The sequence below is a fragment of the Chanodichthys erythropterus genome, chromosome 9, assembly GCF_024489055.1.
Source record: "Chanodichthys erythropterus isolate Z2021 chromosome 9, ASM2448905v1, whole genome shotgun sequence".
Classification (NCBI taxonomy): domain Eukaryota; kingdom Metazoa; phylum Chordata; class Actinopteri; order Cypriniformes; family Xenocyprididae; genus Chanodichthys; species Chanodichthys erythropterus.
In genome coordinates, this window is record NC_090229.1 from 34,785,461 (window position 1) to 34,857,549 (window position 72,089).

General features: G+C 35.8%; 4 protein-coding genes across 6 annotated transcripts; 1 reads left to right on the plus strand and 3 right to left on the minus strand.

Annotated features, from left to right (window-relative positions):
* Positions 1-1,304: 1,304 nt before the first annotated feature.
* On the minus strand, positions 1,305-35,063 carry si:dkey-32e23.4 (dynamin-1-like protein). The gene is made up of 17 exons (XM_067395434.1): positions 34,926-35,063; positions 33,392-33,495; positions 33,043-33,184; positions 29,240-29,286; positions 27,512-27,580; positions 27,302-27,388; positions 26,235-26,397; positions 26,038-26,158; positions 18,698-19,036; positions 15,831-15,951; positions 13,181-13,336; positions 11,261-11,350; positions 7,451-7,549; positions 7,252-7,365; positions 7,045-7,154; positions 6,809-6,968; positions 1,305-3,949 (listed from the first exon to the last, which is right to left on the minus strand). The coding sequence occupies exons 2-17, from the start codon at positions 33,491-33,493 to the stop codon at positions 3,893-3,895; spliced, it is 1,977 nt and encodes a 658-aa protein (XP_067251535.1). The 5' UTR covers positions 33,494-33,495; positions 34,926-35,063; the 3' UTR covers positions 1,305-3,892.
* A 1,087-nt stretch (positions 35,064-36,150) lies between these two features.
* rab7b (RAB7b, member RAS oncogene family) lies at positions 36,151-50,916 on the plus strand. The gene is made up of 6 exons (XM_067395437.1): positions 36,151-36,338; positions 36,959-37,027; positions 39,355-39,481; positions 43,516-43,734; positions 46,691-46,819; positions 49,364-50,916. The coding sequence occupies exons 2-6, from the start codon at positions 36,975-36,977 to the stop codon at positions 49,448-49,450; spliced, it is 615 nt and encodes a 204-aa protein (XP_067251538.1). The 5' UTR covers positions 36,151-36,338; positions 36,959-36,974; the 3' UTR covers positions 49,451-50,916.
* A 76-nt stretch (positions 50,917-50,992) lies between these two features.
* Positions 50,993-59,484, minus strand: ubl4a (ubiquitin like 4A). 3 transcript variants are annotated; one of them, XM_067395438.1, is made up of 4 exons: positions 59,320-59,484; positions 55,758-55,887; positions 55,379-55,590; positions 50,993-51,413 (listed from the first exon to the last, which is right to left on the minus strand). In XM_067395438.1, exons 1-4 carry the CDS (start codon positions 59,365-59,367, stop codon positions 51,306-51,308), a joined length of 498 nt encoding a protein of 165 aa, XP_067251539.1. In that variant the 5' UTR covers positions 59,368-59,484; the 3' UTR covers positions 50,993-51,305. The 3 variants fall into 3 exon arrangements, with proteins under 3 accessions (XP_067251539.1, XP_067251540.1, XP_067251541.1); XM_067395439.1 differs by having other exon boundaries at positions 50,994-51,413; positions 55,758-55,884; XM_067395440.1 differs by having other exon boundaries at positions 51,004-51,413; positions 55,758-55,863; positions 59,320-59,482.
* Positions 59,485-62,211: 2,727 nt separating this feature from the next.
* b2ml (beta-2-microglobulin, like) lies at positions 62,212-64,818 on the minus strand. Its single transcript, XM_067395441.1, has 4 exons — positions 64,657-64,818; positions 63,700-63,975; positions 63,277-63,300; positions 62,212-63,092 (listed from the first exon to the last, which is right to left on the minus strand). The coding sequence occupies exons 1-3, from the start codon at positions 64,718-64,720 to the stop codon at positions 63,287-63,289; spliced, it is 354 nt and encodes a 117-aa protein (XP_067251542.1). The 5' UTR covers positions 64,721-64,818; the 3' UTR covers positions 62,212-63,092; positions 63,277-63,286.
* Positions 64,819-72,089: the final 7,271 nt, after the last annotated feature.

Sequence of the window (72,089 nt, forward strand, 5' to 3'; positions counted from 1 at the left end):
CCTGTAGGCTTTTAGCTGGGAAAAAAAATAAAAAATAAAAAATCAGAGCATGCTGATAACATTTCTGACTTTGTAGAAGGAAATTACTTGCTTCTTTTTTAATTTCAGCACAGATAAGTGCAAAGAATAAGCATTCATTTGGTGCGACTATAACAAGAATAATGTAAGATCAGCACAATATTGAAAAAATTGTTCTATTGCAGCTTTCAATAAGGGGAAAGAGGAGAGATTTTCATTCAATTTTAATGTTGATCTGAACAGAGAACAGTACATCAACATGTATCACAAAAATAAAATGGCAGGCAGGCGCTTAAAGGCATTTGTCAAGAAATGGCAAGTTATTTAAAATGATTTACAGCGAACTCCCACACGAACAATTACTCTCTTTCACACAAACACACATATGGATGTGGACACATGCTCAACAGGAAGGCTGAATGAGTTTTATATCATTAAAATACACTTTTCTTTACGCACACTTGACGACTATGACAGAATGCTACACACACAGGTAGTGGAGACGTCACTTTGGACTAGAGGGAGTTTGACAGTGTTTTATAGCATGACCTGTCATATTTCACCACTAAGTCAAGACAGAAATAAGAAATATTTTGCATGAAGAAAATTAAGCCTATTGTTTTGGATTACATTATTTTCATAACAATTAAACACATTTTGTCCCAATGCAATGCAATTTTGATTGTAATTATACATTAGGATATAATTTTTTGTACTGGCTTATGTTTATGTTTTTAAGCTAGTAAAAATGAACTGTAATTTACAGTAATAAACTATAAATTATAATAAAATTTATACAAACATTTCAATCATATTAATGAGACTATAGAAAATTATCTCAATTATCTCATAAAAAATCCACATACTGGTAATGAGAGTAAGATTGCTTTCTTGCATTATGGTAATGAGAATGCAATTTTTTTTTATTTTATTTATTTTGCATTATGGTAATGAGAATTATATATTTTTTTGCATTGTGGTAATGAAAATTAGATTTTTTTTGTTGCATTATGGTAATGAGAATGCGATTTTTTTTTGCATTATGGTAATGAGAATGAGATTTTTTTTATTTTGAATTGTGGTAATGAGAATGATTTGTTTTGCATTGTGGTAATGAAAATTTGATTTTTTTGCATTTTTTGCATTTTGCATTATGGCAATGAGAATGCAACTTTTTGCATTAGGGTAATGAGAATGGTATTTTTTTTGCATTGTGTTAGTGAAAATTAGATTTTTTTTTTCATTATGGTAATGAGAATGAGACTTTTTTGCATTATGTATAATGAGAATGGTATTTTTTGCATTGTGTTAGTGAAAATTTGATTTTTTTTCATTATGTATAATGAGAATTATATATTTTTTTGCATTATGGTAATGAGAATGAGATTTATTTTGCATTATGGTAATGAGAATGAGATTTATTTTGCATTATGGTAATGAGAATGATATATTTTGTTTTGCATTATGGCAATGAGAATGAAATCTGTTTGTATTGTAGTAAAAATAATGCATTTTTTTCTTACATTATTGTAATGAGAATAAATGTTTTCTTTCATTACAGTAATGAGAGTAAGATTTTTTTCTTGCATTACGGTAAAGAGAACGATTTTTACCTGCATTACGGAAATAAGAATATTTTTTTTCTGACATTATGGCAAAGAGAATTCGATTTTTCCCCCTGCATTACAGTAATAGGAAAGAGATTTTTTCTTGCTTTATGGTAATTAGAAAAAGATGTTATATGTTGTTTTACGGCAATGATAATTTCTCATTCTCACTGCCGTTAAGCAAGTTAAAAAAAAAATGTTTCTCATTAACACAATTACCATGATTTTTTTCTTACAATAATGTAATGGGAATTTGGCAAAATGTGCTCAATTGTAAAAAAATAATAATGTTACAGTGCAAAATCGTCATGTTCTTAAAGATAGGCTTTCTTGACCTGAATATGTTATTGACAGGTTCCATACGATTCATTAAAATGCTAGAGGCCATTTAGGATTTAGGATTGCATACAGCATCATGTAATCAGTGCTGAGATTGCAACGGGGCTCATTAAAATCCATCAGCCTCTGAAGCGTTTCTACGGATCTTCCTTCGCTCAAGCAGCCTACTAAGTAAATTGCTCAAATCTCTTGAAATTTAAAACATCACTACAGTACATACTGACTGCGTCACACATATCCAGTTTAATATTCTAAAAATATGAGGCAGGACACAATCTAGTGGTATAAAGCTTGAGGTCAACAAGAAATGCATGCTTATTAAATGATCAGGTATTTGACAATGTATATAAATATGTTTAAAGTATTTTTGATAATTCCCCTTTACTTCTATAGCTTCTCTCGCCCTTTCTGGCACATCTATTTTTTTATGGTTGATTGGTTGGTAGAGGAGCGCAATGTTTACACTGCGTCCCAATGCAAGAAATCAATGAAAAATTATGTGACTTTGTCCCAACATAAACACCCACAAACATTAATATTGGTTTTAGCTGGCAATTCAACAACTTCCATATTCTCTACAGCCCCTCTACAGGTTTTAATTTTTGCACTTTTTGTATTTGACACTGAACTTCATTTTCATTCTTGGTGTTCAATGCTTCAAACAGCCATTCAGATGGAATGTTTTCTTTGTTCTTTCTCATTTGACCTTCTTTGACACAGGCGTACTCACTCTCACAATAAATATTCATACAAGCATAAATATTACATGGCAGTCAAGTCTTCGGTACATCCAAGCGTGGATTGAAGTGTTTCAGAGCACAACCAAACACAATGGCTCTTTGTTCTATGGCTCTTCACACCGCACTACCGTTTATTTGCACCATGTCTAGACATCAGTCACGGTCACATCATTAATTATTGTAAATGTAACACGATAATTGAGTTTCTTTCATCTGTCTCACACACGTGATCAAATATTATATCTCTGTTTTGTATTTAGCCCATATTGGCTGTGAAATTACATAACATAAGTTTTCATGTACAGTAGTGTACAACATGCATGGTTTCGTCTGAATCTAATAAAGGGGCGATTCTTGTTTCTTAGATATACTGTAAAGCTGAATACCACATTAATTACATTATATTTACAGCATATTAATGGAGAAGTTTTCTCAAAAATTAATTACCATCATGTCATTCAGTGGATAATGACTTAAGTTTCAGTCTGTTCCTCACACAAAACTATTGAATGTGTCAGATGGACTACTTTTATGATGATTTATGGTGCCTTCATGATGCTTTAGTCCATTTTGGAGCTTGAATGTGCTAAATGTTTTCACTGAATATAAAAAGCAGCAAAGACATTCTTCAAAACATCTCCCATGTTTTACAGCAGATACAGTAGATCGTCATACAGGTTTTGAATGACATGGTGAGTAAATGATGAAATTTTTTTTTTTTAAATTTTCATGTCCATCTATTTTCATTGGTGAACTACTCCTGTTATCAGTCATGTGAGTGTGTGAGAACTCGATTTGGATTAAGACTGGCCATGGGATGTTCTTAGTAACATTTGAGACGTAACTCAATTCTTATAACATTACATGAAAGAGCAACTATCTAAATGTTGAAGAAAATGAAATAGACTTGATATGTTCACTATATCTGAGTACAAACATAGTAACACACACACATACACACACACACACACACACACACACACCCCTGTCAAACACACAGTTATGTAATCAGTGCATATACAGTAGAAATAAAGAGCATTTGTAAAACTGTACACATTTTGTTGAATGTTCATGCTGGCAGAGGCATTGAATTTCTTCAGATATTTGACCCACGTCATACATTCACACACACCACACGCACAAACATGTAAACACTTTCCTGGACAGAATGTTCAAGAGAACGTTTGGCTACCAAAGATGAGTCTCCCGGATTTCTGAGATAATGTTATTGGCTTTCTTCAGGGCCTAAAAGAGAAGAAGTCAGAAAGAGCAGTATTAATAACACAAAGAACACTGCATAAAAAAAAACCATCTTGTCGCTGTCAGGCTGAAACCTTGTATCTCCATATTTTGTCTCTTTTTTTTCTTCCTTTTGTTCATAAATCATTACACATCCTATACCTCTGTCTGTGGGTTTTACACATATTTAACCAATGAAATGTAGTAAATAAGAGCTTGTGACTACCGTGTAACTCCATTTGATCCTCAAACTGTCGGTAAAACCACTATCGTGAATGAAGTGTCGCGCACATTTTGGACAGTGTCTGCTTGTTTGCAATGCAAGGGTAAATAAAGAACTGGTTGTTTGAATAAGTATATCGTTTTCTTTACTGAAGACACAACATGTCTAAAAAGGCTCAAGTTTTATGCATTTGAGAAGCGGAGAAGAGTGCCTTAGTCTAAAATTTGTTGTCGAGTCAGTACACAGTTTTAAATAGCCTGTGTCTAATTACTGCATGAGATTTTGGCAAAATGACAGGAAAAACTGAGCGCCCACATAACTACTGTAAAAATTATAACCTCTAAGTTTATGAAAATGTAATGAGATGCACTAATCAGATGCGGCCGTTCTTCTGATGGACAAAACATGTATTTCTGACATTCACTGGTCAAAAACCTCATAAATCCATTTGAGCTTAATTTTGGGATTTGGTAAATGTTAATAATATAATAATACATGCAAGTGTCTGACCATATAAAGGCTCAATATCAACTTTGAAAACTCAATGTTTAATTAGTGTTTTCTCCATTTCCTGAAAAGTAGTGGTTTTGGACATATAAGCTTTCTGCTGACAGTGATGATATTCATTTTTGGATCACAAGTATCTGCACAAGTAACTAGCAGTGTTGGGGAGTTTCTAACTTCAAGTATGAAACTACTAACTTTACAATGTTTTTTTGTTAACTGTACGCTACAGTTACGTATTCTAAATGCATTCATGTCTCTACACATCACTCCTACACACTATACCCATCCACCATTCCCGAGATCCAGTGTCCATTGGTTGAACTTTCAAATGATTTTGAAAAACACGTGATCCAAATACATGATCACAGCGCTTTATGATCCCAGAAATCCTATAGCTTTAGCCAAGCTGCATGTCATGTCACTCCATGATCTGTCTTATGTTACTGTATGCTTGGGCTTGTTCGAGACCACCTGCTCTAAATAAACATATGCGATCTAGTATTAGTTTACTAATGTTTTGCAAAATTACAAACCAAAACGTGGTGCAAAAGCATCCTGTGTATACTGTATACCCATGCGTCTGCGGTGCTTTTTCATTCAAATACTTGGTATAGTTTGGTTACTAACTGAAACGGATATGATTTTAGTATTCTGCTAGTAGAGACCTTTTCAATGATATATGACACGTCTATCTGTTATGTACTATGATTTTACAGATCACATTTTCATGTAAAGCAGTTATTTTTTTCACACTATAAAAATAGAGCACTTCTAATATGGCAGAAAATTTAAAAGCACTTGTTAAGTGATGGTCATATTCCCTATATTAACTGTAAAGCCAAGCTTCTAGGCTTTTTCACACCAGCTATTAAGTGCATTGGATTGAAAGAGGTTCATTTTTAAAAGTCGATATGCGATTAACTTGACATGGCATCTTTAACTGCCAAAGACAGTCTGAATGTGCATGACTGTAGTGGTGGTGCCTTAGATGGGATGAATTTAAAGATGACCTTTGTGAAAGTACAAACAGCTTAGACTGTCAGCATACTAACTGACGCACTGCTACTAAATAAAAATAACCACAGAAGCAAGATGTTCCATTCATTCCTGGTGAAATTTCGTCTTTTAAATCACTCATACTATATTGTATCATATACATTATGGTTATATACCATAACCATATTGCATCTGATTAATAACTCATTAATGAGAGAAAGTGCAAACATTTTTGAATGTTACCATGTTATTAACATGTTATTACTACATTTAGCCCATTTTTATTAATTAAAAAATTGAGAAATTCTTTGAAGTGTCAAATTATTCAAGAACATATAATCTGAGAATTACCAGTATTAACTGAAATCAATAGATTTAACTAAATTCCTTTGCATTTATACCCGTGACTGTTAAAAAACAAAATACCTTTTGATAGTCTTGGCCCATTTGCAAAGTTTGGTTCCTGTTTTAAAATCTAGGTAGTTTTTAGGGTTTTTCTTTTTTTAATCTCTTCCAGGTCAACACGAAAATACCAGCTTTATGAGGCTTATAAGTATTTCACACATGCACAAAACAACATGTTCTCCAACCAATATGACCATATAGGTCGTTTGTCACTTCCCTGAAATACGACCCATAGGAGTGTTTGCTAAAGTTGCGCCCCTATTGACAACAGGAAACTTTCCTTTTATCTACGTTATATTTCGGGTTTTGCGTAGCTCAATTGGTAGAGCATTGCAATAACAATACAATCATGTGATCATGCGATCGTGGGTTCGATCCCAGGAAACGTATGTGCTCATAAAGTGTATATGCACTATAAATCACTAAGGTTAGGTTTAGGGGTTGGGTAGGTATAGTTGTTAATTAAAAAAAATGAGTTTTGCTAAATGGAGACAGGAGAAATGGTATAAAATGTCCACACATTGCATTTAAATGAACACGCATTTTGATTGGTAATGACAGTCATACGTCATTTCATGATGACATACATAACACAACACTGCCATTATTTTTACACCAGATAGAGGGCGCATGACTTTAAAACCTAAATATAGGTCATAATAAGGTGCTCGAAAAACGACCTATAGGGTCGTTTTTTTTTTTTTTTTTGGAGGACAGTCTCGCACAAAACGTACCTCCAGCATCTGTGCAACCTCTGTGCGCTGCTGAGCAGTTTCCTGAGACTCGATGAGCAGTTCCTGAAGCAGAGGCTGTTTGTAAAGCTGCCCGACCAGCTCACTCTGCAAATGCTCTTTCACAAAATTCACCAGGAAATGCATCACCGTCTTTGGCACACTACAGAAAACAGAAAAAAAGATCAGATGCGAAGTGGTCACTCAGTTGTTTGGCTCCCACACAAACAGGTGCTGACCTGTCCTGGATGCTCTTGCGCACGATCAGGAAGTAGCACTTGATGAGCCGTTGGATGACCTCACAGTCCCTCTGCTCTCGAGTGCTTAGTTTGCGGGATATTGGCACGGCCTACAGAAAAATGTCCAAAAGTTGTTGTTCTTTCCTGGTTTTCTTCAAATGTGCAGGTACTTTTGGCTTCTGTACTTTTGAGATAGCAAAGACGTACCGTGTCCAACAGGTTGACGGCTTTGGTGGGGCTTCCAAACGCAGGCACAGGGCCTTTCTCCTCCGACGGCATCTTTTCATTCTTCCATCTCTTACCTCCATCCCCAGCCTCCACCTGCAAAAGAGACGATAAAACAAAGACTAATCCTGTTTGGATTTGGAGACTGAGACGAGACGAGACGGAGAGAGAGTTTTAGTACCTGCTGGCTGTTGACAGATGCAGACACTTGGGCAGCGTCTGTGAAATCAGGATGTTTGGTGTTTATATAGGCCAACTCGATTGCAACTAGATTATGAACCTGAGAAAAAGTAAACACATTCCATGAGTTAACATGATGACACATTTTCAGAAGAAGCAAAACTGTGCTCTGAATTGAACATGTGCTAAGGATTTCTGATTTAACACATTAGGAGTAGTGAGTAGAGAACACACACTGCAAACCAAGAACATTTTACTGTGGCACCTGGGGAGCGATTGGGGGTTAGGTGCTTTGCTCAAGGACACCTCAGTCATTTCCTGCCGGTATTGAGAATCGAACCTACAACCTTTGGGTTACCAGTCTGACTCTCTAACCATTAGGCCACGACTGCCCCAGCTGTGTGTGTTTGGTGTAAGGATGAAGTGGTACTAAAATTCTGGCCACTAGCGATATATATATATAGCTCAATAAATTAAAAATAAAACACAAACAATTCCAATTAGTTTGGGTGTGGTCACATTTACCAAATCCAGTCATGCCAATAAGAATTCATGTGATCGGGAATTTCACATGAGCGTGGATTTCACAATGAGTTCAAGTTGGTCACATGGATTCACCGCAATAAAAAAGCTGCTCGGTTTAAAAGTGACTTCTGTGTGAGCTGCGCTTCATACATTACTACACTATTAACAATAGACAATGGATCCCTTTGCCCCTGAAACTTCATGACTGCACCAAATGAATTTAAGCATCACAGCATTATAATTTACATGATGAAAAATGGATATTATTTTATTATGATTTGATCAAGTTTACCCTGAACATTACATTGTTATTATTGTTTTTAAAAATTAACATTAAGTGAGAATGATGATGGAAAAAGAAATAGAAATTTGGGGGAATGAACATGCACAATTATTTATCCAATGTATAAACTGGATAGTTATGGTGTTTGATGGTGATTGATAAATAGCTGCTTCACCGAACAGATCTGCGCATCACTACGCAACGCCCTTAGCAACATAAACAATCAAATGTACTTTCAAAAATGTCATGCATTTCAGCAAAAAGAGCTGTTTATTATTTATTTAATGACCTTCTGATACATTAATACGTAGAGATGCACCGCTATATTGGCCAAAAAAGCAAATTTTCACACTATCGGCTAATAGTTTAAAAACAGCTGATAGTCAGGGCTTATATATCTTGTCAATCAAAAGAGGGCAGGAAAATGCATTAAATTTGTGCTTTCTGTAAAGAAAATGCTAAGAAACCAGTTTGATGTTCAAAATTAATAGTAATTGTATGAATTAATAACATTCAGAAAGATAAGAAATATTAATTTAATCTTCAGAATTTAGTTAATGTGTGTTAATAATTTGAGTAATGTGTTTGTTTATAACTGATAGCAGTTACTGTAAAACAAGTTGATGAAATGGAAAGAATAAAGTTTTTATTTGCATTTCTTACAAAATATAGTAATTAAAAATCTAATGAATAATCATTAATTATAGTGAAATCATCATTAATTTCAAAAGGTATAAAAAGGCAGAACTCCCAAACTATCAGTATTGTTATTCAGTATTGCATCGGCAGATATCACTCTAAATAACCAGCTATCGGTACTGGTGGAGAAATTTAGTATCGGTGCATCTCTATTAAAGGGTTAGTTCACCCAAAAATGAAAATTCTGTCATTTATTACTCACCCTCATGCCGTTCCACACCCTTAAGACCTTCATTCATCTTCAGAACACAAATTAAGATATTTTTGTTAAAACCCGATGGCTCAGTGAGGCCTTCATAGGGAGCAATGACATTTCCTCTCTCAAGATCCATTAATGTACTAAAAACGTATTTAAATCAGTTCATGTGAGTACTGTGGTTCAATATTAATATAAAGCGACGAGAATAACGACAAAACAACGACTTATTTAGTGATGGCTGATTTCAAAACACTGCTTCAGGAAGCATCGGATCATTAATGAATCGGTGTATTGAATCTGCTGTTCGGAGCGCCAAAGTCATGTGATTTCAGCCGTTGGCAGTTTGACACGCGATCTGAATCATGATTCGACACACTGATTCATTTGTGCTCTGAAGATTCCTGAGGCAGTGTTTTGAAATCGCCATCACTAAATAAGTCATTATTTTGTTTTTTTGGTGCGCCAAAAATATTCTCATCGCTTTATATTAATATTGAACCACTGTACTCACATGAACCAATTTAAATATGTTTTTAGTACATTAATGAATCTTGAGAGAGGAAATGTCATTGCTGGCTATGAAGGCCTCACTGAGCCATCAGATTTCAACTAAAATATCTCAATTTGTGCTCTGAAGATTAATGAAGGTCTTACGGGTGTGGAACGGCATGAGGGTGAGTAATAAATGACAGAATTTTCATTTTTGGGTGAACTAACCCTTTAATAAGTGCATGTGCATGGAAGCCCACAGGTACTGAAGTGCAGAGTGAGTATTATTTAAAAGTTTTCTGTTTAAAAAAAGTGGCTGACGTGATGTGATGTGTAGCCAGAGCAGTGGGCAGCCATTTCTTTGATTTGGCGCCCGGAGAGCAATTGGGGGTTAGGTGCCTTGCTCAAGGGTAATGAGAGTTGAAGAGAGCGCTGTCCATTCACTCCCCCACCTACATTTCCTGCCAGCACTGAGAATCAAACCCATGACCTTCGGGTTACAAGTCCGACTCTCTAACAATTAGGCCAATTTAATGACATTTTCTGAATCTTTAGCAGACTCACGCTGTGCTGCAAACCAGTCTGGTTTAAACTCAAAGATGGAAAACAAACGTTTTCTCGTGCTGAGAGATAAGCAGATGTATACTCACGAGCCACTTTATTAGGTACACCACTTCAACTGCTCGTTAACGCAAATATCTCATCTGCTAATGACATGGCAGCAACTCAATACATTAAGGCATGTAGACATGGTCATGATGATCTGCTGAAGTTCAAACTGAGCATCACAATTGGGAAGAAAGGTGATTTAAGTGATTATTGGTGCCAGACGGGCTGATCTACTGGGATTTTCACTCACAACAATCTCTAGAGTTTACAGAGCATGGTCTGAAAAGGAGAAAATATCCAGTGAGCAGCAGTTCTGTGGGTGAAAATGCCTCGCTAATGCCAGAGGAGAGTGACCAGATTGGTTTGAGCTGACAGAATGGCAACAGTAACTCAAATAAGCACTCAATACAACCGAGGTGCAGAAGAGCATCACTGAATGCTCAACATGTCCAACCTTGAAGCAGATAAGCTACAACAGCAGAAGACAGACTGGTGCTACTCCTGTCATTTAAGAACAGGAAACTGAGGCTACAATTCACATGGGATCACCATAATTGGACAATAGAAGATGCCTTGTATCAATGTTCAGGCTGCTGCTGGTGTAATGGATATTTTCTTGGCACACTTTGGGCCTCTTAGTACCAATTGAGCATTGTTTAAACGCCACAGCCCGAGTATTGTTGCTGATCATGTCCATCCCTTTATGACCACAGTGTGCCCATCTTCTGATGGATACTTCCAGCAAGATAACACACCATGTCACAAAGCTCAGATCATCTCAAACTGGTTTCTTAAACATGACAATGAGTTCACTATACTGCACTGCATAAAATACATTTGGTTCTGTATTACTGAAGTTAAAAATTTGTAAATTTTACACACTTTTATCATTTTGATTTTTTATAAAAGCTTGTCTAAGTACACGCCTTGTGATTATGTTGCTGTAATACAAGTCCTCGAGGCAGGTATGAGTTAGTATGGGTGTATTCATAGGCATATGTTCATACCATCTCATTGGTAATGGGCAGACGTTTCCTGAGTAAGCTGGTAACCACTTCCACTATTGAATCATGTAGTTTGGGAAACCGCAAAAGCTCCTTCGGACATAAACAAACACACATACATACAGTAGGTTAGCTGTCAATTGTTTAAAACATTTTTACACTTCCTGTGTGAAAGAGTAAAGCATAATATTTTCCCAACACACTTCAAAATATTATGAGCATCAAATCTTCACATTCTGACGTTAAATTGATGTATATAATAGAGTAAAGCGAAAAAAATGTTTAAGGTAAAACAAATGTACACAGTGAAGGCAGCAGGACAGAGAAGATAAGAGCAGAATGAGGAGAGAATCCTAATGCAGGCTGTTCTGAGCCTGTGTGTGTCAATCTGTGGTGCCTGTACAAAGCTTTCACTCTCCTCTTCACATTTCATTTTTGTAGCTATATAAGGGCTTGTCATGGGAAACAGAAGCTTCCTTGCTTGTTTGAAATAAAAGACCTTGATGTACTATGCAGACACATTCTGATATTCACATTGCATTTTTCCATTGGTCACTCAGAACACTGAGAACTGAACACAGTGCCACCAAAAAATTATCATGGTATTGATGACACAACCATATTAACATCTAACTAGGGATGCACAATATTGGAAAAAAGAGTACATTTTCTGCAGTATTGTGAAAAAAAAAATGAAATTAAATTTCACCAGATGACCTGAATAGCTCTATTTGGAAAGAATTAATTGTTCAAGATGATTTTGTTGGAGATTTTGTTCATTTATTCATTTGAAAGAAAGAAAGAAAGAAAGAAAGAAAGAAAGAAAGAAAGAAAGAAAGAAAGAAAGAAAGAAAGAAAGAATGGGATAAATGATTGATTGAATGAATGTATGAATTATTGGGGTGAATTAATTAATTAATTAATTAATCAATTATTGGGGCGAATGAATGAATGAATGAATTATTGGGGTGAATGAATGATTGGAATGAATGAATGGATGAATGAATTAATGAATTAATGATTAAGGGTAAATGAATGAATGACTGGAATGAATGAATGAATGAATTAATTATTGGGGTAAATGAATGAATGAATTAATCAATTATTGGGGTGAATGAATGAATGATTGGAATGAATGAATGAATTAATTAATTAATGATTGGAATGAATGAATGAATGAATGAATGAATGAATGAATGAATGAAAAAACAATTCAAACTATAAAGGGAACCATAAAAATATCTCTCTACTTGAGTTGAGTTTTCATAGGCCACATTCAGACTGTTTTTGAGCAATTCGATATGACCCAAAATTATATTTAGAATATTGAATAATACAATATAATATAACATAATATAATATATTATTAAAATAAGAAATATATTGTATTAAATAATACTACTATACTATAAAATATAAAAATCAAGTATTAAAATTTATTTTACTGTCAAATTCCAATACTAATATTTATTCATTTGTCTTCATTTCTTCATTTTCAAATGGCATACAGCATTTATTTTGAAGGTTAGCCGACAAACAAATGCGCTGGCATGAAGACACAGTATGTTCATTTACACATATGCAGCACACAGAGTCTCAGAACATTTTGATTAGTAAATGAACCAAGCTGTTCTGAGACTCTGAAACACTGTATCATGATCTACATGTGGGTAAATGACGCGCTTCACTCTGAAACCGCCAGCACAAATTTACTTAATTAAATCGCGATTTGGCATTCACACTAATCAATATCACGTTTTTTCCCCCTGATGCATTGTGCAGCCCTACTAACTAACCAAACTGTAATGTATAAAGCACTGACAGGAGAGATTTTAAGGCTGGCTACACTACCTCATATTCAATTTCCTGTTTTGTTTTTTTCCCTGCATATTCTGCATCAAATATTAATAAGCAGTGAAGCACCTGAGTGCTGTAGGCAGAGCAGTGCTGGATGATTCTCTGAAGTTCCTCGTGTACGAGCTCCACGCAGCGCATGCTGGGCTCCTCCAGTCTCTTGATCTGTTTCTTCACCAGCAGCTCAAAACTGACCTCAGGAACAAACAGCGCTGGCCGAGGACCCTACATCATCACAACAACCAAATACAGTCAACACACATTTAGTCTACCCCTGTGTAGAGTTATACAGTTTCCACAACTTCTGACCAATGATTTTTCATTGCTTTTCCAGCTATTCTACTGGATAATGATTCATTTTATAGTGATTGCAATTTCTATCAGAAGTAGTATTTAGATTTGAGCAAAACAAATACATACACTACTGGTCAAAAGTTTGGAATAATTAATATATTTTTTTTATGTTTTTAAAAGAACTCTCTTCTGCTCACCCAGGCTGTATTTATTTCATTTAAATGACAAAAAAAAAAAAAAAAAAAAAAGGTTATAATCTGAATTATTATTACAATTTAAAATAACTGTTTTCTATTTGAATATGTTATAAAATATGATTCCTGTGATCAAAGCTGAATTTTCAGCATCATTACTCCAGTCTTCAGTGTCTCCAGTCTTCTAATATGCTCATCTGGGGCTCAATTATTATGGGTACTGGTACTCAATTATTACTTGGTTTTGAAGTCACGGTTCGGTACGGGTTCGTTACAGCAGGTTGGGAGAAACCTTAACATAAAATTGCTTTTATTTTTTTATTAAACTGTTGGTTTACTGAAGTTGTGTTTCTGTCTTTAAATATATTAAATTAAATTATAACTAAAAGTTTCGTAAGGATATATAAAAAATGATCTCTGCTAAGGCTATCAACTATGTATGGAGCCCTTACTTGAACATTATGTTACTATAATATTAACGGTTAACAACAGAGCCCAAACTATTAGCCTAAATTCAATCTTTAATTGATTTTTAGATACAATAACCAACAAATTGTATGCAAACATGTAAGCTGCACATAAAGCAGCATCAATTTTTGCATTAACTTCTAAATCTAATTATAAAATTTTGTTTTGCTCTAATTCGTTGTTGAAATATAATCATTTATACACAGTGTCTATCATTTTCAGGACAGATTTATTTAAACATACATTAAATAATCAAGACATCACTAACATGTTTAATGAAATATAATGATTATATAGGCTAATACAGAGCATATATTAAGCGTTTACAAGCCGTTTTGTTGATGTCTTTCCGCCGTTGAAACACTGATTGAGCGATTACACGAGATAGGACCGTTTCAGTAAGTTGTTCTGTATCTTTCAACATACCTTCAGATGTTCATTCATGTTTATTCTGTAACTAGTATTAAAGAGGAAGAGATGATTGCATTCGCTCGCGCTGCCAGTTGAACTGAGGCGCCTGTACAGTGATCTGTCACACCACATCAAAGAGCATCAAAACGGCATTTTCTGTTTAAATTTCGTGATTTCGTGGACAGAATTTGAAGGATGACACTTTGTTTCTTATCGAAAGTAACAAAACGCAGAGCTTATTGCGTTGCTGGTTAATGATGGTTAGGCTACAATGTTGTATTCGTTGTGTACTGCTTTCATCTTATCCATCTGTTTTTGTCAGATGTCGTAATTCACCGGGAAAACGAAGTATTCCCAAACATTGTTGCAATGTAATGCATTCAGTACACACGTGCACCATACCGAAAGCCCTGTACCGAAACTGAAACCCTGTACAGAAAACAGCTTAATATTTTTGTGAAAATTATGATAAATTATTTTCAGGATTCTTTCAGGATGAATAGAAAATTCTAATATTTATTTGAAATAGAAATCTTTTGTAACATTATAAATGTCTTTACAAATGTCACCTTTGATCAATTTAATGCAACATTATCAGTACGTATAAAGAATGAATGTATTAATTTATTCTTAATTCATTCAGTATTTTTTTTTTTTTTTTACTCTTGCTTAGCCAAAACTTTTAAATGGTAGTGTATCATACATTTTCAACATTGATAATAATCTGAAATGTTTCTTGAGCAGCAGATCATCATATTAGAATGATTTCTGAAGGATCATGTGAAACTGAAGACTGGAGTAGGAATAAATTACATTTTAAAATAGAAAACATTTCTTTTAAATTGAAATAATATTTCACAATATTACTGTTTTACCGTATTCTTGATTAAATAAATGCAGCCTTGGTGAGCAGAAGAGACTTCTTTCAAAAACATTATAGACACTATAGATTTTTCTAGGACTTTTCAATTAAATTTTAAAAAATGTATTTATCAAGAAATGATTTTATTAATTTTTAAGATTTATTTAACATTTGGAGGCTTGGAATTGGAGGTTTTCCATGACTGTGGGAACCCTAAAAAAGCTAGATGAACCAGTATTTATTTACAGTTTCCAAAACTCTTTATGTTGAGGACATGAATATGATGATCTAAACCATAACATTGTGTCTCGGAAAATATGTCTGTTTGAAAAATAATTGTTATTATTTGGTTTGGTGATGCTTATGGTGTAGAAATGATTTACTTGACTTTAAAAAAGTGAGCAAAGGAAGTTGAGAAGGTCCATAAAAAGTACTGTATATGCTTAACTGTATACACACACATGCATGCATAAACATGTACATATCGTACCGTAGCATTTCGAATAGCTGTGAGAATATCTAGCTCAGTGAGTCCTCCAAGTGGGTCAATGGACTGCAGGGTTCTTCCAAATGTCTCGTGGAATATATAACAGATACGAGCTCCTCCACACCTACAATAAACAAATGCTCACACAGTCAGTCAGTCAATCCATGAAAATTAAAAATCATGCCGCATTTTCGGGCATCGCGGGCATGTTGGCACGTTCACACATTCACACAGGCCTGAAGTCGTACTTAACCATCCAGCCAGAAAACGTCAATACGAGGCACTTAATTAATCGATAGCTGGTGTGGACTTAGCCAGATATGAGACACGAACAGCATTTCATCCAACAGTGAACAGGGTGTAAATAAGGAGTTGGGCAGACTTGAGGATTATCTGCCTGTCAAATTCAGCCAAGCAGACAAAGTAAACATGGTGTGCTTGATATCTGTCATGAGTTTCAGTGCGAAAATGACAGACTGAGAACTGAGACACTGCTGAACTCACAGAAAAAAGATTCAGCACAAATGTAGCCTTGGTAATGGCAATATGTCAAACTCGATAACAGTGTAAGATGGCAACCTGTATTAAGTGGCTCCACAGATCACAATTATGACCCGTTTTGTGACTGATGTCTGATGACTTTTGTGCTCAAAAATGGTAAGAGCTTTCTCAGATCACAAGCTCAAATCTAACTGTCTGGCTTTGTGCAATGTTTTTGTGTCTACTGCTGTACTGAAGTTACAAATAAATAGCCAATGCTTACTTTCAATTGGGCCAAAAAATAAGGCCTTTTCAAATTCACACCAAAAACAACACGATTGTAAAGAAAGCACAGAAGAAAAGAAAGTAAAACATACATGGTGAATCGTTTGCAATAAAATCTACAGTATAACAAGCATTTAGAAAATATATTTTTATATACTTTTATACACTTTGTACCAGGTATAGATATACAATACTTTTTTTGAAGTGCCTATTTCCTACATTGTTTAGTTTTAGTTTTTTAGGAAATAAACTGTGAGAAGCACAGTTTTTTACACCCTGGCTGCCTAAAATCAATCAATCAATCAATCGGCCACAGTGGATGAAGATGATTCAACATGCAAAAACATTACACATTTTCTAGAAAAAAAAATCTGAGGGGAGAAAAATGTGCAGAAAATTGGAAAAATCATTGAGATTATTTGATACACAGGGCAGAAAAACAACAAAACACAGGAAATGTTGGAAGGCATCTACAGACAAATTCTCAGAGATAATTTCACTTTGCCCTTTAGGGCTTCCACATAAATACAATTTTGAATAACAGATTACGTCTCATTCCTTTGGACCCTACTTTATATACAAACATATTTCAAGTTTTAACAACAAATGCTTTTCATATAAATTATTTTGCTCTGCTTGTGTGTTGCATTTATTGCTTTTATTTGTTCCAGTCACTCGACCAGACTCCAGAGCATCAGCTCCGGTGACGACTGTCAGACATAGAATAGTGGAATAGATCTGTTGAAATGCACTCATTGATTCAATATATTTCTGTGGTAAATATTTGGAATTAATGTAAAGAGACCTTTAAAAGGCAATAAGAAAAACAACTTTTTTTTTTAAAGTTACAATATGTAATAATTAAATATGTAATACGTTTCCAATACTCCTTTTCTGCAATACTGATACACCGATATCAGTTGCATGTTCTCACTCTCTCTTCTCTCCAGCAGTTTGACACACACCCGCCTCCTGTCACTCATGTCATTCGCTCTGTTTGAATAGTGCTTGTATTGTGTATAATTTGTCATTCCTGCAGGTTTCACGCACATACCAAAATCACGCACACCACTAAACTATATAAGTGGTGCGCACATAAAGTCGACTCTCAAACAGCTCGCTAGAACGAAAATGAGTTGTTTTTTTTGGCTTATGGCATGTAAACGGTCAAATATTCAAGTGAACACAGTCAGTTTGAGAATGTAAATATTTAAGAAAGACATTGCATGTTGTGTAACCGTATATTGGATCCATGCATAAGTTCTTAAAGTGACAGCACCGTCATGTTAATCAAAAAAAAAAAAAAGACAAAAAGAAAATCACTTACTTCTCTTGAAACGGCTCTTATAATCATTAATCTGTATTTAATTTCTACAGTGAAGACTATCCAGTTATTATTTTTATTTAATTTCTATAGTGTTTCTAACCTGAATACTAGCCTACTGTTAGACCCACCTGAAAGACTTAAAGACATGTCTATTTATTTGCTATTTGTTTATTTGTTCTTATTTTATTACTGACTGTTCACTTGTTGTTGTTGTTTTGTTTTTTTGTTTTTTTAATAATAAACACTCCCTGTGCTGTGTCAGAGCTATTTCAACAAAATTATGAGATAAAAACTTCTGTATGGCAACATATATGGCATGTTTTTTCCTGTGGCATCGAAAATGGTATTGAATATCGATATTTTTCAAGGTATCGTATCGAAGTTCGAAATTCCAGTATCGTGACAACACTAGTCGGCAGGAAATGGAAGTTGCAATAGTCTTTTCTTCCCTATTGTGACGTATATCCAGAATGAGGAAAAAAAGCTAGAACGGGACTTGATTTTGCCCTCAGGAATTTATTGGCTTGTAGGTAGTTGGGCATTGCTTACTAAATGTAGGCAGATCTGAATGCCAGTGTGCTCTCAGTTGTGGAGGATATTTAGTCCAACACTCTGCCGAGACACACGTCATGAAAAGAACAGATGATGTTTCGAGAGGGAGGGGAGGTTAGTGTTTTTGATTAAAGATTACGAGAGCATATGACTTTCATGGTGATCATATATATTTATGCTGTTTTGCGGAAAACATCCTAAAGTATGCGCTGGTTCATGTACTCACAATTCAGAGGTCTGGATGTGCCTGGCAGTGCCTTCAATGGTGCTGCAGTAGTCGGTGGCAAACTTGGTGACGATCTGCAGCAAGGTGGCGCTGTGGTCTTCCACAGGCTGCCCGTAGCTGTTGAGTCGGGACTGGTACTGAGCGGTGAGCACCGTGACTCGTGTCTTGAGCTCCGGGAGACAGTCCCTGATGTGATGCATGAGCAGTCGGCTCAGGGTGCGAGCCAGGTAACGCGAGCCACAGCGGGAGGCTAATGATGGGTAATGCCGCTGCAGAAACGCCTGCTCGTCTTTGCAGGAGTCTGTGAGACTCTTTTGGGTGTTCAAGTCATGCTGGCTCCTGGTGAAAAAAAAAAAAAAAATGTATATATATATATATTATATATAAAAAAAAATTATAAAAAGATACTTTCCTCTAGTAGGTTTTAGACAGTATATATGTATCAACTGCTGTTTATAATATCCCACAATCCTCTGCGTGTGATTCAGCGTTAGGGCAAAAACATAAAAATGACTTGGTTATCTCTAAAGCTTGTTTGGATTTGTTCTAGATCATTAAGCATGATGTTATGCAGCCATAGTCTGAATCCAGTTTCTTTAGGAGGAACCTTCTTAAAAAAGTGATGACTGTGAAATTATTGATTGGGCAGCACAGCAGTTTTTGAAAGAAGTCTCTTATGCTCACCAAGGCTGCATTTATTTTAGAGCATTGGAATTTAATTGCTTTTGCCATTTAACGTGATGCTGATATGATCAATTCTGTGTCGATGCATAAAAACAAAAGAACTCATTTTTTTAAAAATGTACTTTAATAGGCCTTTTAAACATATTATTGTTCTGTTTTATTGTAAATAAAGTAGGCTACTCTTATATATTAATAAAAAACTTGCATATGTCAGCACTTGCATCTGATGTTTCGGCTTCAGTTTTTACGAAAACAACATGCATGCATTAGAAAATAAAGTACAGGACATGTTTGATGTTTAAGTGCATGAAGCCATGAAAAAGTTCTCAATGCATTACTTGCGCTGACTGACACACACCAGAAGTGTGCACACAGAAAGATGCTGTCTATACACACAGACAGCATGCCATCCGAATTCTGTTTAGCGGCATATTGTGCCTAAAAGGTCAGATACACACAGAATTATTTCAAAATACCTGTCTTGCCGAGTATTCTTCTAAACATAGTTGGTTTACATACATAAACAGTTGGGGGAGGGGATTATGTGTTAATTGTATATTCGATCCGTGCATTAGTCTTAAAATAATAAACCTGCTGCTGTCCGTGTCATTAATGTTAATCAAAAACGAAAAAGAACAGAGGGAATCACTCACTGCTCTTGACTGGAGAACTTTTGTAGCTTTAATAATAAACTATTTATTTGTAAATATTACACTAAAGACTATGCAGTGGCATTTTTTTTACATTTGATGATTCAATTTCTGTATTATTTCTTACTCCTATTAAATAAAGACCTGTTAACTTCATTTGTTTCTTATATTGTATTTCTACTGTTTGTTATTTACATCTTTGTTCTTATTTTTAATAACAAAGATAAAATTTGCTTTGTGGCACATCAAGAAACGTTTCATAATCTAATCGTTACCCTCTGTATCGTATCTTGAGGCAAGTGAACACACCTTTATTTTATTTGATAAAAAATATAGTAAAAAAACTACATTATTACAATTTTAAAATATTTTAAAATGTAATTTATTCATGTGATGTCAAAGCTGATCCTTTAGAAATCATTTTAATATGATGATTTGGTGCACAAGAAACATTATTATCAATGTTACTTTATATTTTGGTGAAAAAAACAGTTTTTTCAAGATACTTTGATGAAAGTTTAGAACAGCATTTATTTGAAATAGAAATATTTTGTAACATTATAAATGTCTTTACTTTCACTTTTGATCAATTTAATATGCCCTAGCTGAATAAAAGAATTAATTTCTTTCAAAATAACAACAAACTGACCCCAAAGTTTTGAATGGCATGTGTATGTATGTGAAAAGGGTCATTGGAGAGGTCAAAAAAGAAGGTAATTTTAGAGATGGAGCAAGTCACATTACATTTTAATAAAATATAACAAAATTAAACTTTTTTCCTTCAGAAAAAGTTTCATTCATAAAAAGACCAAGAAAGACAGTAAATCTACTCTTTACAGAGTTACTATTGATTTCATGCTGACTTTAAATATAGAAATGGTTGGTGTCATTAGACATGAATTGTCCTTTGACAAATTAAAGTATCTTCAGCTCTTTCATTTTGGTCCAAATCAATCTGTAGTGCATTCTTACAGGATAGGGGTGAGCTGAAAATTGTTAGTACACTGCCCACTACTGGAAAAAGAGAAGCTTCTGTCAACAGAGTCCCAAGTACTGTGCACACGACAACTAGGAATGAAAGCAACATTTTTACATTTTCTAAAGACAATGTAAATTGTGCTTTCCTGGGCAAAACCTATTGCCACACATCTGTGTTGTTGCTAGGGAATTGTTATGTGGTTACTAGGTTACTGGTTCAAGTCTTTTTGGTATGCTGTTATGGCTCAGGTTCTTCCTTCAGTCTAAGTTCTGCCTGTTTTAACATCCATCAGTTAAAAATCATAAGAAAGTTCTCTTCAATAACACATGATTTGAGGAATCATTCAAGTCTGAAGGCCAAACAACACTGGACTAGATGCATGCTTGAATGTAATATTTAAGGTTAAGGATTAGTTTGAATCTCTCACCTCGAGTATGAGTAATAATAGCAGTTATGCTTGCCTTAGCAAACACTTCTGATAAAACGTAAATGACTGACCAATATATTGCACAGAACACGTCTTTTATTTGTTGCCAGCGCTTGCTCTCCCAGGAAATCTTCAAGTGCTTTTCTGTTTGACTGCTCGTCGTCGAATCCTCAAAGAGAGCGTAGGTTAATATTGAAGAGACGTTGGCCTGCAGCTATTTCTGATTAAGTTAACGAGAGTCGAGAAATGAAATGTGTCACTGCAGTTCTTCTCCCCAACTAAATTGTCTCCCAGTATCCGTGCAGTCCCTAAAGGACATGCTAAGGCCACAGCTGAATGAACCAGGGATTTATCTCCAACACGGCTCTGTTCGCTGATAGCGGGTAGACGTGGTACCCTTGGGTGCTTGTGCTTAAACAGGCAGGGCAGAAGGAGAGGATAACAGCGTAGGGAATATTATAGTCACTGCTCCTTAGGGGTATGATAGAGGAACACGAAATGTAAGAAAATTACACTGTTAAAATGTTGCAATACTTTTTCACATGGTTGATTAAGTTTCTACTGCAGTAAAAGAAGTCGAAAGGGCCGTGTGCTACACTTATTTTTTCCCTGAAGCCCACTTATATGTCATTCAGGGTTTCATGTGCACGTCGTGAAGTTCTTCTACATGGTCATTTTTTCACCCTCTCTCTAACCCTTATGCTTAAACAGGCTGTTTTTGCTGCTGTGCCTTTAGGACTTCATATGTAAATGAGTTCTGTAATGATCTCCCCAGTCTCATCAGAAAAAACAGACTCTGCATTTTTGCAAAATGTGTGAAATACATTGCTGCAGGTCCAACTTGGTGCAGTTTCAAGGTGAAATGACCACCTGTGTTGCTAAAAGAGCTACAGGACTCCAGGATTTTTGTTTAGAAGCCACAGAGTTGAAATTTATAGGGGCACAGTCAAAAGTTTAAAGAGTACAGTCAAAGTTAATTTTATTTTATTTACTTTTATTTATTTTGTTTTCAGTTTATTTATTTATTTTTCAAAAGTTTGGGGCCAATACACTTTTAAGCAAGGACACATTAAATTGATAAAAAGTGACAGTAAAGACATTTACATTGTCTACAGTATTTCTAATAAATGCTGTTCTTTTTAACTTTCTATTCATCAAAGAATCCTGAAAAAATATTGAGCAGGGCAAGGGTTTTCATCATTCATAACAATAAGAAATATTTCTTGAGCAGCAAATCAGCATATGAGAATGATTTCTGAAGGATCATGTGACACTGAAGACTGGAGTAATATTTCACAATATTGTAGTTTTTACTGTATTTTTTACCAAATAAATGCAGCCTTGGTGAGCTTAAGACAATTCTTTCAAAAACATTAAAAAAAAAAAGTCTTACAGACCCAAAACCTTTGAATGTTAGTGAAACTGTATCTGCATTTTATACGGACATGGACAAAAGTGTTGGTACCCTTGGTAAATATATACAAAGAAGCCTGTGAAAATAAACATGTATTGTTAATCCTTTAGATTAATCCTTTAGACAAAAATTCACAAAAATCTAACATTTTCATTGAAGTATAAGAGTTTAAAATGGGGGGGGGGGGGTCAATCTCATTATGAAATAAATGTTTTCTCTAATACACGTTTGGCACAATTAATGGTACCCTTAGAAATTGTTATTAGTGAAATATCTCTGAAATATATTCCCATCCAAATTTACATTTTTAGCACACCAGGGTGACTAGGAGCATGAAATTGTCCAGCCATGACTTCCTGTTCCACAAGAGTATAAACATGAGGAATCACAAAGGCCAAATTCCCGAATCATTCACCACAATGAGAAAAACCAAAGAATATAGTTCTGATTCTTGAGCTTCACAAAATAGAAAGTAGCTGCAAGAAAATAGCTAAAGCATTGAAAATCCTCCTTTCCACTATCAGGGCAATAATTAAGAAGTTACAATCAACTAAAAATGTTACAAATCTGCCTGGAAGAAGACGTGTGTCTAAATCATCCTAATGTGCAGTGAGGAGGAAAGTTTGAGTGGCCAAAGACTTTTCAAGGATCACAGAGTGAGAATTGCAGAGATTAGTCGAGTCTTGGGGTCAGAAAGCCTAAAAAAAAATATATATATATATCTGCTCTCATCCAGAAACAATCTCCAGCATATTCAGTTGTCAGAAAAGACTGAAACTTCAAATGGGACCAGTTTCTATGGTCAGATGAAACTAAAAAAATTGCTTTTTGGCAAACAGGGATAAAAAGTACCCCATGCCCACGGTTAAATATACTGCTGGATCTTTAATGTTGTGGGCCAATTTGTTTTGCTGGAGGTCCTGGACATCTTGTTCAGATACTTGTTTTAGCAAATACTAACAGATAAAAAAAAAAATCTAAACCTGACCGCTTCTTCTAGAAATCGTATAATGGGCAGTGGTTGCCGGTCGGATCTTCCAAAAGGACGATGATCCAAAAACAAACATTAAATTTCAACACAAACTTGTGTCACTAAGCATAAAATGAAGCTTCTGTCATGGCCATCCCAGTTCCCTGACCTGAACATGATAGAAAATGAGTGGACTGAACTGAAGAGAAGAAGCACCAACATGGAGCTGGGAATCTGAAGGATCTGGAGAGATACTGTATGGAGGAATGATCTCTGATCTCTTGTCAGGTGTTCTCCAAACTCATCAGGCATTTTAGAAAAAGAGTGAGAGCTGTTATCTTTGCAAAAGGAGGTTGCAAAAAGTATTGAATAAAAGGATACCGTTAATTGTGTCCAATGTGTATTAGAGAAAAACTTTATATTTCATATTATTATTCATATTCATATTATTATCATATTATATTTTCACAGTTTTTTTTTTGTTTATATTTATCAAGGGTACCAACAAATTTGTCCACGTCTATATACACATTATTATTAACAGTATTAATTTAACAGCAAATGAAACTCATATTAAATTCTTAAATGAATTAAAATACAGTGGACTGAAAATAACAATACTCTCGTTTCTTCAGCATATTTAAGTTATAAGTTAAACATAGGCTACAAGTACATGATATTTGGAGTTCTCCACATTCATTTTGCAATATTAATTTGTTCATTTGAATGACAATTAAATATGAATATGAAAATCTGCTCAAAATTGACATCCCTTGTCACGTCGCACTAAGGCAAAATAACTTTTAACAATCGCACAATTATTATTGCTGCATTTTGTTCACAATGTAAATTAAATGTTTGTACTGTAGAGCCTTAAACAATGACTTTTAGTTCCCACTGAGAAAAAACAAAGATTATAAGAGAAGATTATGAGTGAATAATGACTTAAAGGAATATTTCACCCTATAACGAAAATTAAGTAATCATTTATTCACCCTGGTGTTGTACAGATATATGCAGTATGCCCTTCATTCTTTCTGTGTGTTTTTCTGGGTGAGTTGGAGTGAACTGCAGCGTTAATAGAGTCTCATGAATGCACAGCTGTGCACAGAGGACCAACAGTCAGGATTTTTAAATGGTTAAATAATGCATTACATTTTTACATTTCAGTTTGTTTTTACCAAACCCTATCAAATTTCCCCAAAACATACAGAACTACAACATGTGTTGCATGGGATCATTCTGTGATACTTTTGTGTCTTTTTCAAAAAGCTTTATGCTGGTAGCTATTCACTGCCATTACATGTGCAAGCAGAACATTTTTTTTTATTTTTTATTTTGTGGTAAGAAAAAGAAAGAAAGGTGTACGGTATTAGAACAACACATGATGAGTACATGATGACTTAATTTTAGTGTGAACTATCCCTTTAAATATAAGTCTGTTGCCCTGGAGGTCAAATTTTGCATCTAAAATTGCATTTGAAATTTAAATGTAAAATTAGGATATAGGATCCATTTATGTTTCTAATAGAGGTGTAACCGTACACATATTCGTACCGAAAATTTTCGGGACGCGTCTTTCAGTTCGGTACATGTGTATGGACGAATACAGAGTTGGAGTTTGTTACTTTTGATAAGAAACAAAGTCTCATCCCTTTAAATTCTGTTCATTTTATCACAAAATTTTAACAATAAATGCCGCTTTGATTCTCTTTAATGTGGCGTGACAGATCTCTGTACAGGCGCCTCAGTTCAGGCAGTGCAGAGCGCGAGTGAACACGATCATCTCTTACTCTTTAATACTAGTTACAGAATAAACATGAATGAACATCTGAAGGGATTTTGAAAGATACAGTACAACTTACTGAAATGTATCTCAATCGTTGCTCAATCAGTGTTTCAACGGCGGAAAGACATTAGTGAGTGGGGAGATCATTACATAGCAGTTACCTTAGAAATGCCATTCAGTGTCCTCCACAGCTTGTTAGTTCGCTAGAGAAATGAACTCTTTCACTACATATATGCTCTATATTAGCCTATATATTCATTATATTTTACTTAACCTGTCTTGATTATTTAATGTATGTTTAATGTATGTTTATATAAATCTGTCATGAAAACAAGTTATGATGACCATTGGGTCATCATCTGCATTGGGATAAAATAAAAATAATTTTGTACATTTTCAAAAAATGTTTAAAGTAACTGTCACTGACCTGTTAACCACACCAATAATGCCCAGTCTGACTGGTATGACACGACCCAGCAGCACCTCCAGAGCATCTGTCCCCGCGTCCATCAAATCCAGCTTACTCACGACCAGCAGCGTCCTACGACCTGAGCGCAACAGCCAATGAATGCCTTCCCTTCCCACAGTGCCATTCAATGGTGTAATAATGACATCTGGACTCACCATCTGCGTCCACCTCTCGTGCCAGTTTAAGGGCATCAGATGTGGCAAGGTCAGAGTTTGCAGGAGATACACACAGGATGATGGAGTTGGGGTTGGAGATGTAGGACAGAATCATCTCTTGGACTTGAGTCTCAATATCCTCTGGCTGGTCACCAACTGGGACCTACTCAAAAAAGATCACATCATATGACAGAGAGTGAGAGGGTGAATGAAGGTGAATGAATTATTTTATCTTTAAAAGTGCAGACACATTTACAGTGGACTGAAAATTTTTTACTGGATTATTTTATTTAAAAAAAAGATTTTATTAAAATTTTACTGGACTATTTAAATAATTAATTGTACTGAAATAACATTTAAAGGTGCTATAGAGGAAGTTTTCAACGACTGAGAAACCAAAGACTGTTAGTGAGTTTTTGAAATGAGCACATGCGTAAGAACAGCCCCCCTCCTTCACAGCTCATTTCGAGGGAACGCCTCCCAAAACTCGTGCAGGAGTATTGGAACACGAGTGTTTAGCACCGGCATTCGCTGTGTCGTGTTTTTTGGATTCATCATGTCGGACTCACCGCAGGTAACTCATAATCTGCACTTGTTACTCCTGTCTCCTGACAAAAACATCGCATGCGGCGCCTGTGGAGTGTGGAAAGTTACTGGAGTGCGCAGCCGCGCTCGTCTCTCACAAGGAACATCACGGCAGTGACTGACAAGCCAGACGGCCAATCCGCGCACGTCTCTCACAAGGAACGTCACGGCAGTGATTGGCAAGCCAGAGGGCCAATCATTTACGCGATGATCACACAAACGATTGGCTGATGTTTTTAAGGCCCTACCTCGTGCACAGATGATGTATATTGATATTATTCCTTTCAGTGCACCTAATAAATAGTGTTTTATCAGTTTCAAGTAATATTGCAAAAATGTATAAAACAAAACATCCTCTGTAGCACCTTTAATTGACAGAATTTGCTTTCAAGAGATAAAACAGTATATCTATTTTTTACCCTAACGGGAATGAGTTTGTTTGCATTACATTATAAAATAATATGTACAGTCATTGTGGTTACCTTGGTGATGCCAGGCAAGTCAACCAACGTCAGGCTGAGTACGTTTGGGGAATAGATCTTCAGGTAAATGGGCTCTGGACTGATGCCCTAGGGAGAAAAAAAAAAGAACACCACAGTGAGATCATTGAAGTCAGGGCCTTCAAATGGTACAACAAGTGTGTGTATGTCAAACTGTATGAAGCACTGATAAGTGCCACGCTTCCACTGCACCTTATTATTGGTACTGCGATCGGTTTCCTCCTCAATCTCTTTCCGGATTTCATTAAAATCTGTGAAAATCTGAGCAAAGAAAAAAAAAAAAAGCAGTTATAACAAGCTATGACGTGTTCTGAATGACCCTTTTTTTAACGCAAGTCCTATTCGGACAGGACTAGTTTTCTAAATGAAGTTTGAGTTACAGTTCTTATCACCTGATGTCTGATTTATTTCATGGCCTGAATCAGATGGAACTAACATTTCAGTGTTTATTACAGAGGTGGGAGTGTGTGTTATCTAGATGTGGGCGTTACAGAAGGTCATGTGCTGTGCATATGTATGTCTTTAATTGATTACTTATTTATATACCGTTAATTTATTACTAAAAACCCTATTTAAAGGCACATTATGTAAATTTTCACCTCTAGAGGTCGCTTATTCAAAACAAAGGCTTAGCTTGATGACGTCTTGATTTCTCTGAATCATGGGAGGTGTTGTCTTCACGTCTACCGCCTGTGGAAAAGAATCGTGATGGGACTCGGGCAGAAATCAGGTTATTAATGTTACTGTATGAAGCAGAGCAGGACTGAGTGCTGTAGGAGCAGAAACGAGGCCACTGGAGCGATTGTTAATGAGAGACAAGCACAACACATGGCTTGAGAGCAGTATGTAGGGTAACGCGGTGCTGTTTATCATATTAGATACATTTGTGTGTTGAAAGTTGTTAAAGTGCTACCCTGCGTTTGCTCAGCGGCTACTATGAGACACTTGTTGCACACTGCAGTAAGCTAGATTGATATTAGACATGGTAAAACATGGTACTCACGGTAAATCAAGAAAAATATATTTAAACAATAAGACTTACTGTGTTGAGCTATATAACATGATTAGTTTTCTGTCTATGAATGTATCCAAACACTTGCTCACTTGTCTAATAAAACACATCATATATAAAAGCATCTTTGGTGTTTCCATTATTTATACAAAATAAAAACAGAAATGGACGGTAACGCTGGCATGATGTCATTGATAGGCGACACACGGACACGGTCCATGTCCTGGTTAAAATTTCTTATTTCTCTGGACATTCTTGGAAACATCTGGGATAATTTAAGTACACAAGTCAACAAAAAATATAACACTGTTCTAGTGGTTTTTGGATATTTTAATCCAAAAATCTTACATATTGTGCCTTTAAATGAACTTCACATGAGTTTATAGAAGTGTCTGTTTATAATAAACCCACATAAGTGAGCAGAGAAATCTTGACAAGCATCTTACCTGAAACTGATATTAAAATGGGCAGTCTTCGCAGTTTCCATGATTTGGCACTATGTATTCATTTTATAATTTAATTTTTTTCCTTGGATACCATCCATATTGACATGAAATAAAAGCAGGCGAAAGATTGGTGTGCAAACGGTAGACCAGGTAGGTCAAAAAACACACAAAGAGAAACGTTAGAATAACACTATATCGGCAATCACAGACATTCACATTCAGAAAGGATGAGATTTCTCTGAGAACCGTTGAGTTTGCCGAAAAACAGTAGGTTATTTGCTCTGGAATTTTTACTGAGGTTGTGTGAGAAAACACAGACATGGCAGATTTGGGCAGGATTAAAATCACAAAGTACGCCTGTGAAACACAAATGTCTCCAACATCCTCCATGAAAGCTAGTCCCATCTGAATAGGGCTTTACTGTCCAACAAGAACTCCAACTTGAACAAGAAAAACAACTACCTGGTTTTTGCAGTGAAGGAAGGTGCCCCATTCCTCTGCTTTGATTCCTTTAGAAGATAGAATGAGACAGAATGAGAGAGAATAACACAAACACAAGACAATACAAATCAATATTTATGACACTGAATCTGCAGAAACCCTCTTCCCATAAAAGACCTCAACGGAGTAAAAGCTTTTTACAGGCTTTCACTGCAAAGTGAACCAACGTGAACAAATTGTGTAATCAATATTCAACCAGAAATGTTACAGCTGCTGGATACATTATTACACAACTGAGAGACTGGAGCCCAAATGTGCATTCGCTCTAGTCTCAAAGTGGAAACAGTAGCAGTAAAAACAGTATCAGCTTTTTCACTTACAAATGAAAACACAACAGATGGGAAAACAATCTGGGTTATGAAGAACTACATTTACAAAACAGAAGAGCAAGTGCTGTGGGATGGGAATCACACCAGGAGAGTGAATTGGACAGATGAACATTCATGCAGACGAACATGTGTTGAAAAACAGAGACCTGGATAGGTGTTTTGAGGGTTTTGTTTAGCTCCATTTCCTGAGAAAGTGAAGAGAGGACAGCAGAGAGAGTGTTAGGAAGAAATGTTCCTGAAAGCGGATTAGGAACAAATTCACAGAAAGAGTAGAATACAGCAGACGTTATAGAAATGTTCAGGGTTCAATACAAGTTAAGCACTATGTGTGAAAAAAAGAGCAAAAACCAATGGCTTGTGATATCTGAATGACTTTAAAAAGAGGCTACTTCAAAACGTATCGAAAAGTCAAAGTTTTAGGTCGACGTATATAGCAGAGAATAGACTGGGTATGCAACTGTTACTTGCTTGATGTTAAAAGAATTTAAAAAGCCCAATAAGCTGCTGAAATCAACTTATTGCGGTGCTCGCGCTGTCTAACACACACACACCTGAGACGCGCGCACAGAAAGCCGCCTCTCAGACAACGTACGATCCCGAATTCAGTTCTCTTTCACGGCTTATTGCACTCGAACAGTCAAATACACACAGTTATGGCAAAATGTCCGTTTTGGTGAGTATTCATGTAAACACAGTCGGTTATGTCTTCAGTGAATGTAAAAAGTTGGGAAAGAAATCGAATGTGTGTCATTTGGATTCGTCTATTAAGACATAAAATGACAGCAGCCTAATACAGTAAACCTGCTGCTGTCTGTCAAACAACAAGAGAAAAAGAGAAAATCCCCCACTGCTCTTGACTGAATTACTTTTGTAGTTTTATTATGATTCAATGTATATTTGATTCATGTGATTTAGATTTACATTTGATTATTCTGTATTGTTTCTTACTTGAATGCTATATTACCAAGTTGAACAAAGAGTTGTTAGTATTTAAATATTCGTAGTATTTTTTTTTGTTTTTGTTTACATTGATGTTAAAATGACATTGTCAGATTTGTGACATTACTTTTTATGTAATGCTAAAACACTGCTGTTCACTTTCAGAAGTTGTAGTGATGTTTTTTTCCCCAGAAAGACCGTGAAACATACACTATATTGCCAAAAGTTTTAGGACGCCTGCCTTTACGTGCACATGAACTTGAGGGTTTAATATGGAGTTGGCCCACGCTTTGCACATATAACAGCTTCAACTCTTCTGGGAAGGCTTTCCACAAGGTTTAGGAGTGTGTTTATGGGAATGTTTGATCATTCTTCTAGAAGCACATTTGTGAGGTCAGACAGTGGTGTTGACATGAAGGCCTGGCTCACAGTCTCCACTCTAATTCATCCCAAAGTTGTTCTATGGGGTTGAGGTCAGGACTCTGTGCTGGCCAGTCAAGTTCCTCCACACCAAACTCGCTCATCCATGTCTTTATGGAGCTTGCTTTGTGCACTGGTGCGCAGTCATGTTGGAACAGGAAGGGGCCATCCCCAAACTGTTCCCACAAAGTTGGGAGCATGAAATTGTCCAAAATGTCTTGGTATGCTGAAGCATTAAGAGTTCCTTTCACTGGAACTAAGGGTTCAAGCCCGACCTCTGAAAAACAACCCCACACCATAATCCCCCTCCACCAAACTTTACACTCAGCACAATACAGTCAGGCAAGTACCGTTCTCCTGGCAACCGCCAAACACAGACTCGTCCATCGGATTGCCAGACAGAGAAGCGGGATTCGTCACTCCAGAGAACATGTATCCACTGCTCTAGAGTCCAGTAGCGGCGTGCTTTACACCACTGCATCCGACACTTTGCATTGCACTTGGTGATGTAAGGCTTGGATGCAGCTGCTCGGCCATGGAAACCCATTCCATGAATCTCTCTACACACTGTTGAGCTAATCTGAAGGCCACACGAAGTTTGGAGGTCTGTATCTATTGACTCTGCAGAAAGTTGGTGACTTCTGCGCACTGTGTGCCTCAGCATGCGCTGACCCCGCTCTGTGATTTTACGTGGCTGTTGCTGTTGTTCCCAATTGCTTCCACTTTGTTATGATACCACTAACAGCTGACCGTGGAATATTTAGTAGTGAGGAAATTTCACGAATGGACTTATTGCACAGGTGGCAACCTATCACGGTACCACGCTCGAATTCACTGAGCTCCTGAGAGCGACCCGTTCTTTCACAAATGTTTGTAGAAGCAGTCTGCAAGCCTAGGTGCTTGATTTTACACACCTGTGACCATGGAAGTGATTGGAACACCTGAATTCAATGAGTTGGAGGGGTGTCCCAATACTTTTGGCAATATAGTGTAAATTTTGGCTATCAATTTTAGGTTTAAAATATTTTAAAATATAATTTAAATTGATTTTACACACTTAAAGCAATATTGTACTGAATATCAAATTATTTTACAAGTTATCACATTTTTCTTCAATATCGTGCAGCCCTAAATGGAAGTGTATGGGACAAGAAATATGATACACATACATAAAGCTCTCATTTTTGTTAAGGTTCTTAATTATATTTTAATTAATGTTTTTTCCACCTTTTTTTCTGGTATAAATAATTTTAGCACATTTCAGTGAATTTAAGAACTGTTCTTCAAATGAACTTCTGTTCAAAAGATCAGTACAATCTTTTTTTAATAAATAATACTTTCATTCAGCAAAGATGATTTAAATTGATCAAAAGTAGCATTAAAGCTGTTTAAAATATTACAAAGATTTCTATTTTAAATAAATACTGTTCTTTCAACAAATAATCCTGAAAAAATGATCAGGGTTTCCACAAAAATATTAAGCAGCATGATTGTTTTCAACATTGATGATAATCATAAATGTTTCTTGAGCATCAAATCATCATATTAGAATGATTTCTGAAGGATCATGTGACACTGAAGACTGGAGTAATGATGCTGAAAATTCAGCTTTGATCACAGGAATAAATTACATTCTTAAATAGAAAATTGTTGTAAATTGTTCATTTGTAATAATATTTCACAATATTACATTTTGATCAAATAAATGCTTTATAAAATCTTACAACTACTAAACTACTGTAACAACTAAACAATGTTGTGGCTATGCTTTTGAAATAGTGTGTATTTTAGCATTCATTCTCATGAAGTGTGTTGTACTGAACCTAGAACATTTCTTATGTTTTCCCTTTAAGAACAGTGAAAATGTATTTGACTTACATCTATATTAAAGCATGCAAAGCCATCGCATGTGTGCTAGACATGTTCTCGTGTGAAAAACTCGAAACTTGGATACGTGTTTTTTTCCCCAATATATTGAAAAACCTTGCCTACGATGGCTAGGTCGGCAGATCACAATTTCTTGAAACACAATCTCAGTCAACAGAATACAGCTATGATGCATTCATAAGCTGTTACCATTGTCTTGTTTGCGCCTCTCCTCCAGCGAGGGCACGTTCACCAGCTGTAACACTAGAGGGCGACGTGTCACTATTCCTGAACCTCGGGGGAGGAAATCTCTTCCAACCAAACTCTCCAATACTGAACTCTTTCCACTGCTCTGTAGATTTATTTGAAGAGACAAACAGAGCAAACACTTGCATTCAAAGGGAAAATATTGGCTCTGTGTTTAAATGTAGGCCTACTTCATAAATGCACTGTGTACTATCACAAAACTGAGATCGTACCTTACATACTAGTGAAGGTTTCTGTTTCAATGCACTGCATAAACACTCAAATTCAAACTATTCACTGATAATTGACTCACCTGTGATCCCACGACTATGATCTGAGGAAGCTGGATGATCTCGGCTCCAAGTGTGAGGAAAACCTCCTGCAGTCTGTTAATGATGGGAATCAGAGTTTCCATCTCTGCAACAGAAAGAAAAACATTTGCACTGATTGTAAAGCTGCTGTACACAAACAACAGATTGTGGCTTAATCAATACATGTGAGGCCCAACTGATACTGGGTTTAAATATCTACAGCAATATGTCTGTCTATCCTTCATTTATATATTTACACACACACACACACACTACCAGTCAAAAGTTTGGAAACATTACTATTTTTAATGTTTTTGAACAAAGTCTCTTATGCTCATTAAGGCTGCCTTTATTTCATAATAAATACAGAAAAACAGTAATATTGTGAAATATTATTACAATATAAAATTATGGCTTTCTATTTTAATATACTTTAAAATATAATTTATTTCTATGATCAAAGCTGAATTTTCAGCATCATTACTCCAGTCTTCAGTGTCACATCATCCTTCATAAATATGATTTATAATATAATTTTTATCAATGTTGTGTTGCTTAATATTATTTTATAGCCTGTGATACTTTTTTAAGGATTCATTGATGAATAAAAGGTTAAAAATATCAGCATTCATTCAAAGTATAAATCTTTTCTAACAATATAAATCTTTACTATCACTTTTTTATCAATTTAACACATCCATGCTGAATAAAAGTATTAATTTCTTTCAAAAAAAAAGAAAAAAAAGAAAGATGACTGACCCCAAACATTTGAACAGTAGTGTATATTGTTACAACAGATTTCTATTTTATATAAATGCTGATATTTTTTAACTTTTTATTCATCAATGAATCCTGAAAAAGTATCACAGGTTATAAAATAATATTAAGCAGCACAACTGTTTCCAACATTGATAATAAATCATCATATTACAATGATTTCTGAAGGATCATGTGACACTGAAGACTGGAGTAATGATGCTGAAAATTCAGCTTTACATTACAGAAATAAATTATATTTTAAAGTATATTAAAACAGAAATATTATATTAAATATATATTAAAACAGAAAACCATAATTTTAAATTGTAATAATATTTCACAATATTACTGTTTTTCTGTATTTATTATGAAATAAAGGCAGCCTTAATGAGCATAAGAGACTTTGTTTAAAGCATTAAAAATATTTTTACTTTTGACTGGTAGTGTGTGTGTGTATATATATATATATATATATATATATATATATATATATATATATATATATATATATGTGTGTGTGTGTGTGTGTGTGTGTGTGTGTGTGTTTACACGTTACATGCAAGTGTGTTTTAAATGAATAAAGACCACTAGTCTGCACAACCCATTCATGCAGCTAATTTAATAATTAATTTCCCGATATAATTAATTTGCCGTTTTATTGAATGCTTCACGACAGCCATGAGCTTGCAGGGTGTGATGCTGAACAAGGTTACGTTACATGGCAGGAGAAACGAAGAAAACATTAGCACAACCGGCTCGATAGAATAATATCCTTACCGTGATGCGGTGTGTCGAACCTTTTACAAAAATACACAATCACAGCGTTTTAACGCTCATTGTCATGCTGGAAATATGGGAAATACAACGTATAGTCACTGGAAGACCGACATGTTTTGAGGTTTCGCTTTTCTGCGCCCTTACACAGGCTGTCAAAGATGGGCGGGCCTGGCGTCAGCTACAAGAAACTCAATTGGCTAATGTATTGGTGACGTTAGCGTTCATCTTCAGCTCATTGGATGAAATACCTATCAATCATAACATGTCATGGCCGCTTCTCCGCGCCCCTTCCCAACATCAGGACCCCTACAATTTCATCCTTGGCCTTCAATATCACAGTACCATTCTTGTGGATTTCTACTGAATTACAAGACAAATAAATTAATAAATGAAATAAAAAATAATAACATTCAAAAAGGCTCGAAATGCGTCGAATCTGTTAAGATATATATATGATAATTACAAATGGGTTAAGGAAGTAAGCTAGGTGAGGCATTGAGGAAGTGTGAATGAGAATTTAGCATAAATGATAAAAATGTGCAAATCACATGACAAAGGGAGGGACGAAAAGCGATCACGGGATGAGCCTCTCCCTGTCCTGATTAAACTTGTCATAAATGCACTTCCAGATGTTTGAATTGCAAGTTTTATAATTAAATTAAGTTGTTAATTATTTTAATTCGTTTTTAAGTCTTTAATTTAATTTTCTGCCTGCATATATTGGGATACCAGCGAATAGCGAAGTAAGGTTGTTGTTTTATTGTTATTATTTAGTTTTGATGTAACTTTATTTATTTAAAAAGCACGAACAGATCAATAAAACGCTGAATACTACAAACTAAGCTGCTATAAAGTGGTTTAATTCATTTCCTCCTCCTGCCATCTTGGAGTCTTTCGAAAACGAGGGAGGGCTTTTCCAGCTGAGCTAGTAATGGGAAGTCTGATTCATTTGAGCGAATCGGTTCGTCCGGGCAATTCATTTAAATTTCAAAGTCACTGATTCGTTTGCGGTTTGATGCTCAAAAGTGTTCTCGGAAGTCTCCACGCGATATTTTGTAGTAAAATTGATTTTTATTACATTCATCGTTTGTTGTGTTTTTAAACACTTTACCGTTTCACCTCACAGTTTTCTCTCTTTCAGTCGACCGATTTAAAATTCCTTGCGAATCGGTTCGAATGAATCACTAAACAGATCTGATTGAAATACGATTCGAACATCAGTATTTTGCGTCAGTCCCTTGTGACTCTACAGTCATGTCCTGTTCTGCTAGGAAGAAACACATAATACTCAACAACAGCTGATGTGGTTCTGGATCATTAAAAACACTGGGTGATTTTTGTGTCGAATCGCTTTTGGGAAGCTTCGGACGCGCAGCGAATATCAAAACAGGCGCGACGGTAAACGCGAAGAAGGTAATGTTTATTTTTTTCTCACATTATCTGTCAAGGTGATTGTTACGTAGAATATTAGACCATTTTAGACCCAATTTTGTATGTTTTTGCACTTATTAATTTCATAATGGATTATATGTAGATTCATCGTTCTCACTGGTTAGTATTTTCTGAATCATCGTGTCGTGAAATGTCTGTCCTTGTCACTTGAGTGACTTAGTCACACAGAACAAATACTTTGTGGCTTATATGGCCGTGTGATTTTCGCTTCTGTAATACTCGCTGAAATACGTTTTTAGTAATGCATTTGTTACAATGTCCTGCCATGTTTTCACAGCAGTGGCGTCACGTGACTCAATGAATCACATGAATTCATTCTTTGTACTTCTGCCATTGAGTACTGAAGGTGTACAGTTTGATCACTGCTCTTTTCCCCCTTCGTTTTAGAATGACGTTTATTGCAAATCTACCTATCTACATTGTATATACAGTATTGCATATAAACATGTCATAAACAGTCAATTTAAATAGTGGCTTCATGTGGTTTCACTTTTTACAGTGTAGGTTTACCTGTCAATCATATGTCTGTGGAAAATAAAGTGTCTTCTGCTACTGTCTAAAATCCTTCTCTGCTTCCGTAGTGTTCTTCCACACATCATGGCTTCTCGTAAGAAGGTGCTGCTCAAAGTGATCATCCTAGGGGATTCTGGGTAAGTGTTTGTGCAACATCTTTGTGGTATCAGATGTGTGTTCGGAATCATCCCCTTAATTCCAGTCCTTTGTATGTCTCTCTGATCTGACACACATGAATCAGATCATCAGCTCGGTAGAAGAGAGCTCCATGAACTTGGTCGGGTTAGTCCCGATTGACAGGTTCCCTACGTAGTGTTCATTGCTCCGTGAGCAAGGGATATCTGTTGAAGTTCACTTGACAAAATGCTTTCATTCGCAACACCCTGCAAAGTCATCAAACACAGAAAAAACTCAAGCGCATGTTAGAAGAGTTTGATGCCATAATATACTTCTGTAAATAAATATAATATAAATTAGCATACTTTCATTTCATTCGGCTGTTTATCGGTGTAAAGTGCGTAAGACATGACAGTTACAAGTCAACTATCATGATTATGGGATAAATAAGATAAAAAGACATTTAAATTAACCAAATTATATTTATTTTCATATTAAACATCGCAGCATTAATTTATCATTCAGTTTAGAGCTTTTAAATTTGACAGATTAGATTAATTTTATATGGATGTATTGGTTACACTTTATTTTGCAGTATATGTACTTACAGTGGACTTGCCTAAGAAAGTACTGGTAATATAAGGTAACTACATGGGTTGAGGTTAGGTTTAGGGGTAGGTTCAGGGTTAGTACAGAGTTAGTTATTATAATTATTATAATACATACATATGGGGAACAGGACTGTAAAATAAAATCCTATGTATTATACACGTATATTAAAAGGTCAGTTCACTCAAAAATGAAATTTCTGTCATTAATTACTCACCCTCATGCCGTTCCACATCTGTAAGACCTTTGTTCATCTTCAGAACACAAATTAAGATATTTTTGATGAAATCCAAGAGGTTTTTTTTACCCTCTTAGAAAGCAACAGTATTACCATATTAAAAGTCCAGAGAAATAGTAAAAACATTGTTAAAATACGTGACTACTAATGTTATGAAGCGATGAGAATACTTTTTGTGCATTATAACAAAACAAAAATAACAAATTTATTCAACAATTTTGTCTCCTACACACAATGCAGCACTTCCAGGTTCTACATCAGAACGCAGACCCATTATTGGCCGGCTCCTGCGTCAGCATCACATGCATGTGTCGTGCTGCTCATGTGAACACTGTCAGCCAATACTGAGCCAGCATTCTGACGTAGAACCTGGAAGTGCTGCACTGTGTTTACAACATAGACAGGGACAGGGAAGAGAAGAAACTGATGAATAATGTTATTTTTGTTTTGTTTTTGCACACAAAAACTATTCTCGTCGCTTCATAACATTAAGGTTGAACCACTGCAGTCATGTCGACTGTTTTAATGATGTTTTTACTACCTTTCTGGCCCTTGAATGTGGTCATTTCATTGCTTTCTATAGGGGATGAAAAAAAAAAACTCTCGGATTTCATCAAAAATATCTTAATTTGTGTTCTGAAGATGAACGAAGGTCTTACAGGTTTGGAACGACATGAGGGTGAGTAATTAATGACAGAAATTTCATTTGTGAGTGAACTGACCCTTTAATATACGTGTTTAATACATTGGATTTTATTTGTACGTATTATAATAATTATAATAACTGGGTAATAACTAGGTACTAACCCTGAACCTACCCCTAAACCTAACCTTAACCCATGTAATTACCTTATATACATATAGTGCAAAATAAAGTGTAACCAATACATCCATATACAATTAATTAAATATAAATTTCACTCAATCTAATCTGTCAAATTCAAAAGCTCTAAGTGAGTGATACATTTATGTTGCGTTGTTTAATGTGAACATAAATGTAGATGGCAGAATACCCTTTGAAGTCCATGTCACAGAGCACTTACGGTCGAATGCAACCCACCCCTCAACTGAGCGTGTCAGATAAGAGAGACATACAAAATGTGCAGAGTGGGAAGCGAGAGGACTGGAATTGAGAACCTGTTATAATCAGGCGACGCTGAGCTCAAATGCTCTTATCAGTAATGACACTTTGTCCTCTGTAATGTAGGCCTGTATTTAAAGCAGCTGTACATACTGTATGTAAACACTGTTGCCTGTTGACATTACTCAAGGAATTCCCCTGACTTTCTGTCATCAGTGTTGGTGCAGTTTGCTCACACTATCTCTGAAACTTTGAACACTGCTGGATGAGTCCAGTCGTCCTGCAGTATCGCATCTTATCTTGTTGTTTAAGAATGTTATCAAGACTTGCAGACACCCAGCACAAAGATGATGATTCCAGCTGCACATGTTTTTGAAGCATTGCCTGTTGAACACATTTGTCCTGTTTGTCTTTGTCAGAGTTGGGAAGACCTCTTTGATGAACCAGTATGTGAATAATAAGTTCAGTAATCAGTATAAGGCCACTATCGGAGCCGACTTCCTGACCAAGGAGGTGATGGTGGACGACAGACTCGTCACCATGCAGGTTTGCATTTATGTATATTTCATAAGAGTACATTCCATTTATTCTACCATTCATACTGCTATTCAGCAAGGATGCATTAACCCTTATAGGGTCTTTGGGGTCTTTTTTTAAACGATGTTTGCTCAAATAAAAAAGAAAAAAATTATCTTTGTCCAAATGACATAAAACTTTGTAAAATCTTTGTAGTTGAAACTTTCTAGATCTACAAAGAAAACAAAATTGGAGTGATAGCTTGTTTTTATGTTAGTGTAAAAAAAAAAAAAAAAGGGCACACTCAGGGTCTTCGGGGTCTCCAGTGACCCCAGGCAACAAAATGTAATTTTGTAACAAAATAATTATTTTTTAAAAACCTAATTTAATTTTACTCTGTTTATTAATGTTTTTACTTTATATTTGTGCAGTTTTTGGAGAATTTGTCATATCTTTTAAATTTATATATATAAATAAATAAATATTTTTTGAATATAAAAAAAACAGCTTTTATGTAAAATTCACTTCATAAAAGACCCATATTTCTAAATTTCATTCATGGGGATAACATGGATAATTTGACATGGTTTAGTGTAAGATTTTTGCCCATCTTTTGGAAAATACAATTTTAAAAGTAAAAAAGAATATCACTTTAACCAGTAGATGGCTGCATTGCTCCACTATATGCTGTGTGCTATTTGATTGATTGAAAGATGTCTTTTCACAAGTTTTTTTTTTTTGTTGTTGTTGTTGGATTCATATCTAAATGTTACGAAATCACAATTATAACAATAAAAATTACTTTTTGTCAAAGTTTAGCATTTTTTGTACTGATTTTTTTTTTTTTTTTTTTTTTTTTTTTTTTCAAAAATGTTGATTTTGAGGATGAATTTTGTCCATTTTCTAAGTGGAGTCTCATCATAATGTAACAATATTGAAAAAATGATTGTTTTTTTTTTTTCATTACAAAAAATACTAAACTTTGACAAAAAGTAGCCTTTATTGTTGATATGAATCCAACTGAAAAAAAACTTGTGAAAAGATGTCTTTCAGTCAGTCAAATAGCACATAGCATATAGTGGAGCACTGCAGCCATCTACTGGTAAAACTGATAATTTTTTTACTTTTAAAACTGCATTTTCCAAAAGGTGGGCAAAAATCTTAAACTAAACCATGTCAAATTATCCATGTTATCCCCATGAAAAGTTAGAAATGTGGGTCTTTTATAAAGGGAATTTGACATAAAAAGCTGTTTTTGTATAAAAACCTATTTTAAAAAATATTTTTTAATTTATTTATATAAATTTAAAAAAAATATAAATCCTCCAAAAACTGTAAAATTACATCTACTTACAAAGTATTTTGTTACAAAATTGTATTTTGTTGCCTGGGGTCTGTGGAGACCCTGAGTGAACTTCCCAAACGAAGACTGCATAAGGGTTAAATTGATCAAATGTAGCAGTAAAGATATTTATAATGTTAAAAGTTTTCTATTTCAAATAAATGCTTTTCTTTCAAACTTTCTATTCATCAAAGAATCCTGGAAAAAAAAAAGTATTAGTTTCTACAAAAATATGAAGCAGCACAACTGTTTCCAACATTGATAATAATAAGAAACATTTCTTGAGCAGCAGATCATCATATTAGAATGATTTCTGAAGGATCATGTGACACTGAAGACTGGAGCAATGATGCATCACAGGAATAAATTACATTTTAACATAATATATTCAAAATTGAAAAGTGTTATTTTACATGTTATTTTACTGTTATTTAAACTTTATTACTGTTTTACTGTATTTTTGATCAAATAAATGCAGCCTTGGTCAGCAGAAGTGTAACCCCTATATGGGTGAATCTCTCAAAGAAATGTCATACTTCATCCTAAAATCCAAAAGAAAAATCATGAAAGTTTATGTTTAGGAAAAAGACAAAAGATTTTTTAATTTAATTTGTATAGTACTCAATACACTTGCTTTAAAGCAGCTTTATAGGCAATATGAAAAATTAGAAAGAAAAAAAGACATGTAAAAAAAGTGAGTGGATTGAACCCAAGTGCAGTTTATTATCCTCTAGAATATATACAAAAATAAACCTTGACTTGATGGGCGCTTTAGTGAAGCTTCAAAACCTTTGCGAATCATTTGTTTCGATCCAGTTGCTGCATCCGAAATCGGTTACTGTCTGAATTTTTGCGATCATTAAAAAAGTATGTTCTATTGAGTATGAATGTAATCTGGACGTACTACATCCGCTATGTAGTGTCATTATCATGTGACCTAGCAGCATCAGTTGCGTCGCTTCCCCTCCATTCACAAATCCTCTCCCATGGCCTCATGGGTGCACACTTCGGAAACTTGACGGAAGTAGTAGGTCATCCGGAGTCATCTGCCTACTGTTTTTCAAATACTACAGTATGTATTCAGACATACTACTCTGTTGGCGTGTTTTTTTTTTTAGCACACTATAGTAGGGAAGTATTCTATTTCAGATGCAGCGAGTGATTTGGAGCACGTATCAAACTGCCAAAGTCATGTCATAACCGTCATAACCGTTTTGAAATTTCAATGGTTCCCTGCTAGGGGGCGATGATCACTGTGAACCCCTGAACCAGTGTCTATAAATGATTTTTACCTGATCTCGGATACATTTTATACATTTTTATGATAAAAAGGAAGAGTTATAGTTAAAAGTCTGTTATTGGTCTGATTAACCAAGCTCTCCATAAACAAACAAAACAAGCCCTAAAATTTAATAAACTAGCATATATTATTAAGAGATTTCCACTGCATTTACACAGTTTTGACCAGCAGGCATCACCAGCGTGTAGCATTTAAATCATTTTACAAAGCTATTGGTTCAGTTGATTCGAAGTTTCGAAAAGCTTTGTTTCTCCCATCACTGTTGACTGGACAAACAAGAGACTCACTGACAGCATGTTGACAAGAGATGTGAGGGCTATAAATACACAAAGACTAATGATTAACAAGATACACCTGACAGTAACCAAGACGATAAACCAATGACAAGACAGAACTGAAAATCACCTGACAACACAAACCAATGAAAACACAAGACCCAAAGGAACCATCATGACCAGAACGCATGAGGGGAACGGGGAATCACATGACAGAATTACAGGAAAAATGACTGTGACAAATTTCAAAATAAAACACATGAAAACATATACATAAAACCTAGAACAGACGTGACAAAAGGGAAGATAAATGTGCAAGCCAAAGGTGACATTATTTATAGAAATTTATATGCCAAATAAAAATTTTTGGGTGTAGAAAAAATCGAATATATTTAAATATTTCTTGAAAATTCACATCAGATTCACCCTCATATGCCTATAATAGTAGTAATTTTAGCTATTAAATGAATTGTTTGGAAACTGCGTAGAAACATTAAGATGTCAGCATGCTTTGAGGATGATGATGTCATTTCCTTAACAACCATTGTTTTGTGAACAGTGCCCCATAATATCTCTGGTCATGTGATGTGGTTAAAGGCTCTGCATAATAGTCAGTGCAGTCATATGCATGTATGAAATCTCTGTAATTACTCATAGCTTACTGGTAGGTTCTCATCTCAATGTTTTTGACTCATTCTGATCAACACTCAGGTCATGTGAGGTAAATGAGTCATTCAGTGACATGTCTGGTAATCCCCTGGTATTTTCATGTTATGTTTACTTGTCAGCCATGTTTTTCTAACCTGTATGACCAGTCATGTGATGTAGATCCCTCATGCCCAAACAAGCAGTGCTTGGGAAGTTGTTCCTGAAAAATACTGATTATTACAACAATATTATAATAAGATTACTGCCGGTATTCTGTTTGAGCAGTTATTAATGATTACTTATTTCTAAAACCCCTATTAGTCTTTAAAAGATGGATACCAAATATTTTAATGTTTATTAGTGTTATTATTAAGCAATAAGGTTAAAGAGCCTGTGCTACATTGTTAATAATGCGACTAAAGGCAAATAATACAGTTGCAAATACTCAAAGTATTATTAAGTGTTATTTACCATAACTGATTTCATTTTCTTCCTTAAGATTTGGGACACAGCAGGTCAGGAGCGATTTCAGTCCCTGGGTGTGGCTTTCTACAGAGGGGCGGACTGTTGCGTGCTGGTCTATGATGTCACGGCACCCACTACATTTAAGACTATGGACAGCTGGAGGGATGAGTTTCTCATTCAGGCCAGCCCACGTGACCCGGAGAACTTCCCCTTTGTTGTGCTGGGAAACAAAATTGACCTGGAGAACCGACAGGTCAGTGTGCAGATCAAATGGAGCGGCAATGCTAGGATGGTTATGAACATCTCGGTTTAAAAGAGTTGAAAATAAGTAAAACGAGTGCTTGAGCAATGGGTTTTTAAATGGTTGAGATATCAATAGTTTAATAGCAGCCAAATTATCAAAAGAAATTACGAATAATAATACTTTAATTCAGCAAGGATGCAGTAAATTGATCAAAAGTGACAGTAAAGGCGATTTCAAATATATGTTGTTCTTTCAAACTTTATTTTTAAAGGATCCTGAAACGTATGTATCATGGTTTCCACACTGTTTTCAACATTGATATTAATAAGAAATTTCTTGAGCATCAAATCATCATATTAGAATGATTTCTGAAGGATCGTGTGACACTGAAGACTGGAGTAATGATGCTGAAAATTCAGCTTTGATCACAGGAATAAATTACATTTTAAAATATATTAAAATAGAAGAGTTATTTTAAATTGAAATAATAATTCACAATATTCCTGTATTTTTGTTCAGATAAATGCAGAAAAGACTTAACAACATTAAAATCTTACCAAGCACAAACTTTTGAGCAGTAGTGTACAAAAAATAAAATACCCAATAAATAGCTGACAGTATTTAAAAGACAAAAATAGAAATTTTAGCAGACAAGATTGAAGTCCTTTAACATGACTCACATTGAGGTTTCAACATGGCTTTGACCTCCACATGAAAAGCGTTGCAGATAGTGCCGCGGGGGAGCGATTATACTAGGTGATGGCAAGCAAACCGGACGTACACATGGTAAGCAATGAAAATAGTGACGGGTTTTTGAGCTCAAATCAGATTTCAGAATCAGAATTCCTGCTATTTGCTTTGATACATCTCAGAAACCCATTAATTTTCTCTGAATGTCAGGATCTGCCTATGGTGTTCTGTCGTACCATTTTGTTTTGATCTTTTTATCATGCAGATTGTGCGGTAATCATCGGCAGTGCTTAGAAAGGTCAGCTGCAAATGAGGGCAAAACTGAAATAGTTTGAACTTTGATGCATTACAATGCTTGACCTGTGTGCCATCAGGCATAATGTTGTAGCTTGACGCTCCAGAGTTTAGTGCATGGGGAATGGTGACACAAAGTTACTCGATGTACTAAAAACAGAAACGTTTCCTTTGCGTTTTTCGTGTACAGACGACAACATTGTCAAACAATCCCCGATCACACGGATCCACAAAAACTATTAAAATTGTTGTATTCTGCTGTCAGGCCAGTAGATGGCGATATGACTTTGTAAAGAAACACTACACTTATACACTGAACATGTAATGCGCATGCACATGACGTTATCATTTTCACGAATTTGCATTTTTGTAGTTTACACGGAGACGATAACACTATCATTTTTAAATACGTGCAATTTGAAACCGTTTTCATAAGTTTATGATTTCAGGCCCCCAAAATGCTGTTTGTTTGAATTGCGTAAATGGCCAAAACGCATAAAAAGCTTTAGTTGAAAACGGTGTCGTGTAAAGATTAACTAAGATTTTTTATTTTTTTTTATGTTTGTGAAAGAAGTCTCTTCTGCTTACCGAGGCTCTATTCATTTTATGAAAAAATGCAGCAAAAACAGTAATATTGTTTTAATTTTATTGCAATTTAAAATAACTGTTTTCTATGTGAATATATTTTAAAATGTAATTTATTCCTGTGATCAAAGCTGAATTTTCAGCATCGTTACTCCAGTCTTCATCAGTGTCACATGATCCTTCAGAAATCATTCTGATATGATGATTTGATGCTCAGGAAACATTTCTGAAAACAGTTTTGCTGCTTAATGTTTTTGTGGAAACCATGATAAAAAAAAATTTCAGGATTCTTTGATGAATAGAAAGTTAAAAAAAAACAGCATTCATGTAAACATTGTAACATTAATGTCTTTACTGTCACTTTATAACAATGTAATATATCCTTGCTTAATAAAAGTAATTCATTTAAAAACAAATTGCTGACCCTCATCTTCAATGGTACTGGGTAATCTCAAAAATAGCACGGTTTCTGCGGGTCTAAAAAAGTCTTAATTCACTCTTACACAAATTAAGGCCTTAAATCAGAGCAGAAACTCTTAAATTCATAAAGTCATGGCATTAAATGTTGCATCCATTGCAAATCATGAATATCTTTCTTGGTATTTTTGTCCTGTTTTCCAATACAAATATCTAAACATCTTTAAATCAAGATACATTTACTTCAGATGCAAATGTAAAACTAAGTCTTGAAAAACTGAAGAAAATTAATTGAGTTTATGCTTAAAACAAGAATAAATTAGAATTAAGATGATTTTTCTGATCCCATTGGCAGATATTTGTTCTTGTTTTAATCATAAATTCTTTTCATTTTGGTATTTATCTCAGAATTAATATTTTATGTCATATTGTATCTCAAGTAATTGTATCTTGATTTAAGAATCTTTAGACAATTGCACTAAAAAACAAGACAAAAATACTGAGGAAGAACATTATTTGCAGTGTGATCAGGAAGTACAGTAAAAGTTATTTGCATAGTGGTTGAGAGCAGAGTGATACAAGTTACTTTTTTGCCAAATGAATTAAAAAGTAATGGAGATCTGTTGGAAGTTGCATTTTAAAACTCTAAAGTGTTACTAATACAACTCATTGCGTTTCACCCTAGACATTTACATTTAGAGAACATAATGGCGTATGTGTTCCCTTCCATTTATTCCTTCCATTTTTTTTTTTGCTTGGTCCTAAAAAGGTCTTTAAAAAGCCGTAAATTGACCTTCAGAAAACCTGCAGAAACCCTGAATAGGCAAATATCAGCCAGTCTACCAGAACTAGAACTAAGAACATTTTCTATCAAGAGAGTATTGGTGACATCATTAAATAATTGTTAGCCATTTTTTGATTGCCAGTCTTTCAGATTTACTTCATCATTTCATCCCAAAATCCTTTTTATTTTGAACAGGTAACCACGAAGCGGGCACAAGCATGGTGTCAGAGTAAGAACAACATCCCCTATTTTGAGACCAGTGCCAAAGAAGCCATAAACGTGGACCAGGCCTTCCAAACCATCGCTCGCAATGCACTTAAACAGGTAAAGAGTGTTGAGAATACTTCACATTCATTTCAGAATTGCAATTTGGCATAATAAAATTTCCCCATATATTTAAATTTCACTTTAGATCGTGTTTGATATAAGATGAAATAATCAGTAATTTATCATCTTGTTTAAGAGATTCGCCCAAAAACAAAAACCATTGTCACACACTTTACTCATCATCATGTTGTTTCAAAAAAAAAAAAACCCTTTTAAAGGGTTATGAAGGGTCAAAAATGAAAATTATGTCATTAATGACTCACCCTCATGTCGTTCCAAACCCGTAAGACCTCCGTTTGTCTACAGAACACAGTTTAAGATATTTTAGTCCGACAGCTTTCTGTCCCTCCATTGAAAATGTATGTACGGTAGACTGTCCATGTCCAGAAAGGTAATAAAAACATCATCAAAGTAGTCCATGTGACATCAGAGGGTCAGTTAGAAGTTTTTGAAGCATCGAAAATACATTTTGGTCCAAAAATAACAAAAACTACGACTTTATTCAGCATTGTCTTCTCTTCCGGAATCCTTTCCATTGAACTGATTCCATTGAATCCTTTAATCTGCCGGCATTGGTAATGCACTTTTACGTCGCGGTGGTTGTTTTTGGCGATTATGACATCCGCGACATGCACACTTATGCACCATTTTAAAAAATATAGCAATATCAAAATACAAACAATGTAGAATAGCTTGAATACAGCGTGTGTCTCCCTCAGACTGTAAACTAAGCTCTGGCGCACCGGATAACACGTCAGCAGCGTCTTACATCAGCGTCACTGCGGAGTCCTGAACCACACTCCGGAGCAGAAGGGGGCGGTAATGCACCAATAAGCTGGATGCCAACCGTGAACGCGGATTGACAACAGATCCGGAAGAGAAGACAATGCTGAATAAAGTCGTCGTTTTTGTTATTTTTGGACCAAAATGTATTTTCAATGCTTCAAAATGTCGCGGATGTCCTAATCGCCAAAAACAACCACGGCGACGTAAAAGTGCATTACCAACGCCGACAGATTAAAGGATTCAATGGAATCAATTCAATGGAAAGGATTCCGGAAGAGAAGAAAATGCTGAATAAAGTCGTAGTTTTTGTTATTTTTGGACCAAAATGTATTTTCGATGCTTCAAAAACTTCTAACTAACCCACTGATGTCACATGGACTACTTTGATGATGTTTTTATTACCTTTCTGGACATGGACAGTATACCGTACAAACATTTTCAATGGAGGGACAGAAAGCTCTTGGACTAAATCTAAAACATCTTAAACTGTGTTTTCCGAAGATGAATGGAGGTCTTACGGGTTTTGAACGTCATTAATGACATAATTTTAATTTTTGGGTGAACTAACCCTTTAAGTCTGTCTTCTATAGAACACAAAAGGAGACGTTTAGCAGAATGTTCACGGTGCCTTTTCAGAACAAAAAGCACCATAAAAGTAGTTTCTACAACTCCTGTGCTATTCCAGATCTTCTAAAGTGAGGTTTATTAGGCTGCTGTCACTTTAAGACCTAATGCACTTCCAATATAATGATACTTATTTGTTTTCTTTCTCAGTTGTTTACGTTCACTTAAGACATAAGCGACTGTGTGACCAGGATACTCGCAGAAAGGGGCATTTTGACATAATTTTGCATGTATGTGTCTGTTTGAGCACAAAAAAATGCACAAAAAGAAAGAACTGAATTTGGTGTTTGTGTGCTCTCTGACAGTGCACTATTTCCTAATTGAGTTCTCTATCATGTCTTCTTGCACTTGAATGGTTTAAAATTGTTAAAACACATGCAAATGATAAGCGTTTACTCATACTAAAGCATTGTTTTCCATCATTTAAGGGTCATTGTAATGATGAAAATAATATTGATTGTTTAATACCATGAAACCATGATATTTTCTGAGATGATGATCATAGTGAAAATCTCATACCATTACAACCCTAGTCAAAGGTGTGGTCACATTAGCAAAAAAGGCTCATTGTCTATTGTCAGTAGTGTAATGATGTATGAAGCACTTTCGATTAGTCAATTCTGTGAACCTGTTGCGAAATCTGCGTGGGGAAATCTTTAGCTTGCGCAAACCGCCCATTCGCATGGATTGCTATTGAAATGACTGGATTTCACCTGCATAAATTGGCTGAACAGTGGTACATATGACCACACCTGTACAATAGCTTTGTGTGGGGAACAGACTGAAGGTTATTCAGTCTTATGCCTTTTAAATCTCATTCTTGAATATTCAAATATGCCGCATGAAGACAGATTGCAGCAGATATTCAGAAATGAAGAAGTTTTGAAGGAGTTTTTTTTGTCACACAAATATATTTTATGACTCCTAAATAAACAATGTAGAATGTGCTTTCATTTTATGGAAAAGTGCAGCATGAACATTCTGCAAAGTTTCTCTTTTTTTTTTGTTTAACGAAAAAGTCAGACAATTTTTGATGTCATGAGGGTGAGTAAATGATCACAGAATTTATCTGTTTAACTGGCTGGGCTTTGCGTTACATAAACACTTTATCTGAATGAATTGAACTTTCAGGAGACAGTGGAGACATATGATTTCCCTGACCAGATTAAACTAAGAGACGACAGACCTGCGTCTACTAGTGACGGCTGCAGCTGCTGAAGGAAAGACGAAACTGGGGAGGGAAGAAAAAGAGCCAACATAGGAAAGGAAGAGAGGGAAAGATGGAAAAGATCCAGGCCTGTAATTCTAGCGCCCATCCTCCCCTTCTCCTCCTTTGAAACCTCCAGAGTGTCAAATGCCACATGTGAAAGCTGAACATCCATTTTCTTGCTGAACTCCAAGTCACGTGTGGTACGATGAACTATCGAGGAACAGGAAGACCAATGTGTTGCATATCCTCTGACATTGCATTTATTACAAGTCTCACTATCACTACAGCTGTCGAAGAATTTCCTTGTCACTACTCCTGCTGTCTGTGCAATTTTTCTTTACTCTGAAATGATCCTTTTGTCTGCTAGTTCATTGTGCCTTTATATTTTCTAACTTTTAGTTGTTTCACTCCTATGCTCAATGAACATTTGTTAAAAATATTCATAATACATATGTAATAGGGCTGGGAAATATATTAACTATTTATAAATATGTATACATTTTGTCTGCAGTATAAAATTAACTAACAATTGTTATGATTTTTTTTGGCCATAACTTCTGAGTTAAAAAAAAAAAAAAAAAAATGCAGATATGGTTTAGGAATTCAATTTCTTCCGACCAGTTCAAAATCCTTGTTTCATTTGTTTGCATCATCGCTCAAAAAATCATGCACATCCCCATTTGGCATTTCACATAATTTCAAATGTTTAGGTAAAAATATGTACAGTAGGTAATTGTTTTTTTTATTACTGTGCACATAAAAATAATTCAATATATTTCCCAGTGTCCATATAGGGAAAAGGTGTATAAAACATGTTTTGATGATTTTTAACTAGATTTTTACTGTATTTTACTTTCTACTTTGAACATTTAAAATCTATGTGGCAACAATTGCTGTTCGTTTGAAATGATTTGTTCAATGCAAATTTCTCTCAAGGTATCTTAGCTCATCTCTCAGCCCTACTATGTAATATGTCATGAATTAAAGGTGAATAAGGATGTGGTAACTGTGTATTATCTTGGCTAATTTGTCCTCAAGGTACTGACATTTGGTAGGTTCACTTCAACATCATATCAAGTATATTTTAGTCTTAGCTGGTTTGTAAGTAACAGTGTTTTACAGGCACTTTCTGTTTCTGTAACAGATTTCTTAAGAATGTTACCAACCGCGCCAGTTAGAATGGTTTACAAAACGTCATTTTTTGCACAAGTAGAGCTGTTGAGTATGTAAATGGATCATTTCTCCAGTGTTTATGAAGAGGTCATGTTTTAAGTAGCAGTACTTACAGTCAATCGAGTTAGAAGTACAGTAATGATGTTATGTCATGCTTAACTCAATGTTTTGATTTGCCTTTGGACATTTACATGTTAAGCTTGTGTATCCATACTCGACCCAAGAGCTCCTCCATTTTATATGCCAAAATGCAAGAAAAAAAAAAAAAAGTAGGCATCATTTTTATGTTGGCCAAATGTTAGAATGACTTCAAAACCAAAAAAGCAAAATAAAGAAGCATTTACAACCAAGCTGGCTGTCGATTTCACTCTATTTTCAATTTTTTTAAAAACAAAGTGATCAAGCTGATCAAGAACACTTTTTATTATCGTTTAACCATTTGCACACATTATTTACAAAGTTGCACTAAAAGCACCACCGGTTTCCTCTGATGGGAAAGCAATGGTAAGCATCGTGGCCTCTTGAACATCAGAGAAGCCCAGTCTGTGATGTGAGGGGGACGTCTGACTTTTTTCCCTCCCTAAAAGTCCATATGAAGTACATCCTACTCCCTGACCTGGATGTTTCAAACCATATAAGTGGTAGGGGGAGTCCAATGGAGCTTGAGTTTTTCCATCAGTCTAGTGTGTTTTAGTCCATGTATGAGGTATCCATGGCCTCTGTCTCAGGATGAAGCAGGCGGCTGGCCAGACGCTCAATGTCGTCCAGACTGAGCTGTCTGAGGGAGCGCTCATAATCCTGAGAACAAAAAAAGAAAAATTAATCATGGCTCTGTAAATTCCTAATCAAATCAAACACTCAAATCGTTTACTATTCTCATCATGACCAATGATTTTTATGATTTTATGATGATGCTCACTTCTTACACATTACAAATGTAATAGTATATTATTTAATTCTGCTTTCTTTAAACTGATGAAATCAAGAGCAGTGTTATTATTGTTGACTAAAACTATTAAAAGGGTTAGTTCACCCAAAAATGAAATTTCTGTCATTAATGACTCACCCTTGTGTCGTTCTACACCCGTAAGACCTTTGTTCATCTTTAGAACACAAATTAAGATAAAGAAGGTCTTGCGGGTTTGGAACGACATGAAGGTAAGTAATTAAAGACAGAAATTTCATTTTTGGGTGAACTAACCCTTTAAAAAAACTTCATTGGCTGAAAAAGCTGAAATAAAATGAAATATAAATATTACATGAAAAACTTAAATGAAAATGAGATATTTTGTGCTGACATCTAACTGAAATAATACAAGTTTAAAAAAAAAAAAAAAGCACATAAAATGACTAAAATGAAAAAAGATTAAAATGTATACAAATAAATCCTATAATACTCAGTTCCTCCAGAAAAACGCAGATTTTTTTTGTGATTGTTGCGGGCAAAAATCCTTGATTATGCTGCACGTTTTCTTAAATGCGATAGAATATGCGGGATTTTTTTGCAATTTTATGCGATGAAATTGCGGGAACTTGCAAAAACTGCGGTTTGATGAAAAAGAGAGAAAAAAATGTGATTTCCCCAACACCCTGTTCTCACTAGGCTACTACCTTAATGTAAAGAGTCATTTCTTATTACTTCATATGATAAGCAAGCATACTAAATCACAGAATATTTAAGTTCTCATTCTGTTTTATTTCAGACCTTAATTAACACATGGCTCAAACTTCCGTCTGTGGTCCAACACGCAGTTGCACGCAGTGCAAAATAATTTGCCCCCACTGTCATGTAACACACCGGGAAACTGCTTCGTGCTGTCTTTCGCGCTTATTTTTGTTGGCAAATGAGAATGATTTGCGTGCTTCATCATGGTATCACTGATTTCACCGCGGGGTTTGCAGATGATATTCACGTCGCGTAATTACGTCACTTCATAAAGTTCCCATGGCAATAGGGGGAAACAATGGCGCTTTACTTGTGTGAAGTAAATGCAACATTTTTCAACTTTCTTTTTATCCTTTTTGTCTCCTGAACTTGCATTTTATTTATGTGACCCCCCGCATAATAATACAAAGTATACATTTTCCAGATATATTTATTGTTTTATTTGGCATTAGTATAAAATAAAAGCCATGTTTTTTTTTTAATTATGCAAACATTAGTCTTTTGTCGTATAGTACAAATGGATTTTAGGATCCCCTTCATATTTAAAGAGGACCTATTATACTTTATTTGGCATGTTCATCATTCTTGAGTGTGTAATGTTGCTGTTTGAGCATGAAAAAGCTACAAAGCACAAAGTCCCTCCAGCAGGAGTTCTTCTCTATATCAGTGTCAGTGTTTGTGATCTCCCTGAAACGCCTCCATTGTAGTCTTGTGTTTTTCTTTTGGGAACAAACACATCACAATATTCCTAATTTCAATAATTCCTACCCAAGGCATAAGCGAAATAAAGGGGACAAGGCCTTGTAAAGATGAACTTTTGGAGAGTACAATGCTTCTTCTGAAAGATGATCTGTCTTTCTGGATAACAACCTGTTGATTATTTGTTAATAGGGCTGGGTATTGACACAATTTTCACGATTCGATTCGATTTCTACTCACATGCATTTGATTTGATTCGATATTGATTATTTTTGATGTATATCAGATTCAAAAAATGGCAAATTTTCTAGAGGAAAAAAATCTCTCAACTAATGCTGTAAACTACACATGGGAGTCAGTTGGTACTTCATTACTATAATATTGAAGGTTAAATTAACTAATTTATATACAAACACTTAAATTACACTCAATGTTTTTTATAATAAATAAAGTTTAGAATTACATAATCATATTTCTACTTCAATTCGCTTTTTTGAAATATAAACATTTAAATCGCGCCTGTCATAACTGATTTACTCAAACATGCATTAAATATTGAAGAACATTCAAAATTATAATGAATATGTAATGGTGCATAGCTATATTTATCAGAATGTTTCTTTCTAGAGTTCACTTTTCTAGTTGACTGAGTTTATGGTCACTGAATATGTTTTTCTGAGGTAAATGTGACGTTATGTGACATTGTTTACAAGCTGTTTTATTGAAGTCTTTCCACGGTTGAAACACTGATTGAGCGATTACACGAGACATGATACGGATTTCGGTAAGTTGTACTGTATCTTTTAACATACCTTCAGATGTTCATGCATGTTTATTTCGCGCTGTAACTGATATTAAAGTGGGAGAGGACTACTATCGCTACAGCGATCTGTCACGCCACATTAAACAGCACCAAAACGGTATTTATTTTTGGAATCTCATAATAAGATGGACGTCATTTGAAATCTGAGACTTTGCTTCATATCAAAAGTAAAAAAGCACAAAGATTATTGCGATTTATTGGATGGGAGGCGCTGCATATTCTGCTCATTCATCGACTGAAAACAGACTAGACTAATCGATTCTTGGGATTTAAGAATCGATATTGGTTCGTAAAAATAAGAATCAATTAAAATTGAGAAATCAATATTTTTTACCCAGCCTATTTGTTAATGTATCTGCTATTGACAGTGCCAATTGAAAGTTTGTGTTGTAGCTACGATGCAGAAGAGCAAAGCCTGCTAGTTAAGATTATTGTGTTGATTTAGCTTTCAGCTGCAGGCCCACTTTTACCAACAATTGTGTAAATTATGCATATTGTTTGCTAATGATGCAACCTTTGCGAATATTTTGTTTTGAATCAATGGTTCGGAGTGCGTATCAAACCAAAGTCCCTTTAAGACAAGTCATTTCACTCGGTGGCCATCTTTGAAACGCCTCTCAGGCATCCAAGTGCAGCTCCTATCTCTTTGAATGGGAAAACATCAAATTCTCCAAAGCTGTTTGCCAAGCTTTTGATTAAATTTCATATTTGAAATCATCAATGAAATCTGACAACAACTGTCTCATAAATTTTGTTTCTAAACGCTCGAATAATGACAAAAGACTGTATTTTTCAGGCTGGATCAAGCTAATGTGCATGCTCAGTCCTAAATGCACGTCTCTTGTGCCTCATTTTGGAGGTGCGCGTCTGACTGTTTCTACAGGAACCGGAGCTTCTAACGGCCGGTGCAGTGATACGATGACTTTACCAGTCAGCGATTAGCTCTTATTTAGAGGGCGGGACTTATTCCGCCATATTGCGCGTTGCACTTTCTCCCATTCAAAACAATACGAGTGATGCGTCTTGTGTTACTCTATAGTCTTTGGTATCAAACTGCCAAAGTCATGTGATTTCAGTAAACAAGGCTTCATTACGTCATCATCCATTTCGAAAAGTTTTGAAATTTCAATGTTTCGCCACTAGGGGGCGATGATCTCAGTGAACCCATGAACCAGTGACCAATCATAACACAATGATCCAGTCAACCACTATAGTAATTTATAGTAATGCTCTGTTTAGGTCCTGTCTCTGACAGTCTGGGAAGAGTGGTGCTGCAACTATGTCAAATATGTGAAAAATAATGTGTTTTTTGAACATTCAAGCATGAAAACCTATTATAGTAGAGCCCAAAACAATATCAAGACTTTGTAAAAGAGCATAATAGGTCCTTTTTAAGATCCTTAGGATCAAAAAGTAAAAAAACAAACAAACCCTAAATTACACCACAAAAGACATTTAAATGACAACAGGTAATAAAAAGAAAATCAAAGAAAAAAAGATAAATAGATGGCTAGAATCACACTATATAGGTAGAAAATATTGCAATATAATTTTTTTTTTTTGTCTTGAACGTACCTTAATAAGTTGTTCCTGCACTTTTGCTGCATCGGCTGGGCTGAAATGTTTGGCTAGGACAGTAGACAACAACTGCCATACGCCACTGCCTGCTTTATCATTATTACAGCTGCTGGTTCCCCCCGCGCCGCTGCTCCTCTCTCCCGCCGGCCGCACTACCAGATTCAGCTTGGCCTCCGGTCCAATGGAGTAATCACTCAATCTGTGTTCATCTGTGAACCACAAAACAACCGTCACAATGACATACACAACACACCGCATGCAAACTGCAAATGACTGGAATTCTACCTCAAATCTGTGAAAAACACTGCAGGAGGAAATCATAATAAAAAGACTGTTAGTGTTACCTTAAATGATGATTTACTGATCAATATTTTACCTGCGAGCGCTTTTCCTTTATACAGCAGTCTCTGCTGACTTGGAGGGATGTTTAAACGCTCTGATACCAACTCTTTTACAGTCGATACCTTTTCATTTTCTGTCACCTGTGCATCAAAAGAACACATCTGCTGACAAAAGCATTGTATAAATTCACTGGCACAGATGATTTAAATATTTATACACATGACCTGAGTTTGTATAACTGAACCGATTGCTTTCTGTTAGGGCTGGGCGATACATCGCATGCGATTGTCACGCGCTGCATTTCGTCAGTAAAGCCGGTTCCCTGATTACCACTAAATCGTCATCACCTGCTTTCAAATGGAGCGGCATTTAATAAACAGAGCCGTAGTTCACTGATAAGCTACGCAATGTTGCGTTCATTTTCGAAGGCGATTCATCTGCGATAATAAACGCAATATTGCGTGGCTTTTCAGTGAACTACGGGTTAGTTCACCCAAAAATGACAATTCTGTCATTTATTCCTCACCCTCATGTCGTTCCAAACCCGTTAGACCTTCGTTCATCTTCAGAACACAAATGATTTTTTAATGACTTGAAGATTTCTGTCCCTCCATTGAAAGTTATGCGACTGACACTTTGATGTTTCAAAAAGTTCGTGAAAAGTTCATAAAACTTATCCAAATGAATCGAGCGGTTTAGTCTAAATTTTCTGAAGAGGCTTGATCACTTTATATGATGAACAGATTGAATTTAGGCCCCATTTATACTAGTGCATTTTAACGGTGTTTTAAAATGAAAACAATCCTCATCTACACTGGCATTTCCACAGCGTTTCAGAAATGATCTCCTTCTATACTACATGACTGAAAACGCATGTCACATGATCGTTCATGCACACTGGGTATGCGCATGTAGGCAGCTGAAGTATTACCAAAAAAATGCAGAGTTTAACTGCACAATGGCTGCTAAAAATGACAATAAAGCCAGCAAAGATTGCAGTTCAGTCTCCGTGTTATTGTTTACACGGTCGTCAAGGATACACAGTGCGAACATGGGCAGCCACGCCATCATTTTCAAAAGTCTCCGTTTTGGTTCGTTTACCCTAAAATGCAACCCCAGCATTTTCAAACTATAACGCGGTCTGCAGCGTTTTTGAAAGTCTCCATTTTCGAGGTTTGAATACGTCGGCGTACTGTAAAAGGTGCAATATGTAATATTTTTGCAGTGAAATATCCAAAATCCTCTAGGCCAGTGATACATATTTTGTTCACTTGAGTACTTACAATATCCCAAATGTTTCCAACTATTTGTAAATCATGAGAAAATTGCAATTTTAACCAAGGCTCCGGGACATGTGAGGAGTCGCCTGTCAACTGCGTCATACCCACGTTACCCTCGGTTTCTGGCTTTATTTTGTAGAAACCATGGAAACACCAAAGACGCTTTAATATTTACATGTTTTAATAGACAAGGGAACAACTGTTTTGATATATTCATAGACAGAAAACTAATTATTGTTATATAACTCAACACGTTTAGTCTTGTTTAAATCTAATTTTCTTGATTTTTTGTGAGTACCATGCTTTACCATGCCTCAGAGAAAAACACTATTTAGTGAAGTAGCTAACATAGCATAATCAGATGCAGCTTTATTTTTAGTAACAGTAATACAGCATTTTCTCCATCATACGATACATTTTAAAATGAATTGCATGACATTTATCAACACAAACCATCCAGCATTTAATATGATATTGTAAAATCGATCTATCGTACTGCAGTGTGCAACAGTGTCTCACAGAAGCCACAGAGTGAACGCACAGCGTAACATTATAAAATAATTTTCAACACACTCAAATGTATCTAATATGATAAACAGAGGTGTGTTACCTCACACTCATGAAGAAAAGCGGAAGCATCGCAGGCGACTGTGGCATACTAAAAGTTCCGCTCCTCTCAAGGCGTGTGTTGCGTAATCGCTCCAACAACACTCGGCCCTGCTCTGCTTCATACTACAGTAACATTAATAATAATATCACATTCATGAACATGATTTCTTCCCGAATCCTATCCCTATTATTTTGCACTGGCTGTTGAGGTGAAGACCACATGTCCCAAGATTCTGCGCTCAAACTTGGCGTCATCAAGCTACACCTTTGTTTTGAATAGACCTCTAGCGGACAAAATGATTACATACCGCACCTTAAACAACAGGCGTAACCGTAGCAAAACTTATGCATTTTAAAACAAAAACGCACTCATGTAAACGGGGCCTTAGGCTTTTATTCACATATAAACATTCAACAACTCTGAAATCAGTTGTGGTGAACTGAAGCTCAAGCATGTTTGACGTGCAAGAACCAATGAGGTTCATTCTCGTTTTACGAGCTTCTGGAAGAGGTTTGTTCTCGTGCATCAAGCAAGTACGGTTGAGCTTCTGTTTAAGTTTGCTGATCAATGTTTATATGTGAATAAAAACCTAAATTAAATCTGTTCATCATATAAAGCAATCGAGTCTCTTCAGAAAATGTGGACTAAACCACTCGATTCACATGGGTTAGTTTTACAATCTCTTTATGAATGTTTTGAAGCGTCAAAGTGGTGGTTGTGTAGCTGTCTATCAATGGAGAAGCAGAAAGCTCTCAAATTTCATTTAAAAGATCTTTATTTGTGCTCTGAAGATGAATGAAAGTCTTACGGGTGTGGAGTGACATGAGGGTGAGTAAATGATGACGTTTTCTTATTTTTTTTTTCATTTTTGGGTGAACTAACCCTTTAACTGACATAAAATATTTGTCTAGTTACTAAGGCAGCATTTCACAGTTTAATTAGTTTAACTTGCCTGCATAAAACTAAAACTGAAATAAAAATACGTAAAAATTCAAATTCAAAATTTACATACACATATAATAGTATCTCAATAATACAAAAAAAAATGACAGCGTGTTATACTACAAACAAAAAAAATAGCAAAGTGCTCATGTACTGTAACTAGTAAATGGGCATTACATAAACATAATCCATGATTATGTTTATTTAATGCCCATTTACTAGTTACAGTACACTTAAACCATTAAACTCAAGTTTGCCTAATCTAACTAGTTTACTGCCACTGACTCAAAAAAACCTAGGGATCTTTCTACCTTTTTTATTTATTAAATGCTTGAAAGAACAGTAACAACTGTCATACCATAATACCATACCAATAAACAATACGTCAGGGTCCAACAGTCTTTCAGTCCTCAAACACAGCATGATCTTTCTACCTAGACATCATTTCTGTGACTCAGACACGTTCAACACCACATATGAACTCAAAACTGCCACCTAGGTAGGCAGATCAATAGATTTGGAGATACAGCTATTGTGTCGTGGACAAAATAACAGCCTGGACAGCTTAAATAATGTCTAATGGGCTACAGCAGAAATAAGTGGTTGCATGATTATCTATAGATTACTAGCTAGCACATTTTAGCATTACATGTACAACAAAAAGATGAACAGAAAGCTGCAGCACAGTGCTATGCTAAAGCAGCTAACAGCCACATTACTAACATTAACGTTACCTCAAAACACCAGACGACTCATATGCTTACCTGAACATTACACTCTTTTCCTTGAAGAGGCTTTACTGTAAGAATCATCTTTACATTTATAAAAATTAAATACAAAACAAAGAATAGATAATTATCTCGCTGGACATTCGTGGACTAGCAGCCGACGTTTCTCACGGACATGATGTCGATGACACTGCGCATGCGCGGTGAGTGCGCCTCACCCAGCTGAAGAACGTGCTTTTTAATGACTTGACAAACAGAGAAAAAAAACGAATCTGTATTATATGAATAATATAAATATATTTGCAAATAAAACAATATTTTCAATAAATAAAAAAGAAATTACATGTAACTTTTGCCTTTCCTAAAATACAGAAAATGAAACGAGGCTCTCATGCAAGTTTGCTGCATCTGAGGTACATCAAAGAGGACAGAAGACCTTCCGGGTGGGGTCATGAAAAGACACCATGCCCAAATATGTTGAAAATAGACTGCAGTTTTGTTCCAGACCATAAACCAAAACTCAAATCCAGAACTGAAACAAGGTTGCTCTTTCTTTTTTTTAAGCTGTTTATGTCACAGTTTATACATTTAAGTACTGAGTACTAATAATTAACTTCATGTATTTACTATAGGGTTAGGATTAGGATTAAGGTATGGTTTAATTATGCATAATTTATAGTTATTACTACAGTAACTTCAAGTAACGTAACAAGATCACTAAAAAGGGTTACACTTTATTTTAAGGTGTCCGTATTACAGTGTAATTATACATTTAAGTACTGAGTAATATTAATTTACATGTACCTACTATAAGGTTAGGGTTAGGAATATAATTTGGTTTAAGGTTAACTACTTGTAATTATGCATAATTTATAGTTATTACTATAGTAACTTCAAGTAACATGTAACAAGATCACTAAAATGGGTTACACTTTATTTTAAGGTGTCCGTATTACAGTGTAATTATACATTTAAGTACGGAGTAATATTAATTTACATGTACCTACTATAGGGTTAGGAATATAGTTTGATTTAGGGTTAGTTGCATGTAATTATGCATAATTTATAGTTATTACTATAGTAACCCCAAGTAACATGTAACAAGATAACTAAAAAGGGTTACACTTTATTTTAAGGTGTTGGTGTTGCAGTGTAATTATACATTTAAGTATTGAGTAATATTAATTTACATGTACCTACTATAGGGTTAGGGTTAGGAATATAGTTTGGTTTAGGGTTAACTGCATGCAATTATGCATAATTTATAGTTATTACTACATGTAACATTAAGTAACATGTAACAAGATCACTAAAAAGGGTTACACTTTATTTTAAGGTGTCCGTGTTACATTTAAAGGGTTAGTTCACCCAAAAAATGAAAATTCTGTAATTTATTACTAACCCTCATGCCGTTCCACACCCGTAAGACCTTCATATATCTTTGGAACACAAATTAAGATATTTTAGTTGAAATCCGATGGCTCAGTGAGGCCTCCATAGGGAGCAATGACATTTCCTCTCTCAAGATCCGTAAAGGTACAAAAAACATATTTAAATCAGTTCATGTGAGTACAGTGGTTCAATATTAATATTATAAAGCGACGAGAATATTTTTGGTGCGCCAAAAAAAAAAAAAACGACTTATATCGTGATGGCCGATTTCAAAACACTGCTTCAGGAAGATTCGGAGCATAATGAATCAGAGTGTCGAATCATGATTCAGATCACGTGTCAAACTGCCAACGGCAGAAATCACGTGACTTTGGCGCTCCGAACAGCAAATTCGATACAAAATTATTACATACTGCACCTTAAACAACAGGCGTAACTGTAGCAAAACTTATACGTTTTAAAACAAAAACGCACTCATGTAAACGGGGCCTTAGGCTTTTATTCACATATAAACATTCAACAACTCTGAAATCAGTTATGGTGAACTGAAGCTCAAGCATGTTTGACGTGCAAGAACCAATGAGGTTCATTCTCGTTTTACGAGCTTTTAAATGTATAATTACACTGTAATACGGACACCTTAAAATAAAGTGTAACCCGTTTTAGTGATCTTGTTACAGTACGTTACTTGAAGTTACTGTAGTAATAACTATAAATTATTATGCATAATTACATGTAGTTAACCTTAAACCAAATTATATTCCTAACCCTATCCTTATAGTAGGTACATGTAAATTAATATTACTCAATACTTGTATAATTACACTGTAATATGGACACCTTAAAATAAAGTGTAACCCTTTTTAGTGATCTTGTTACATGTTACTTGAAAACTTTATGGATCTTGAGAGAGAAAATATCATTGCTGGCTATGCAGACCTCACTGAGCCATCGGATTTCAACAAAAATATCTTAATTTGTGTTCCGAAGATGAACGAAGGTCTTACAGGTGTGGAACGGCATGAGGGTGAGTAATAAATGACAGAATTTTCATTTTTGGGTGAACTAACCCTTTAAGTACTGAGTAATAATAATTTACTTCATGTACTTACTATAGGGTTAGAAATATACTTTGGTTTAGGGTTAGTTGCATGCAATTATGCATAATTTATAGTTATTACTACAGTAACTTCAAGTAACATGTAACAAGATCACTAAAAGGGTTACACTTTATTTTAAGGTGTCCATGTTACAGTGTAATTATACATTTAAGTACTGAGTAATGTTAACACGTACTTACTATAGGGTTAGGATTAGGGTTTGGTTTAGGGTTAATTGCATGTAATAATGCATAATTTATAGATATTACTAGAGTAACTACATGTAATATGTGTAACAATGACACTGTAAAATAAAGTGTTATCCAGAACAAATTTAATTTGAGACTCAGACCAAAGCCACAAGATGAAAACTAAACCTTACCAGACACAAAGTTCACGGTTTATTTTTAAAGTTTTGTTACATAAACACACATACTTAAGAAGGAAAAAAAATATTTTATTGATCTGATTAACGAAACATTATGAATTATACAGTCAAATTTTCATACATAATGGACAGAAACTTAGCTTCCTTTTTTCACATTTTTACTCATTTGTCACTGATTTTATAATGAATCTCTGATTTATTTATGGGAACATACAATTTGTTTTTTCCCCCAAAAGCTTTTCTTTAGGCTGTTGAAACATTACAAACATGTTTTAAAAAAAGTTACTGTAAGAATTATGTCACTAAAATTAAGAAGTCACTTCTTCAAATTACATTTCAAAACAAAAGGAATTTAGTTGTACAAGTGCTCATGTTGTGAAGATTGAATTAAGGCAAGAAATTCCACACCCTTATAGGATATTGCTGTGAAGAATATACAGTATAATGCGAGCATATGGATGTGTTTACAGACATCAGTCACCCTACTAAACATGTCAATCAAAGAAAATCTTCACATCAAAAGAAATTAATATAGATAGGAAAACATATTGTCATCTAATCTAATCAGCACAGGCAGCATATCCTAAAGCAGGGGTGTCCAATCCTGGTTCAGGTGCGTTTAATTAGTGTTGGAGTTCTGCAGGAAGCTGGCCTTCCAAAAACAGGATCAGACACTCCGTCCTAAACAGTGAAGCTGAGAAATTATATCAGGGTGTCCAATCCTGCTCCTATCCTGCAATTAAACACACCTGAACCATCTAATCGATGTCTTACTAGAAACTTCCCAGCAGGTCGGAGTTTGGAGCTAATGTTGGCCCTCCTGGAGCGGGATTGGATATCCCCAAAATTACATGATGAATTCAAAGCAGATGCTTAAGTTTAAGTTTTGGATAAAATGGGAGCGAGGATGAACTGCTGTTTTCAGGAATCTGTGGGGGAAAAAATTAACATAAAGTTCCTGATAAATGATATGTTTTAAAATATTTTTTACAAAATATGCTAAATTACATAAAGTATGCTTTATGTAAATCACAAAAACAACAATTACCATTATCAAACATTCAAGCTCTTTTTTTTTTTTCCAAAACTAATAATAATATTTTAAGAACTTACTGCTGTATGTTCACATGTCAGGCTCTACAAGAGAGAAAAACAAACATTAATTTCATTTAGTCTCATTTAATTAATAATCACAATGTTTTGTGCAGTGAAAGAATATTAAAATTTCTGCAACAAACAGACAGACAGTTAGATAGATAGATAGATAGATAGATAGATAGATAGATAGATAGATAGATAGATAGATAAATAGATAAAGTCTATATTATGCATGTGCCATCATAAATATGAAGGAGAAGAATTAAAATCTAAGATCCACTGAATAGACATCTAAGAAAGTGAGAAACAGATCCTAAATAAACCAACATCAATCCCTTTTTACCACTTTCTGGAAGTCAAGAGAAACCGAAATAGAAAATGGAGAACAAAGGGGCCTCTTTAAGCAAATGACAAGTTAAACTTCAGATTTGTTCTCACCCCACGTGAAGGACTTTGGGGTATTCTTCATGTGACTGACTTCGCAGGTATACGTCTCTCCAGGCTGGGGCAGGAAGTCAACATATTTTGTCAGGTGAAACTGCCAGCCCTGTTCGAAGGCCAGGTCGGTCTGTGTGCTGCCTGGGATCTCCACCCCATTCTTGAGGAGCTTGATAACGATGTCAGGGGGGTGAAAGCCACTGACATAGCAGATCAACACGTTTGCTTTCCCATACTCTCCAGGGTTGCGGCTATACACCTGCACTTTTGGGTCAGCTAGAGACCACACAAAAGGAAACATTGTTATTTTGGCATCTGAATACTGTTTACATTTATACAGTGCAGTATTGCCTTTGGAAATGTGTTTACTGCCTTTGTCCTTATGTTTTTTTTATTTTATTTATCGTATTTGGCCTACTATGCATCTATGATGTATTCTGTTTGTCTAATTTTGCTTTATTATAGCAGTAATTTTAACACAAGAAACATTTTTTAAATAAAACAGTTTGATTAAATAACAAGTTATCATGAGTCATTTTACAGAAACTTGATAACTACCTACCATTAATATGCAGTAAAACGAGTTTATCTAAATCACATGGATTTTCCCCCCGTAAGTGAAAGTGAAAGTAAAATGTTCTGGCGATTTTACACAAACAAACATGTCTTAGACATGTTTGAATAACATATATATAGTGTATATTTTCACATGCTTTTTAAAAATTAAAAATACGTTTGGTATTTTAACAATTTTTAAGGATTTTAACCGTCGCCGCGTTTCCTGAAACTACGTCATAGCCTACTGAAGCTGAAAAACATAATAATTCCTAAAACTACTCAAGGATTCAAACGCATTTGATAAATTTTGGGTAATAAACATGGAAACAGAAAATATTAATAATAGCATAAAAAGATTGGCAGGACATCTTCGTCAGAAAACAGTTGCTTCATACTTACATTGTTTGGCAGAACAACTGGCGCTTAGAAACACCAGCGCGACTACAGCGAGTCTAAACCACATGATTTTTACAGCAGTGAAATTATTCTCTTCAAAGTTATTGTCCTCCGTCGAGTTCACGTCTTGCCTCCTGCTCTTTGCCTGAACACAAAACACAGCAAGGCGGAAGAGGAAAAATATACGGGGCAACAGATTAAACCCCGCCCTCAAATATTTTTTAACAAATCATATACTGTCTTTTTCTGTTGCTGGGTGATTATGGCGCTCTGATGGTTGAGGTGACTTCTATGAAAGTCACCATGAAATCAAAACCGATCTTTTTTTATGGAATAGCTATTTCATTACTCATCAAATGATTTTTTCATCAATTCATGTGCCTTGTAATCTTTTATCAAAATAAATTCCCCTACTGATTCAAGGACAACCTGTCACTCACATGAGATCCACCAATAGTAAACCACAACCAATCTATTCCCCATGGACAAAATCAAGTCCCGCCCTACATTTTTCTTGTTCGAGAAGCATTTGACTCTAATATACTTCACAATATAAGAAGAAAAGACGATCGCAAATCGCAACTGCACTTATGTTTCATACCGACTTTAATTTCACTCATTGCTCTTACTTAAAGCTGCAGTAGGGAGTTTTTAGAAAACGTTGACTTAGCCAGAAAATTTGAACAAGCACAACTCACAGGTCACTCCCCCTTGCTCTCTGCTGTGCTACAGCCCTCCCTCCACAGCTCCTCCCTCATCACAACGGAGCCTGCCGTGAACGCGCAGGCTGATAAGCAAGCAGGACCACCGATGACGGCGGATAAACAGTTATAGCACATTCACTGATTCGAACAAAACATCAACAATTTGATTTACATTTGCTGCGTCCCAATTCGCCTACTTATACTACGTCCTAAAAGTATGTACTGTTTTTGTAAAGAAAAAGTACATACTTTTGAGTGTGTAGTAGAAGAGTATGCAAGTTTTGGGACATACTACCTCGTCATAACTGCGTCTTTAACGGACGTTCTGTTTTGCTTAGTTACTCAACCTGTAACTGTTTAAACTACACTGTCAATCATCTTGTCACAGTTAAAATCCTCCACATTGAATTAAATTTATTTTCTTCCGTTTCGGAGAGAAATGTAGTCGCACGTTGATCTGCCAGTCATGGGTCTTTCATGCAGAGAACTCTCCTCATCTTTGCATAATGATGCATTTAAAAGTTAATGACCAAACACATCGTTATAAAAGTTCAAAATGCTGTTGCAGATGAAATATAATGTGGATAACATTTTATAAATATCTTTTTGTCAGGTTAGAAACTGCTTATTAATCATTCAAGCCCCTTTATCTTAACCGTCGTACCTCGCACGTCCGATCATGTTTGTAGTTTTTAAACACTTTTTATTCGTATTTGTAGTTCTAATCGAATCCTCGTCCACAGCGCAATGTGTTATGGGCAATATTAGCCGTTAGAAGTGTGCACGGATCTGCACTTCGAATGGACCATGGACTATATGCACGGGTTACTTCCTGGTTGTCGTTAAACCAGCTCGAGCACTTCCGGTGAACTGTTAGCTGTTCATTCTGTAGTCGTTGTACATCGACACAAAACCATATATGGTTGACTTTTTAATGTTGTGTTTATATTTTAATGTAGTTATCACATTTACCTAATTTGCCAATAAACCAGTTTTATTGATTGCAATAAAGACGAAGCTATTGGGACTGTTTAAAAATGCCGTGTCTGTAATTAGACACGCACACACATTTTTTCCCAGCACTTCAAATGTTATTTTTAATGTGATGACCACAAACATTATTTGTTCATCCTTCTGAGATTGTCCCCATTGTAAAACCGAACGTTTAAAAATATAGGAAATTTAACATTTGATAGAAAACACTTGTCTAAAAATAAAAAAGACAGTAATTAGCATTTTAACCACCAGATGGCGGCAAAGTAGCATTTATTTGCGCACATATCAGCCATTTCCTCTAAACGTTTTTCACTTCGTTTTTGACTAAATATTAAACATTATAAAATAACTAGGTTTAAAATACATTTTGTCAATGTATGAAATACTCACAAAATCTTATGAAAAACAATAACTTTTATTGTGAATTACACAGAAAGCGAGCACCGTGCTCTCCCTTTGTAAGCAGCTGTTAGTCAGTGCAGTGCAAGATCAATGATTTCAGCACACTTGTGAAAACACACATTTATTCAATTAATCTAACTAAAGTGCACAATAAATATTTAATTTTTGAAGCTTTTTTTCCACATAAAAGTATGAAAACTAATGGTCGAATTGAATTTAGCCAAGGAGGAACATTGAGGTACGTCTTTATTTATTTATTTTTTATGCTGTCTTGCGTTTGAATAACTAAATTAATGCTATGCCACACTATTTAAGTGACTATATTCTGATTATAAACTAAGTATTACACTACCGATGCTCAACACACCAGTAAATGACATCTCACCGGAAGTTTTCGAGCTGGCTTAATATTAATGCGGAAGTTCTAAAGAACGCACCGTGCATATAGTCCATTCTAACCGGAAAAAGTACACCATCCGGGTATCTTTGGAATGCTCATTTCAAATACTACGATTTGGGACTAATTCTTTTTTCGAATACGATTTAGGACGCATAGTATGCGAATTGGGACGCAGCAATTGACTATGGCCTTCCCATACTTTGACTACAAACTTGGTTCTCAAAACATTTCGTATTTTGCAATACATGTAATGTAACTATATGAAGTGCACTATTTCTATAAGTAATAAATAGCTAGTAAGACAATATAACGGTTACAGTACGCAAATAACTGGCTTCTCTGGTTATCTCTGTATATTATATGTATATTTTAGCCAAGAATAAAACAAAATTTGTTATTAAACCACTCTGCCTCTTTTCGTTTTTTTTAAAGAAACAAACAAAAACATATTAATAGCCTCAGGCAACGAGTGATTAATTATCTGCAATGTCTGCTTATATTTATAACAAAACGAAATATTAAACAACCCTGCCTCTTTTCGTACTCTGTGCATAATCATCTTCACTGTAATGAAATGAAATAGGCTTTAACATAAAACACAACCTTCTCTTTTTGTTAAATGTCAGTTTTAATGTTCAATAATAGCCATTATAAAAGGTATAAAAATATACAATAAGAAATAAAGCAAACAATTCAGTCAAGTGTACAAAATCAGCGCTTTTTAGTAGTAGACACAAAAGTTAAATAGCCATACATTTATGAAACGTCACGTTGCCCTCAGCCAAAACGGAGCCAGTGGCAAACGTCAGAAGGATTAGCCGAGGTAAGGCTGCTCTCGGCTGGGCACATGAGCGCAGAGAGTCCGGTGATCACCTGGATCTCAAAATTGTCAGAAAGGCGCTATCTTTATCAATTAACCACAAATTTCAGCTTTAAACCAGCACATTCTCGCCTGAAAAACTCTTAAAACTGCATATCATGACTTAATAGAGCCCGATCACACGAAAATGCGTATCAATAGTACGAGTTTGTAATCTCGTAGAATATATACGGCAAAATGAGTTTTTCGCGTGCATATGATACGCACTTTATGGGGTATTATACGTACGAAACTGGATTGTTTGTCCGCCATAAGCAAAGCAAAGCTGCTGCACACCGGTAATCTTGAATTTGAATGCCTGTACACGCTGTGCACTGTGGCTGTGCATGACAGGAGTGTGATCAGCGCGCACACGAGCTTGATTGACACTGCTAAGACACTCCTCCTGACTCTGATTGGTTGGTTCTTACCGGGAGCGGTGTATTTCTGCAAATGGCAATAGGACCACTGGGAGGAGCCAGATGAGCTTGATTTTTTCACAGATTATCTGTCTCATATTCTACTGTCAGGACATAATGACAGGTTTAACAAATTTGTAAAACATACATTTTTACAAAAGTTACCTACTGCAGCTTTAATAAAAAGGGTATTACCAAAGACTATCTGCTGCCTCCGAACAGCCCCAGTCTCCTGTGAAACCTGCCTCCGAGCAACCGATGTCCCAAGTGTATTCTGTCTCCGAGCAGTCCAAGTTGCCAGTCATAGGAAAAGATGATTGGCTTATAGATTTATGGACAGAGCCAGCCCTCGCCGAGCCCGCTCCCGCCTTCTACAAGGCCGCTCCAGTCCTCGCCGAGCCCACCCGAAGAGTCAGCTCCCGCTGCCCACGAGTCTGCTCCAAGTGTTCCAAGTCGGCTCTAGCAGCCCCCAAGCCCACTCCAGCAGCCCCCGTGCCCACTCCAGCAGTCCCCGAAGCCACTTCAACCATCCTCGAACCCACTCAAGCCCACAAACCCATGTATTACCACGAGCCCTTCCAGTCCCCCCTAAGTCTCCCAAAATTTTTTTTTAAATGCGCGTCTCTTCGGAGGTGCGCGTCTGACTGTTTCTATAGAAACCGGTGATTCTAACGGCCGCTGAAGTGACGCGATGACTTTACCAGTCGGCGATTGGCCCTTGGCTTTAGAAGGCGGGACTTATTCCGCCATATTGCGTGTTACACTTTCTCCCATTCAAAACAATACGAGTGACACGTCTTGTGTTATTCTATAGTCTTTGCCCGCCATGGCCGCCCACGGTTCCTGACCCACCATGGCCGACCACGGTTCCTGACCCTCCATGGCCGTCCACGGTTCCTGACCCGCCATGGCCGTCCACGGTTCCTGACCCGCCATGGCCGTCCACGGTTCCTGACCCGCCATGGCCGTCCACGGTTCCTGACCCGCCATGGCCGCCCACGGTTCCTGACCCTCCATGGCCGTCCACGGTTCCTGACCCGCCATGGCCGTCCACGGTTCCTGACCCGCCATGGCCGTCCACGGTTCCTGACCCGCCATGGCCGTCCACGGTTCCTGACCCGCCATGGCCGTCCACGGTTCCTGACCCTCCATGGCCGTCCACGGTTCCTGACCCGCCATGGCTGCCCGAGACTCCTGACCCGCCATGGCTGCCCACGGCCCCTGACCCATCACGGCTGCCCGAGACTCCTGACCCGCCGTGATGGCCTGAGGTCCTAGACCTCTTATTTATTTTTTCCCCTTACAAAATTGTGTAATACACTATTCTATATGTATATATGTGTTTTTTAAATGTTTAAAAAATAATTATCATATCATAGAGTTGTTTGTGGTGGGGTAAATTAAACGCGATATGCGGTGACGTCACAATCGTGTTGCATTGTGGGTTATGGAGCTGCCTGAAGTGTACATATGAAGTAGACTCGCTCCCTCGGTCAAAATCGAGGGAGCGAGGGTCTGTCCATATAATCTTCCCTCGTCCACTTCACGAAGTGGAACACACTTCAAAATGGCGGCAGGGATTCCCCCGAGGGGAAGTGTTTAGGGAAGTTTACAAGTGCGTGTCTAAAACCAAACTAGAACGCAGCCATAGCACTCCCTGTCTGTTCTTGTTGTTCGTTTATGGTGATACTGATACTTGTGTTGTAGTTCATCTGTTCCTTGTTGACATTAAAGGTGCCCTCGAATGAAAAATTGAATTTATCTCGGAATAGTCAAATAATAAGAGTTCAGTACATGGAAATGACATACAGTGAGTCTCAAACTCCATTGTTTCCTCCTTCTTATGTAAATCTCATTTGTTTAAAAGACCTCAGAAGAACAGGCGAAATTTCAACGTAACACCGACTGTTACGTAACAGTCGGGGTGTACGCCCCAATATTTGCATATGCCAGCCCATGTTCCCAACATTATGAAAGGCATTACACAAGGGCAGCCAGTATTAACGTCTGGATCTGTGTACAGCTGAATCATCAGACTAGATAAGCAAGCAAGAAAAATAGCGAAAAATGGCAGATGGAGAAATAATAACTGACATGATCCATGATATCATGATATTTTTTGTGATATTTGTAAATTGTCTTTCTAAATGTTTTGTTAGCATGTTGCTAATGTACTGTTAAATGTGGTTAAAGTTACCATCGTTTCTTACTGTATTCACGGAGACAAGAGCTGTCGCTATTTTCATTTTTAAACACTTGCAGTCTGTATAATTCATAAACACAACTTCATTCTTTATAAATCTCTCCAACAGTGTAGCATTAGCCGTTAGCCACGGAGCACAGCCTCAAATTCATTCAGAATCATATGTAAACGATATAACAGTATAAAATACTCACATAATCAGACGCATGTATGCCGCATGCATGATGAACACTTTGTAAAGATCCATTTAGGGTTATATTAGCTGTGTGAACTTTGTTTATGCGCTGTTCAAGGCAAGCGCGAGCTGCGTGGGCAGAGAGCACATGATTTAAAGGGCCAGTAGCTCTGAATCGGCTCATTTATAATGATGCCCCAAAATAGGCAGTTAAAAAATGTAATTTAAAAAAATCGATGGGGTATTTTGAGCTGAAACTTCACAGACACATTCAGGGGACACCTTATACTTATATTACATCTTTTTTTAAAAAGTTCTAGGGCACCTTTAAAACCTATATTATTGTGGATTTCCGTGCTTGCCTCATCTCTACAGCACAGTTGGTAACAGAGTGTGAATTCCCACACAACGCTTTTAGTTTCTTACAGAGAAAGAGTGTGTGTGTTAAGATATAAGTAGCTAAACATTGAATATTTGACAACTGTTTTACGATGGATATGTTTAACGACCAACAGTAACATACAGTGATGCAAACTACTCAACTATTTTATGGATTTTTTCATTTTGAATTGAATGCTCTCATTCAGGCTAAATTATGTCATTCATAATTGAATGTGGTGAGAGGTTTTTTTACACAAACAAGAGTGAATGTGTGCATATTTTTAAATAAAAAATTATTTGCAAAGATTTTAAGTGGACTTAAACTATAATTAGACATCGAACTTATTTTACATTATTATTTTTTCTTTATTCCCTTAAATCCCTTTTAATTCTTTAATTTCAGTTCTTTAAATACAACCCCACCCCCCTCCACCAAAAAAAAAAAAAAAGAAAAAGAAAAAAAGAAACTTTTTTTTTGTCCCTCTTAATGTTCAAGGCATGGTTATGGCATTGCTATGTGCCATTCACCATGTAGAAACTACTAAATGTCTGAACAAGTGACCCATTTGAGCCGCAGCTTCAGCGTCTGTAAGAGTGTAGGAAGGGTGGGACTTCAGATTCTAGAGAGCATTTGATTGGACAGAAGATTTGATGAGAAGCTGAAGTCCGCGGTGATGTCATGAAAATCGGTGATCCATTTTAGTGGAAGTGAGAGACTGTACGTTTTGAATGCTTGTATCTCCTAAATGCGAGTTTTGTCATTGTTTTGGACACCAGCTTATTCATAACCATAAGACTAACATATTCATACTAAAAGCTAAAAAACTTAAATTTTGATTTCTCGTGACGAGAATACTTTTTGTGCGCCAAGAAACAAAATAACAACTTGTTAAACAA

Bases quoted from the DNA above. Each gene is read 5' to 3' on its own strand.
- b2ml (XM_067395441.1), bottom strand. From the start codon at position 64,720: ATGTGGTTTAGACTCGCTGTAGTCGCGCTGGTGTTTCTAAGCGCCAGT. The intron at 63,976-64,656 runs GTAAGTATGAAG...TGTGGTCTCTAG, and splicing joins CAGTTGTTCTGCCAAACAAT to CTGACCCAAAAGTGCAGGTG.
- ubl4a (XM_067395438.1), bottom strand. From the start codon at position 59,367: ATGATTCTTACAGTAAAGCCTCTTCAAGGAAAAGAGTGTAATGTTCAG. The intron at 55,591-55,757 runs GTAAAATATTGA...TGTGGTTCACAG, and splicing joins TAAAGGAAAAGCGCTCGCAG to ATGAACACAGATTGAGTGAT. The intron at 51,414-55,378 runs GTACGTTCAAGA...TTTTGTTCTCAG, and splicing joins TGCAGGAACAACTTATTAAG to GATTATGAGCGCTCCCTCAG.
- si:dkey-32e23.4 (XM_067395434.1), bottom strand. From the start codon at position 33,493: ATGGAAACTCTGATTCCCATCATTAACAGACTGCAGGAGGTTTTCCTC. The intron at 26,159-26,234 runs GTGAGTCCAGAT...TGTTGCGCTCAG, and splicing joins ACGAGAGGTGGACGCAGATG to GTCGTAGGACGCTGCTGGTC. The intron at 11,351-13,180 runs GTGCTTCACTGC...TTATGTCCGAAG, and splicing joins GCTCTGCCTACAGCACTCAG to GAGCTTTTGCGGTTTCCCAA.
- rab7b (XM_067395437.1), top strand. From the start codon at position 36,975: ATGGCTTCTCGTAAGAAGGTGCTGCTCAAAGTGATCATCCTAGGGGAT. The intron at 37,028-39,354 runs GTAAGTGTTTGT...TGTCTTTGTCAG, and splicing joins ATCATCCTAGGGGATTCTGG to AGTTGGGAAGACCTCTTTGA. The intron at 46,820-49,363 runs GTAAAGAGTGTT...TTGAACTTTCAG, and splicing joins CTCGCAATGCACTTAAACAG to GAGACAGTGGAGACATATGA.